This window comes from Adiantum capillus-veneris, chromosome 28, assembly GCF_014529385.1.
Source record: "Adiantum capillus-veneris isolate H3 chromosome 28, ASM1452938v2, whole genome shotgun sequence".
Lineage (NCBI taxonomy): Eukaryota > Viridiplantae > Streptophyta > Polypodiopsida > Polypodiales > Pteridaceae > Adiantum > Adiantum capillus-veneris.
In genome coordinates, this window is record NC_140958.1 from 112972061 (window position 1) to 113044149 (window position 72089).

At 43.2% G+C, this 72089-nt stretch overlaps 1 protein-coding gene and 1 long non-coding RNA gene across 4 annotated transcripts; both read right to left on the reverse strand.

The window, feature by feature from the left end:
- Positions 1-1262: 1262 nt before the first annotated feature.
- Positions 1263-2966, reverse strand: LOC147421114 (uncharacterized). Its single transcript, XR_015186969.1, has 2 exons — positions 1968-2966; positions 1263-1586 (listed from the first exon to the last, which is right to left on the reverse strand). It is a non-coding gene; the product is annotated as an uncharacterized LOC147421114 (long non-coding RNA).
- Positions 2967-6449: 3483 nt separating this feature from the next.
- Positions 6450-42742, reverse strand: LOC147421115 (uncharacterized). 3 transcript variants are annotated; one of them, XM_086504015.1, is made up of 9 exons: positions 42553-42742; positions 9860-10108; positions 9491-9768; positions 9120-9410; positions 8234-8731; positions 8032-8119; positions 7118-7945; positions 6957-7025; positions 6450-6880 (listed from the first exon to the last, which is right to left on the reverse strand). In XM_086504015.1, exons 2-9 carry the CDS (start codon positions 10014-10016, stop codon positions 6684-6686), a joined length of 2406 nt encoding a protein of 801 aa, XP_086360141.1. In that variant the 5' UTR covers positions 10017-10108; positions 42553-42742; the 3' UTR covers positions 6450-6683. The 3 variants fall into 3 exon arrangements, with proteins under 3 accessions (XP_086360141.1, XP_086360139.1, XP_086360140.1); XM_086504013.1 differs by lacking the exon at positions 6450-6880 and adding an exon at positions 10334-10486 and having other exon boundaries at positions 6893-7945; positions 42553-42739; XM_086504014.1 differs by lacking the exon at positions 6450-6880 and having other exon boundaries at positions 6893-7945; positions 9860-10099; positions 42553-42739.
- Between the last annotated feature and the right edge of the window lie 29347 nt (positions 42743-72089).

The following is a 72089-nucleotide window of genomic DNA, read 5'->3' on the forward strand; positions in this document are numbered from 1 at the left end:
CCACATAGGAAAGCATCAATGATGCCATCCTTATCATGTTCAGCAATATCATTACATTCATGCACTTCCTCCACATTATACATAGGCTCTTGCTCGTGTTCATATGTATCAAATGGTACATCTTGTGCAAATTTCCACATCATGACAAGCATCTTCTTCATATTCAAAGACTCTTCGCATACATGTATACAGTCCACATGCATAGTGTCCCTCTGTGAGTTGATCATGGAACAATCAACATCTTTATTAAAAGCTTCACCTAGGTCGCTAATGGCACTACCATTAGCTATAGGTACTTCTAAAAAATATGCATTACTTTCAATTTTTGGACCTTCAATTTGTGCAACACCTCTCAAGTATCTTACTCTACTGCTAATTTTACACAAACCTATTCTAAAATTCTTCTTGGTTTGGTGCCTGGTTATCATCGTATTCCCTTTTCCTTGTCATATATTCATTTTTAGTTTGCAAAAGTGCTTCTTTACTTGGATCATCTGGATCACATCGATTAGCTTTGTGTTTCTCTGAAATTTTTGTATTCCCTTCAATTTCTGCTATTGATGGTCCTTCATCATAATTAATATCCCAAAGTGCATTATTGTGTAAGATAAAATCTGAACGAATGCCATTTACCATAATTCGCTTTAATTACGTCTTTATCTTTAGCATAAATTAATTGCTCATCTTCTAGTAGACATGCATTGACCACAGCTTCTAGCTTGGCCCTAGCAAATCCTTGAAGACTCACATAGCTTGACATCTTCTCAAACAATACATTACATGTTTCTTCTAGAGCATCCTTTGTATGAAGAAGAGACTCCTCCAAATGGGAGTCTAAAAAACGTACACTTACTTGAAAAACGGCCTCTTTAAAAGTCTGCCAACAATCCCCATATGCTTTGAATAGCCCCTACATGTACTTATACAAATCCAAACTTACCATCTCTTGAAACGCCATGATTATACGATCATCAGGTACACCTCTGAGTCTCATCTCGAACTTGTAAAAAGAAAGATATTCCTCTGTATTCTTCCCATCAAAAACACCCTTAGATTTTGCAAAGTTGATACAGATGATTGATAAATTATTAATCAATGACGACGAGTCCACCCAAAAAGAAGTAGTGGGAGCAGCACTTGACCGAGTATAGAGTTTGTTGTATTTCTTTAGAGAAGTTCACTATTTTTATGTGTTGTAAAATCCATCGTATCGAGAGTTGAGAGAGATAGAGACAAAAACAAGAAGAAAATTGCAACACAGATCCAACCCCAACCCTGAATACATTCAATTGTCCAATTTATGTACAAAGTGCAATCAAGACCGACCCTCGATAATCACCAAAAAAACCTAGCTAGCGGCAAAATCCTGAGCATCGACAACAAACATGTTGAATATCCATTGCTTGGCCCCCAATTGATCATAAATTCGGTTCTTGCTCGTCACATGCTCAAGCCATCGTTGGCGGCATGCACTCGAGCTCGCAATGATCACAAGTTGGCCCTATACCAAGCACTGGAATCCATCCCTTTGCACCTATGATCGCTCAAACCCTTCCACTGTTGTTATGTCTTCATATAATCTTGCCCTGAAAGGCAATAATCCCAATGTCAAGCAAGACTGAATAAACCGGTCCTTTAGCCCTCCTCCTATGCTCTATCAGGAATAAAACACTCCCACTGCTCTTCTCCCATGCCCTAATCCCTCCATCTTTATTTGCCTCTCTGGACTCCCTTCAAGCTATTCCCACCCACGGTTCTTGTTCTTTGATGATGCCCAAGGAGAGCTCAAACTCTAGTTCTTTTTGCCTCCCAACTCTGCTCCCTCTACCTGAGTACCCTTTCGCTTGCCTTCTTTACAGCCTTGAAGCTCCAGAGAGAGAGAGAGAGAGAGAGAGAGAGAGAGAGAGAGATTACTCTGTTTTGGAGAGCTTGCGAGAGAGAGAGAGAGAGAGAGAGAGAGAGCTTACTTCGGATTGCCTCTGTCCTTGTCGAAGTCTCCCGAGAGAGAGAGCTTCGAGATCTCCTTCTTGCCAAAACCGCCCCTCCTCAGCCGTCTCCCCTTCTTCTATCTGCTTGTCTCCTCTTTGCCTCCCTCTCCTTCCCTTGATTGACTCCTCGCTCTTCCCTTCCAGCTCTCCCACGCTCATGCCAAGCCAAGAACTTCCCCATGCATGCCGATTCTTCTCCTCCTCGTTCTATGCCAAGCTTTAGGTCTCGCTTCCCTTGCATGCCCCGTCTTCTCTTTCCCACCCCCTCTTTCCCCTCCACGACAGTCGCCCTGGCATGGGAAGGGGCGTGGCAGGCCGACTTCCAACCTCCACAAATAGGCCGGGAACAGTGCCGAATGGGATCTCCCCAGCCTGTTGATCGTTTTACGTTCCATGATTGCCATCATACGAGCGCTACAGTGCCCACTGCGAGCACTTCTTCTCCCCATCGTTCCTCGCTGCTGCTCGTCTTCGCCATTCTTTCCTCGTTTCCCCTGTTCAAAGCATTGCACGTGTTTGTCCCATAGCCCCAAGGCCAAGTCCTTTAGCTGCCACCACAGAATGTTCAAAAGGCTACCCTGAAGAAGGCTACAGATAAACGCAAGTGCAAACACTAACGACCATGCAACATCTAGAATTCAAAATATGCCAAAATTCAATGAAAGGGGAGGAGGATGTAGATAGCGGGAACTACCTCTATAGAAGCTCTAGTACATAGTCGGATTACCAATAGTAGTGGTAATTACTATTGGGAAGTAACTGCACAATGCACAGCCGGTCAAAACTGAGCACCGAAAAGTACAACCCGTTACTTTCATTTTGGGGTTTGTCACTTTGCCGTCACTTCGTTATATTTGTCGGGTTGTTGCTCTAGTTGGCAGTCGAACTTTGTTGTACTCTATTGTAATCGAACACTAACTGTTATTTCAGTTGTACTCTTGGCTTCACTATCTGAATATAGCAGTTCTAGTATCTTGTTGTTCAGCATCTGACTCTACTCTTTCAATTTAGCTGTCTATCGGGTTTCCTTATGTTCATCTTAAGTTTGATCATGTTCGTTCTATCTGATTTGATGTAACATCTGACTCTAAAGTTCTAACCTGGAACAGCTGTCAAGTGATCAACTCATTCCAGCAAGATTAGGCAATGCCCTGCCTCTGTTGCAACAAATATTATGTACCTAGCCTGTAGTGAGTGGAGGAGATATGTCATGATTATTGCAATATTCATTCCGAGTTTTGGCAATAATGAGAGCTACAATTTTGGGTGTTGAGTTGGGCATCGTCTATTGGCTTGCAGAATGTCAACTACGCCGTTGACATTTTGAAGGCTAACCTATCATGCATCCAAAATCTCTGCAGGTTTATTGAGTCCAGTAATGAGGTCCGAATGGACAGCCAGGATAGCCTGCCCCCGACCTTGACGGTGCAAGCTAATGCCTTGATTATGTTCACAACCTCAAATAGATATCAAGTCCAAGCTTTAAAAAATTACAACAAAAGGAAAGCCTCAATTTAATTCTTTTTGTAAAGAAGGGACAAAAGAGCCTATAGCAGGATGGAAGATGGTCTACAAAGTCGAAGGAGTTCTTAAACATATGTAAGTGGTGGTGCCATGATGACGTTGCTACCTTCCCTGGCTTTAAGCTTGGGGGCTCCGATATACTTAAATCCCGGGTTAATCATATTGCCTTATCAACTGGAGATACTTACTTTGCAATGGGCTTTAAGAAAATGTTAAAGGACACCTGCTATAAAGATGGAGACGATTGAGTCTATAGAACACATGCAAAAATTTGTGATAGTGGGATGCTTGAGACAAAATAACTATGAAAACGAGTTAGTTAGGGGGGATGCAAAATGCAAAATCATATTAAGCCATTGACGAGCTTTTTTTCGCACATGTTGCCTCTTGGAAAGCACTTATTGCATAGTATATTCACAGCATGGCCAAGGGAAAGGAAGTAAAGAATTAGTTGTTCTCATCATATGGATACATGTAAGACTTTGTGACAAACTATTAGAATAAAGTCATTTGTTGCCATCATTTGATTACCCACCATTTTGATCATGTAATGGTCCTCCACTTTGCTCTCCTCTTTAAGTACTATATATGCCACGCATATCTACCAAGCGAAGGGAACGAGGGAATTGTTACAAGGTTTTTGCTACAAACAGAAGCAATCACCCAACATACTATAACCCCAAACCTAACACTAACACTAAAAGTCCTCCATAATAACAAAAAGGAGGGTGCATCATTCCATGATTACTCTAATTGGAGAGAGTAGGCCCTACCAATTTTGTTTGGGGGTTGAATTAGGGGTATCTTTTAAGATACCCTTTTTGACATGAAAAGAAAAGTCGATTGACGCATGCAAAGAGATCAAGGGGAAAGAGAAAGATGACAGGTGGCAACGTAGAGGGAGAGAGAGAGATATATATATATATCTTTGTTGTTAATTGAATCGTCTTGCAGGTGGAATGCGCAAGGAAATGATGGATGCATCTGTGTGTCAGTCGTGTCGCTGAGCCGCTTGGAACAGAGACATGGTGCGCTGCGATGCTGTATGAGGGTCACGAGCTGTCTATCGTTGGAGGGTCATGATGCATGTGCGCAGTGCTATGTTAACAGTTGAGGGGGAGGTTTGGTTTTCACGAGGGCAGGTAATGGAGGCATGCAGTGTTGTAGCTAGACATGGAGATGAGATAAAGATACAATGATGGTCACAACAACTGTATGGGCAAGCAGAAAGAGAGAGAAAGAGTGATGCCATCTCTGGACGAGAGAGCGGCAATAGTTGGGATGGGGAGGCTACGCAATGAGCATGATGGGACAGGGGTTGTGATTTTGCTTTCGAAATCACGAATTCTCTCTCTCTGATGGGCCGGCATCTCTCTCTCTTTTGCAGGCAAGGCAACTGTTGCAGTCAATGCCATCTCTCTCTCTCTCTCTCTCTCTCTCTCTCTCTCTCTCTCTCTGGATTGCGATCGAGCAAGGCCCTCCCCTGTCATCTTCCTTGCTGCCCCTCCTGCACGACTAGCTTTTGGTGGAGCCTCGAAAATCTTGGGAAGTAGCGTTTATGAAATTGCTTTTGGAGCCCTACTTATTCAACAACAAGTTGCTTAGAGAAGTGGGAGCTAGACTGTGAGTGCTTGAGCTGAGAGGGGGGTCAAGGCTATATCCAATCTTTGCTGCCGAGCTTGAGGGTGAAAACTGTGAGAGGTTTTTTGGGGTGAAGATGAAGATATCGCCACAAGATAACTGGTGTTGTATGCGCAAGAGGAACAGGGAAAATGGGAGAGTTTATACTTTTGGCAATACAATGAAAGGGAATCTTTGCGTTTAATTAATGAGTAACTTGTAGAATCGATCGAGTAGGAGACCCTATAAACTTGTCTAATTGGAGAGAATAGAGCCCTCTCCCCACACTTGTCTACGACAATGTGGTGTGTAATACTCACTTGCAGTATAAACTTGTGATTCTTAGAAAGGTTATCAAATATATACTCAAAACTGATCGTTACACTTTTCACTTACATTCCTTGTATTTGCAAGGAGGGGGACATTGCATTTTGTTGGATGTTTACCAAATTGGTCAAGTACCTTTGAAATATAAACATGTTACTGTGTAGCCTGATATAAGATACACAGAGAGCCCTTGCAGAGTAAGGGCAGTAGATCAAGCATCATGAGGTGTGAAAAACATACAAAGGCTTTTGTTGAATTGTTACCAAATTGGTCAAAGTACCTTTAACATTAAAGATGTTACAGAATTCCTTGTGTAGCTTGATATATTATATACACAAGACGCCCTTGCGATTATGCACGGAAGATGAAGCATCATGAGGAGTAAACCCTTTTGTCAAGATGACTAGCCCAAACTGAGGTTCTATGCAAGAGATGCCAAAAAAATGCATCAATTGGAGCCAGAATGCAAATGTGCCCTGTGGTAATCCCTGCTCATCGATCGAAGCAATTTTCCACCTGAAACAAATACTACTGAATCTGTTATTTCTTGACCCTCGAACCCATTCCACAGGCACGGGTCACCACCAGTTTCGCAACAGTTTTGACACAAGACATCCAAAGCAAAACAAACTCTTCTTTCAGCAACCAAAATGTAACCGTACAGATGCAATCTTCAAGAACACATACACCACGGAACAGACTGCCAATCGGCTATATAGGACCACTTCGACTATCAACAGAATTTCGCCTGCCCTGCTAATGTCACCAGATTTTGAGAATTTGCCCACAATCGAATACGAGAGAGGGCCTCGGAGAGCAATAGATCCCCTGCACCTAGAGACTGTTGAATGCTTTGCTGATAAGTATTTCTAGAACATCTGTACCCATGAAATCACGAAGCCCACAAAAACTGTCAGATGAACCGCCGGTATAATGCTAGCCAAAAACCGAAATTGAGCAAAAAAGACTGAGAATTTACCTTCACAACAATGACCTCACAATTTCTACTACAATAGTCATATTTATTGCAACTCTTACTACACAGATGACTGGGATAACTCTGCCATTAAAAGCCATTGACAGAGGCCAAAGCCATCCACATTTCTCACCTAAACAATTCATAAACCATAGAAGGTCGTCGTTGAATTGCTGGCATGTTGAGCTTGACATGCAAACTTGAGCACAAATGCAAGAGTGTCCATACAGTTTATCGGGAAAAAAAGGTTAATATTTTTGTCCTGATAGTTTTGTTAATATGGCCTCTGTATATATAAATAGGTAAAAGACTTCCCTTGCCCTTGCAGCATATGAAGAAAACAATAGCCTACACAAGGTCACCTTGCGCCGATCAGAACCCTCCCCAGTGTAGCTGTTGCCTTGATCCAGCTCTTTGATAAGGATAAATAGCAGTAGCCCTCTCCCTACCATAGCATATGAAGAAAACAATAGCCTGCGTAAAGTCATCTTGCGCTGACAAGAATCGTCCCCAGTGAAGACGTTGCCTTGATCCAGCCCTTTGATAAGAATAAATAGCAGTTGCCCTCTCCCTACCATATGTACAAGTTCCTGCAGATGCAGCAAAAAAATTGATACCATACTCCGCCATATTTGCTAAAAGAAAATCATCCTGTAGACACCGCCTACAAGCTTCCAAGCACCTCCTGCCATCATGAGCCAAAACATGGCCCATAGAGCACCAAGCACAGCCATTGTCAGAAAACTGGGACTTTTCACAACCATCCTTCCTCCTGTGTAAGACAGGGAGCTGACAAAGGTCCCTCTTTTCGCAAAGGAGCAAGTCACACAAGGTAAGGATGTATCCTCTTTCAAGCAGGAGCATTTGACAGCAACAGCCCTAATGTCTACAGTACTGGCAAGAACACTTATTGACCCCATCTTTGGCGACACATCTGCCGCAGACGCTGGTAAGATCGGAAGCGACTCCAGACAATTCAATATGGCACCCAAGGCCTTGGAAGTTCCCCTTGAATCAAAAATCTTCATAGATGCATCCTTGGTTGCTTCAGGCTTGAGGACCTTTGCTTCAGAGTTATTGCTGTCCTGCAAGTTTTGAGAGCCAGCAGCACTGTAAGAAGTAACCTTGTTCACAATTGACCTAGCAGTATTCGCATCCTCTGTCAAACATTCACTATTGGTAGCATCCATTTTATAAGACGGCATCCGGTCCTCACTTGCCCCAGGAGAACTTAAACCTAAACTCTGCAGATTCTCCTCAGCAAGGTCAGAGAAAGATGTGAATGCATCTAAGAACTGTTCATCTTGCTCTGTTTTCTCACTTAAGGCCACCTTCGAGCACTCAGCCTGTACAAGGCTTGTAGGCAGCCGTCCCCCTGAATATTCGGCATTGAAGGACTCTTTTTCTTCTGGACTGAAAGAGCTAAACTGCTCAAAAAACTGTAGAACATCACTATAGTCCAACTCATTACCCCCCACGCTGCAGTTGTTGCACGGCGTTCCATACATGCCTGGTACAAAACACACAGAACAACATTCAATGAAACGGTCATTTCTAGAAGAAGAAAACAAGAACCTTAATTATTCCAATTATTACCAGAATACAGCAGAAGCCTCTCAGATTTATTAACAGCATCAGCTTGACAACATGAGTTCACTATGGATGTTGTGCAGGATGGCTCCATCTGCATTACAGTCACCTCTTAACATTAGCAGCCCAAGAGACAAAACATATGGATGATGCTTTTTCCATGTCCATGCTGAACTTGCCCTTAAGCAGTACAAAATAAAAGATATACCTCTGGGATCCCTTGTAAAGGATCAACAGCTTCTCCAGCTCCTAAATAGCAGCAGTCACTGGTATTGGCCGAACAAAACTCTCTTTTAGAGAGGCCCCTAAGCGTCACATCCTGTAGCGCACCCCTTGATGAGGAAGGGTTTCTATCAGAACTAAAACCCCAAATGTCTTTCCCACTTTCCCCCTTTCCATTGCTGTCCAGATCAAGTACTGGAGATAGATCGTCAAGCTCAAAGAAGTCTCCGTCTCTAGGAAGGTAGCCCCCTGTGTCCACTTCTTTTAGAAGCTTGACCTGTGATTTACTGCTGTCTGAAGTAGTGACTAGACCTTGAATTTCTTGTAATATGTCTTCCTCTCCTTCCGGCAGTGAAAGGAAGGAAGCTATGAAATCAGCACTGACATATTCTGGCTCGCCAGCTTCGACAGTCCCAATTGATCGATTATTCATGATCGCAAGCTCTCCAAGTTCTGCAATCATTTCAACGGGGAGGTTTGTAAACTGCAGCCAAACAAACGACCATCATCACGGTGATAGCTCAGCACTCTACAAACTGACTCCCTGAGAACTTTGCCAAAGAAAAACGGATTTTAGACATCAAGAGTTCCATAACAGATCCTATCGTGCAGATGGTGGTGACACAGGAAGTGCTGTAGAGGGGGTGAAGCTCCTTTGCCTATATAGACTTCTGAGGTGTATATACGTACTACGTAGATGTATATTATATTCGAAATTGTGCAAGGCAAACATGTAGGAACTTAACTACAAGCTTACATCACCACCAACTATTCCTTCGAGTGAAACAAGATGGTCCTCATACACACCATACAGAGAACAGTACAAAGACGAATAAAATTGAAGAAAGAGGTCAAGCAAGCCAAGAACTAACCTTCACATCCTCCTCCTCCAACTTTTTGACATCTGCGAGCTGAGCCTTCAATCTCTCCTCTTGGCCAACCTTCTTGTCTTCGGACATTGAAGGCTTTGTGTCATAGATTTCACCAGATGCACCTGCCGAATGAAGGACAGAGGACAGGGTTGCCCCTAGGCTGTTCAAATCATCAATTTCACCCGCAGGGGCAGCCTCCCAGTTCTCTTCCTCAACAGGTGCTCCATACTGCTCACCATTCTTGGGACCAGCCCCACTCTTCTGATATATTCGACATAGCACGTAGCTATTCTGCAGACAAACAATAATGTACAAAAAATCCAAATAAAAATCAGGAAACACATAATAACTGCAGAAAACTTACGACGTACCTGCAAAGCACCACTGCTGTCCCCTTCTACATCCTCCAGACGATATTCATGCATTACCCAATTTGTTCTCTCCCCTTTTGGAGCCCTCCCTTTATAGTAAACCAATGTTTTCTTCATTCCCACACTGACAGAGCGTGAAGACACTTCCCTATCTTTTCCAGTAGCCTTCCAATAGCCATTCTCCGTGGCTCTGTTAGTTCTCGAGCCATTGGGGTACTTCCGGTCCCTTGGGCAGAAGAAGTACCACTCCAAGTCCTTAGTTTGAAGACGAGAGAGTTCTGTTAGCACAACAACACACCTGTAAGTACTACTGTCTCTATCTAAACACTCTTTAGACGAGCAGTATTCATTTGGGTGGAATTCCCATACCAGGAAGATCCCAAGGCTCAAACTTGTACAAATCAAGGTCACCTATGGCTTCAAACTCAATTTTGCGGCCCAAGATCTTCCTTCTCAAGTAGTAACTCACAAGCTCTTCATCCGTTGGATGAAATCTGAATCCAGGTGGAAGGGCAAGTCTCCCCATGAATAAGTTGATGTCGGTAAAGACAATGCGAAAACCTTTAACTCAAGAACCACATAAGAACAATGGTCTCCCGCAGAGTCTCACTGTAATACCTGCCAAACCCCAATGTCAATCGAAATGCTTTCCCACTAGTATTTTTGCACACTACAAAAAATGTGAACATTTGCAAGGATTCTTAGAAGCTAAGCAAATTACAGTCCCCCCCTTTCCTTATTCTGGTAACTGGATATACAAATGAGGGAATTGGTATGCCAAAGTGAGCAAGGGATTCTAGAATAACTTTTTCAGCCAGGAAACAACGAGTGGAAAGCACATACAAGGAAACAAAGGGAGACCCTCTTCTGTTCCACTTGTCTGTTGTGTTGTTCACTGCTCAGTAGCAACACCCCAATCTCATCTGGCACACTCACCCCAGGTAAGTAGCTAGCAGCTAACCATAGTTCCTCTGATTAGCATTGTGCTGTAAAAATCTGAAAAAAACACAATCAACTTTATAAGTTAGGAGAGGTTAGGAAACTGAACCATAAGGCATAATGGACACGTGTCAACACGAGAGCAACCTGCTTGACAACTCACCACCCAGGGCCAGCTTGGCGGCGCCCAAAATGAGAGAGGGGGCTCATTTGGACTCGTTGTGAGTGGATTTTCAGGTTTGAATCTTTAATGGAAAGCTTACCTTCTCCCTTGTCTCACAAAGCACGATGATTCCGCTCTCGTTCATCCCTCTCCCCCTTAACACATATGGTGATGCCCCACTAGTTGGGCTTCTCAGATGACTGGAATAGCCTTCTGAAGAGGGGAACCGGAATAGCTAATTGCTAATCCCCCACAAGTACGCACAGTTCCCTCACGATAGATTGCAAAACAAAAGAGTTTTCTCAGGATAAAAACTCGTCCAAATCAAAGGGGAAGCTCCTGAGACACTCATAGACGTGTTTGATCCGTTCAAAACGATCCAAAACAGAGAGTTACAGCTTGCTGCATTTATTTGCAGGTTTAGGGTTTCGCACCAAAATTGCAAGATCGCCCAAGAAGCCACGGGGAAGCCTTGAGGTGGTTATACAGGAGTTTGGGCACTTGTCACGAACCAAAAACAGGAAATTACAGGATGCTGCAATTGACTCCCAACTCACCGAAAAGCTTCTAAAATGCAAAGGAAATCCATCCTAGACTTGTAATTTGACCTACAAAGATTTTGGTGCCGTTATGCTACCGAAATTGTCACGTGACACATCCAACCCTATGTGTCCGTGGACAAGCTACAGCATAACAGGGTTCAGTTCAGTCAAGTCAGTCTAGATTAGAAGTGATCTGGCACTTTTGTGAGTCTATTCGTAGACCGTACATGCCCAGTCACTTGGTATAGATGCATATCCTTTGGTTGCACACAGCATGATCATCAGTATTCCCATCAGAATCCATTAGAATCAGTTAGGGGAATTTTCCAGTGATTTTAGCCTATTTTCCCTATTTTTGACATTTTTCACTTATTATTTTTAAGTGACTTTCCAACAAAAGTAGGTAGGGCAATTTTGCTAAGTTTGTATATAAGCAAACCCAAGTTAGCACTAAATGGCAGAAGAGGCAGCGGAGCTCCCCGCTCAACACGCATCTTCTCAACAAGAACCATCAAGACCTTGAAGCCTTGGCGATTTCCCTCTCTTTGGTATTTTCCCTAGCCCTAGCGTTTTCTGTTTCTAGCAGATTGCTACCGCAAACGGCCTCACAGTCCACCTGACCCTGGCGTTTCCAGTTTGCCATCATCGCCAGCCTTCCCCAGATCCCTAGCGTTTTTACTAACGCTTCCAAGAGCTGCCAGCGTTTTCTATTTTCAACCCATTCTGCAGCAGATAGTCAGCGTTTTCAACAGTTAAGGAGAGCAGTTGTAACAAACTGCTGACGTGTAAAAGCCTAAAGAATGGAGCCAACTTACAAATGACGTGGCTGCCCGAGAGCAAAAACCCTAACCCTAATTACTACCAGAAACCCTAACTGTTGAAACCCTAATTTTGGAAACCCTAACCCTAAAACCTGCAAACCCTAATTCTAGAAACCCTAAGAAGAACAAGTAACAGAAGAAGAAGTCCTACCAACTTATGGAGACCCCGTCTGATGGGGCCCCAAGTGACATAAAGGCATTAAAAATAAAGCAGAACACGCTCAAAAGACTTTGCACATCAAAATATGATGATGTGGCACCTGTACGGATGTTACGGAATTCGCGACGGATTTTTAGGGAAATCCCGAAATTTTAGAAAAGTGATTTTTTGGGATCAGCTTTTCATATTTGATACTTTTAGGCTTTGGGCCTTTAAATATGAGCCTTGGGGGCCCTCTCTGGCACTCTTCAACGCGTAGATTACAGAGGAGGTGCTGTCACCAACGTGTGACTACTATCTATCCTTTTTGTTGATTTCTTTCTTATTATCTATTTACTTTCACTTTTTGGAAACACCCCTCGGGAAATCTAACTGCCTTGCATTGCATAGCTAGTGTGGAACTGTCCAGAGGGAGTCCAGGCCTGAGGGCAAGAGAGCACTAAGGTTGGACAAGGACTATGGTTAGCCAAGTGGGGTCATTGACTAGCCAAAGTGGAATCCTTTGCTACAGAGGCTACATTTCAGTTCTGGATGTGGCCGCAGTGTACAAAGAGGGTCGGATGACCTAGAAAGATACAATGGCAGCATCTCCTAAAATTTAGGGAACTACTATTTTGGGACCTGAAAATGTGTTGACGTCATTACCGCCGGAATGACAAGGGGAACATTTTCTTACTCTGCCGTGAAGTCAACTGGGCAACCGGTTGGGATATTTTTAGACGGCAACCCCGAAACAGGAAAATGCTTATAAATGTGCCAAGTGGCACCTTCTGGTGCACTTGCCTCATGCATCAAGAAGTGGCGCTGAATTTTAAGCTGGGAGAGGCTCATTTGCAGCTTTTGTCACAGGTTAAGAGCTATGGAGTGCTTGCTTTCCCTCTTATGCACAGTGCGGTGCCAAGAGTGATGCCCTGCACGCTACGCACTGCCCTCTCTCTCCCCTTTGGCAGTATGTTATGCCCCTCTAGTGGGCTCTTCATTTGACCAATGTACAGTTGTGTGGGTTCATGCGCGATTGCCGAGGCAAGAGCCTCTTGCACAGGTACTGGATTAGCTAGCGGCTAATCCCCCCGCAGGTACGGGTGAATTCGGAGAGGTTTCACGCCAGAAATCTCATCCGATTCAAAGGGCAAGTAGCCCTACAGGTGCGGGAGCTCGAGGACTTGCTACGGATGCGACCGGCATGCGAAACGGAGCCCGAAACAGTGAATTACAGCCTGCTGTGTATTTTTGCAGGTTTAGGGTTTTGGCCCTAAACGGACCCTAATACCCCCAGGAGGTTCGGGGACGCAAGGGGACCGCTGTACAGGTGATATGGCGCATTTTCAGGGCTGAAAACAGAGAATTCAGCGTGCTGCAGATTCTCGCCAGGTTTTACAAAGCGCCCGTATGCGTCGGGAAGGTCGGCCAATGCCTGGGAATACTGACTGTGAAGGGTTCTAGTACAGTTATGCTGCCGAAATAAAGCCAGAACAGTCACAATTCAGCCAAGGTTGTGCGGGGCAGCTTGTAAAGAATCACAGCGTATATTCCCTCTTGTGAACAATAAAGAAATACCGAAAGGGGTGCCTAAGTTAGGGGCCAATCTGGTGTCCGTCTACTCATACACGTGCAATCTAGCAGCCTGTATCCCTCTCCCCTTTGTTGTGTCTTGAAAGTACAGGTAAAATAGACGACTAATAATGGGTGAAAGCTAAATCAAGGTTTGAAGTAAAGTCTACCGCCCTTTTTGGATTTAACAGGCCGGTTTCAGGTGCTCAACGAATTAGCAGTAATACAAAGAAATACCGAAAGGGGCACCAAGGTTTGAGGCCAATACACTTTGGAATGGAATTCCGCCTCTCTCTCTCTCTCTCTCTCTCTCTCTCTCTCTCTCTCTCTCTCAGTTCAATTGTTATTGAAGTGCTAAAAGTTTGTTCAGTCTGTTCTTTTCAATTGGCACGCGGTGCCCGTCCTGTGACAGCAGTCAATTCAGCCTTAGACATTTGCAGAAGAACGGCATTTTCAGCCCTCAAAAACGCAGCCAAAACAGCGTTTTTCAGCCAACCGAAACAATCCCAGATTTTCAGCCATAGCGTTTTTATGGACAGCAAATAGAAGACCGCAGATTTCAGCCCTAGAGTCGTCGTCGTCATCCCCGTCGTTCTCACCGGCATAGTCCCAAGTTGCATCAATTTCCATGCATCATCATTGTACCACTTTGTGCAATCAATAGTAGACCACTCTCGCCGACGAGAGTGGGGCCTTCGGAGGAGGGTTTTACGTCGTCTCTGGTGTCGTATCTCTCTTCTCTCTATCTCTCAGTCTCATACACTTACACGCACAGTGTCCATTCACTTTGTTTGTGATCATAGCACTTTCCATTAAGAACGGAAGGCTCTCCCTTCCATAAGAACAATAGGAACCTTGAGCACAGTTCGGAGCACTCATCTTGAGCAAAGCGCAAACATTCATTCCGCTGCACCTAACATTGGTATCAGAGCTTTGGCAGTGTTCTGTATCACTCAAGGAAAGAACCACACATTTCTTTTTGCTTGTTGCGGTCGCACGAACCCAAGTTCGCTTGGGCGTGTCGATTCCTAATCGTGTTTTTTGAAGAGTGACAGGAATCCCAAGAAAGAAGGGCTTGTCCAGCCTCCCCTTGTGTCTCTTTTCACTCATTGAGAGCGGACCATGCACTTCGCGGCCGGCCAATCGACGTGAGGTGGGAAAAAGCAACCTTGGTGTGAGCGCAAAGCCGCCAAGGGGTGCGCCCGCAGAAAGGAGTAGAACTCGGGTGAAGAGAAGATCCTTCTCAAACACGGTTTGCAAGCGAAAGAAAACCCTCAAGAACCTCAAGAACTAAAGAACCCAAGTTTCTCGAGAACTTAAGAACCCGCAAGAACCCACGACTTCAGAATGGTCATCACTCGAAGCAGAATGGATACTTCGCTTGGAGGTGATGAGCATGGGAGAGGCGAAGAAGAATTTTCCCCTCCAGGAGGTTTTTCCGACCCTCCCTCTTCCCCATCTACGTCAAAGATTGCACTAACTCCTATGGAGAAGTTGGAGCAGATGTTTATGAATAGGAATTTAGAACGCGAAGCACGAAATGCAGAAAGAATGGCAGAAAAGGAACGCAAACACGCAGAAAGACGAGCAAAAAGAAAAGCAGAAATGGAGCGTAGACACCAAGAAAGAATTGCAGCCGCTGTCAAAGGAAAGAGCGACCAACACGTGAAAGAGTTCTTGCGACTCGATTCTCAAGCTCAGACACAGATGCACGAGATTCGAGAAAAGGAGACTCTCTCAGTCTCTTCTTCTCCAAATCATGATACAAAGAATTTGCATGATTGTGTGAAGCATGATGATGATTTGATTGACAATGACTTGCATGATGATTTGAATGACAATGATAAGCATGATGATTTGATGAGCATGATGATTTGCATGATCAAGATGTGATTTCTCACAAGCATGATGATTTGCATGATCAAGATGTGATTTCTCACAAGCATGATGTGTTAGTGGACGCTTTTTCTAGCGAAGCTAACTTCGTTACAGATTCGATCAATCACGAAGAATCGATCGAGTCGAGGTCCACAGATCCCCCACAAGAAGATTCGATAGATCCCGAAGAACCGATCTTGGCTCTCGAGCCTAGGTCCAAAGAATCCTCACAGGAAGTATTATGTGTTCGCATGATTGATTCGCACGCATTGTTCCAGTGTTTCATTCGTGATCGTTTCCTGTATTTTAGTCAACATCTTTATGTGATCCCTTTTCCTAGGCATGACATATTGTATGTTGAGCACGTTTCTCTCATGGATTAGAACGAATGTATGCAGATTTTTCATGAACAGCTGAATTGTATGTATGTAAGGAAGTCACATTCCATGTCGCTTCCTTGGCATGACACATTTGTAGAACGAGCACATGAAAGTATGAGCACCAAGCATGGGCAATTCCGTTGTGAATTACCACAGTTGATTGCTCTATATCATAAGAGAAAGATTAGATCTCATTGTTTACATGTATGTGGTGAACGGTTTGGCATTCCGTCTATGGGTTCATTTACATTGCATCCACAGTCTTTAGAGAAGACAAGATTTTTTCCACTCACTTTACATGGAATAGGTATGTTCATGGTTTTGTGTTGGAAATTGTTTCAGGAATTTTCAACCATGGAGATTCTTGAAGAAGAAAGAAGCATGATTCTAGACGAAGTTGAAGCATTGAAGGAGCTACAGAAGACTTTGTGTCGCTTTCGGCGCGGCCCAAAGAAGCAAGCGTTGCAAACCTTTATGAAGTTCAAGTACCACAGGATCCACACATCACAGTGGGTCGGCGAAGAGTCCCTTCCAGGATTCTGGATGCTATTGGCGATCTCCCTCGACGCCATACAGTTCGGTACCAATACCTCACTTTGAAAAGGAGGGGATGTCACGTGACACATCCAACCCTATGCGTCCGTGGACAAGTTACAGCATAACAAGGTTCAGTTCAGTCAAGTCAGTCTAGATTAGAAGTGATCCGGCACTTTTGTGAGTCTATTCGTAGACCGTGCATGCCCAGTCACTTGGTATAGATGCATATCCGCTGGTTGCACACAACATGATCATCAGTATTCCCATCAGAATCCATTAGAATCAGTTAGGAGAATTTTCCAGTGATTTTAGCTTTTTCCACTTATTATTTTTAAGTGACTTTCCAACAAAAGTAGGTAGGGCAATTTTGCTAAGTTTGTATATAAGCAAACCCAAGTTAGCACTAAATGGCAGAAGAGGCAGCAGGAGCTCCCCTCAAGAACTCAAGAATCCCAAGAACCCAAGTTCCTCGTGAACTTAAGAACCCACAAGAACCCACGACTTCAGAATGGTCATCACTCGAAGCGGAATGGATACTTCGCTTGGAGGTGATGAGCATGGGAGAGGCGAAGAAGAATTTTCCCCTCCAGGAGGTTTTTCCGACCCTCCCTCTTCCCCATCTACGTCAAAGATTGCACTAACTCCTATGGAGAAGTTGGAGCAGATGTTTATGAATAGGAATTTAGAATGCGAAGCACGAAATGCAGAAAGAATGGCAGAAATGGAACGCAAACACGCAGAAAGACGAGCAAAAAGAAAAGCAGAAATGGAGCGTAGACACCAAGAAAGAATTGCAGCCGCTGTCAAAGGAAAGAGCGACCAACACGTGAAAGAGTTCTTGCGACTCGATTCTCAAGCTCAGACACAGATGCAAGAGATTCGGGAAAAGGAGACTCTCTCAGTCTCTTCTTCTCCAAATCATGATACAAAGAATTTGCATGATTGTGTGAAGCATGATGATGATTTGATTGACAATGACTTGCATGATGATTTGAATGACAATGATAAGCATGATGATTTGATGAGCATGATGATTTGCATGATCAAGATGTGATTTCTCACAAGCATGATGATTTGCATGATCAAGATGTGATTTCTCACAAGCATGATGATTTGCATGATCAAGATGTGATTTCTCACAAGCATGATGATTTGCATGATCAAGATGCGATTTCTCACAAGCATGATGATTTGCATGAAGATAATGTGATTGTTCACAAGGATGATGTGTTAGTGGATGCTTTTTCTAGCGAAGCTAACTTCGTTACAGATTCCATCGATCACGAAGAATCGATCTTGGCTTTTAAGTCGAGGTCCACAGATCCCCCACAAGAAGATTCGATAGATCCCGAAGAACCGATCTTGGCTCTCGAGCCTAGGTCCAAAGAACCCTCACACAAAGTATTATGTGTTCGCATGATTGATACGCACGCATTGTTCGAGTGTTTCATTCGTGATCGTTTCCTGTATTTTAGGAAGCATCTTTATGTGATCCCTTTTCCTAGGTGTCACAAACTGGAGCGCATAACAATATAAAATACATTCGGATAAATAGGATTTATCACTTATTACTAAATCCAGAGGATATAGAGAGAAATAAATAGAGAGAGAGATAGAGAGTGAGAAGATCGACACAGTACTGGGCATCTTCTGGTCCCCCCCCGTAATAGTATCTTTATTACTGAGGAGAAGTCTATACAAGCACTTGAACCGAACGTATTACCACGTTCGTTCTAGAATAAGACATGATGGTTCCCGGAAGCCTCGGCTTCCGATTCCTAGGGCAAAACCCTAATCCAAGGAACTTCCGTTCCTTATTCCAAATCCTTGAGAACTAAGGTTCTCGACTCTGGATCACACCTTCCAGACTCAGAGCATGGCATCCCTGCAACTCTTTTCCGACTCTGTTTCCAGAGTCCTGTTCCTGCAGAATAACTCCGCTTTCTTGGACACGAAGTCCTTTCCTTGGGAATTTCAACTTCCGGATCACATCTCGAGAGTCTACCTCTCTTCAATCCGTGGATCTGCTTCCCAAACTTGGGTACGAAACCCTTGGGCTGATCTAGCTCTAGTTCCTCAGAGCGCTTTCTCCTGCAGAGGCTCATGCCTTCCTCTGCTCCTACTCCCTCACGAAGAGGGAGTACACCTGCAATCAAATACTCAGAGATCATAACATGAAAATCGTTACCTTCAAAGTCTCGACGCTCGAAACGCAACTCGGTTCTCGAAAAAGCAATTCCCCGGAAGAGATCTCTACATAGAAAATTCCTCTCTTCCAATCCTACACACAAAAGAGGTGTGTTCTCGGGTTCCTTCTCGTAAATCAGCCCCGTCTACGACGTTTATGGGCTGAAAACAGAGAAAAACAGCAGCTTGTCGCGATGAAAACACGCTCCGTAGGCACTTCTTCGCGAGGGAACTCGCGCACTGGGTCTTGACGACATCTGGTACACTTGGGACAGCCATGGGCATCACCGGCAACGTCTTCTTTACGGCTGAAATCTCCAACAGCATCCCCTCCTTGCAAAGATTAGTCTTCCTTCTGAGTGAGGGCATGTGATATTTTTATAGCTCCGAGCCACAAGCACGAATAGCTGCTCGCGTAGAGATCGCGGCCGTTTTTTTTTTTCCCCAAATTTTTTTTCAATTTTTTTTTCACCGTTCTGCCAGTAAAAGAGAGAGAGAAAACGCTGGCTGATATGTTGCCTTATTTATCAGATGGCTGCCCACTTATTAAATGGGCGGCCGGCGTAATTTAAAAATAGTCTGAACCTGCCCAAAAACTCAATAAAACCTTATAAGTTAAAAACAATGCTTTCACGGCAATTCCAAGGCGTCCCTGGATGCAATCACACGCACAATTGCAATGCAAACATAAACTTCCTCGCGGGAAAGCATTTGCTTTCCCAAAAAGCAATCCGCTTTCTCAGAAAGCATCTGTTTTTTCCTCAAAGTTTCCTCTGAACCCATCTTCATTCAAGTGCTTGTTTTTCCTCGTGCACAATTCTAACACAGTCCGCAATTTCCTCTCGACTATGGATATTCCCTTTCCGATGCACCCGTCACCCACCTTGTGACGCATCAGGAATACCCATCACCTAGTCCTTTCCTACCGAACTTACGGTACAATCTCCTTCACGATGCTCTATGTCACCCATCCTATGACGCATTAGAGATGTCCGTTCCCGGATGGTCGGATACTTCTTTCCGATGCTCCCTGTCACCCATCCGATGTGACGCATCAGAAGTACCCGTTCCTGGTGGCCTTACAGATATTCCCGTTCTCAGTGCTCCCGTCATTACTTTGAATGACGCACTAGGAATACTCTGTACTCGGATGTCTCTAGTGAGAAAAACCCTCTCACTTAAAATTCCAATAATTCATTTAGAATTATTTTTCCTTGGTGTTCCAAGCGAGAAAACCCTCTCACTTATAAATCCAATAATTCATTTAGAATTATTTTTCTGTAAGATAAAGCCAATTTAGCAACACTAGGCATGACATATTGTATGTTGAGCACGTTTCTCTCATGGATGAGCACGAATGTATGCGGATTTTTCATGAAAAGCTGAATTGTAAGTATGTAAGAAAGTCACATTCCGTGTCTCTTCCTTGGCATGACACATTTGTAGAACGAGCACATGAAAGTATGAGCACCAAGCATGGGCAATTCCGTTGTGAATTACCACAGTTGATTGCTCTAGATCATAAGAGAAAGATTAGATCTCATTGTTTGCATGTATGTGGTGAACGGTTTGGCATTCCGTCTATTGGTTCATTTACATTGCATGCACAATCTTTAGAGAAGACAAGATTTTTTCCACTCACTTTACATGGAATAGGTATGTTCATGGTTTTGTGTTGAAAATTGTTTCAAGAATTTTCAGCCATGGAGGTTCTTGATGAAGAAAGAAGCATGATTCTAGACGAAGTTGAAGCATTGAAGGAGCTACAGAAGACTTTGTCGCTTTCGACACGGCCCAAAGAAGCAAGCGTTGCAAACCTTTATGAACTTCAAGTACCGCACGATCCACACATCACAGTGGGTCGGCGAAGAGTCTCTTCCACGATTCTGGATGCTATTGGCGATCTCCCTCGACGCCATACAGTTCGGTACCAGTACCTCACTTTGAAAAGGAGGGGATGTCACGTGACACATCCAACCCTATGCGTCCGTGGACAAGCTACAGCATAACAGGGTTCAGTTCAGTCAAGTCAGTCTAGATTAGAAATGATCCGGCACTTTTGTGAGTCTATTCGTAGACCGTGCATGCCCAGTCACTTGGTATAGATGCATATCCGCTGGTTGCACACAGCATGATCATTAGTATTCCCATCAGAATCCATTAGAATCAGTTAGGGAAATTCTCCATTAATTTTAGCCATTTTTCCCTATTTTTGACATTTTTCGCTTATTATTTTTAAGTGACTTTCCAACAAAAGTAGGTAGGGCAATTTTGCTAAGTTTGTATATAAGCAAACCCAAGTTAGCACTAAATGGAAGAAGAGGCAGCAGGAGCTCCCCGCTCAACAGGCATCTTCTCAACAAGAACCCATCAAGACCTTGAGGCCTTGGCGATTTCCCTCTCCTTGGCGTTTTCCCTAGCCCTAGCGTTTTCTGTTTCCAGACCGCAAGCCAGCCTCACAGTCCACCTGACCCTCGCATTTCCAATTTGCCATCATCGCCAGCCTTCCCCTGATCCCTACCGTTTTTACTAACGCTTCCAAGAGCTGCCAGCGTTTTCTATTTTCAGCCCATTCTGCAGCAGATAGTCAGCGTTTTCAGCAGTTAAGGACAGCAGTCAATTCAGCCTTAGACATTTGCAGAAGAACGTCATTTTCAGCCCTCAAAAACGCAGCCAAAACAGCGTTTTTCAGCCAACCAAAACAGTCCCAGATTTTCAACCATAGAGTTTTTATGGACAGCAGATAGAAGACCGCAGATTTCAGCCCTAGAGTCGTCGTCGCCATCCCCGTCGTCGTCACCGGCATAGTCCAAAGTTGCATCAATTTCCATGCATCATCATTGTACCACTTGTGCAATCAATAGTACACCACTCTCGCGGACGAGAGTGGGGCCTTCGGAGGAGGGTTTTACGACGATTCTGGTGTCGTATCTCTCTTCTCTATCTCTCAGTCTCATACACTTGCACGCACAGTGTCCATTCACTTTGTTTGTGATCATAGCACTTTCCATTAAGAACGGAAGGCTCTCCCTTCCATAAGAACAAAAGGAACCTTGAGCACAGTTCGGATGTCACGTGACACATCCAACCCTATGTGTCCGTGGACAAGCTACAGCATGATCAAGGTTCAGTCGGTTCAGTCAAATCTAGATTAGAAGTGATCTGGCACTTTTGTGAGTCTATTCGTAGACCGTGCATGCCGAGTCACTGAGTGTAGATGCATATCCTCTGGTTGCACATAGCATGATCATCAGTATTCCCTTCAGAATCCATCAGATAGTCAGGGGAATTTTCCAGTGCATTTAGCCTATTTTCCCTATTTTTGGTATTTTCACTTATTATTTTTAAGTGACTTTCCAACAAAAGTAGGTAGGGCAATTTTGCTAAGTTTGTATATAAGCAAACCCAAGTTAGCACTAAATGGCAGAAGAGGCAGCAGGAGCACATGCTCAACAGGCACCGTCTCAGCAGAACCCCGCAGAACCCCCCAAGTGACCTAGCATTTTTGCTCCCAAGCAACAGCCTAGCGTTTTTGGATCAGACCACCGCAAACCAGCCAACGTTTTGCATTTGGAGAGGCACGGCGACAAGACCACAGCAGATCAGCCTAGCGTTTTTGCATCTGCAGAATCCCAGCGACAGAAACACCAGAATTCAGCCCTAGCGTCTTTGGTTGCAAATCAACCTCGGCGTTTTGCACCATCATCGCGACGGAAACTCCAGAACCATCAGCATTTTCAGTTTCAGCAGTTAGACTTCGCAGATCAAGTCCCGAACCTCACAGATATCACCTTCCCGCAGCAGTTCCTCGCCGCACGGTCAGTTTCCGCAAGGTTTACAGTTTCAACCCGGAAAACGCAGATTTCAGCATCTGTGTTTCCAGCGCGTCGTCGTCGTCGACATAGGGTCAGAATTCAACAGATAGAACGTTCGCAGATTTCAGCCCATAGCGTTTTTGAACAGCAGTAGAAAGATTGCAGATTTCAGCCTTGAAGTCGTCGTCGTCGTCATCGGCATAGTCCCAGATTGCATAAGTCCATTGCATCGTCATTGTACCACTTTGTGGAATCAATAAGTAGACCACTCTCGCCGACGAGGGGGGCCTTCGAAGGAGGGTTTTACGTCTCTGGTGTCGTATCTCTCCTCTCTCTCTCTCTCTCTCTCTCTCAGTCTCATACACTTACACGCACGGTGTCCATTCACTTTGTTTGTGATCATAGCACTTTCCATTAAGAACGGAAGGCTCTCCCTTCCATAAGAACTAAAAGGAACCTTGAGCATAGTTCAGAGCACTCATCTTGAGCAAAGCGCAAACAATCATTCCGTTGCACCTAACATTGGTATCAAAACTTTGGCAGTGTTCTGTATCACTCAAGGAAAGAACCACGAGAACCACAAGAATTTTTTTTTGCTTGTTGAGGTCGCACGAACCCACGTTCGCTTGGGCGTGTCGATTCCTAATCGTGTTTTGTTGAAGAGTGACAGGAATCCCAAGAAAGAAGGGCTTGTCCAACCTCCCCTTGTGTCTCTTTTCACTCATTGAGAGCGGACCGTGCACTTAGCGGCCGGCCAATCGACGTCAGGTGGGAAAAAGCAACCTTGGTGTGAGCGCAAGGCCGCCAAGGGGTGCGCCCGCAAAAAGGAGTAGAACTCGGGTGAAGAGAAGATCCTTCTCAAACGCGGTTTGCAAGCGAAAGAAAACCTCAAGAACCTCAAGAACCAAGACCCCTAAGAACCCAAGTTCCTCATGAACTTAAGAACCCACAAGCACCCACAAGAACCCACGACTTCAAAATGGTCATCACTCGAAGCGGAATGGATACTTCGCTTGGAGGTGATGAGCATGAGAGAGGCAAAGAAGAATTTCCCCCATCAGGAGGTTTTTCCGACCCTCCCCCTTTTCCATCTACGACAAGGATTGCACTAACTCCTATGAAGGCTTTCGACAAGAGGATGATGGACAGGAAGTTAGAAAGCGAAGAAAGAATCGCAGCCATAGAGCGTAAGTACCAAGAAAGAATGGCAGTCATAGCCCGTGCGAGCGAGCAAGCCCGCTTGGAAGCCAAAGTAAGAAAAGCAGAAATGGATCGCAAACACGTAGAAGACAAAGCAGAAAGAAAAGCAATACAAGAACAAAGCGACCGACAAAACAAAGAGTTCTGGCGACTCTATTCTCAAGTTCAGGCACAGATGCAAGAGATTTGGGGAAAGGAGACTGTCGCAGTCTCTTCTTCTCCAAAGCATGATACACAGGATTTGCATCATTGTGTGAAGCATGATGATGTTTTGATTGACAATGATAAGCACAATGATTTGCATGATGATAAGCATGATGATTTGAATGACAAGCATGATGATTTGGATGACAAAGATAAGCATGATGATTTGAATGATATTGCTAAGCATAATGATTTGGATGATAATGATGAGCATGATGATTTGCATGATCAAGATGTGATTTCTCACAAGCATGATGAATTGCATGAAGAAGATGTGATTGTTCACAAAGATGATGTGTTAGTGGATGCTTTTTCTAGCGAAGCTAACCTCGTTGTAGATTCGATCAATCACGAAGAACCGATCTTGACTTTCGAGTCAACGCCCAAAGAACCCCCGCAGAACGATTCGATCATTCAGGAAGGATCGATCTTGGCTCTCGAGCCTAGGTCCAAAGACCCCTCACAGGAAGTATTATGTGTTCGCATGATTGATATGCACGCAGTGTTCGAGTGTTTCATTCGTGATCGTTTCCTGTATTTTAGTCAGCATCATTATGTGATCCCTTTTTCTAGGCATGACATATTGTATGTTGAGCACATTTCTCTCATGGATGAGCACGAATGTATGCGGATTTTTCATGAAAAGCTGAAAAGTATGTATATAAGGAAGTCACGTTCCATGCTCTTCCTTGGCATGACACAGTTGTAGAAAGAGCACATGAAAGTACGAGCACAAAGCATGGGCATTTCCGTTGGGAATTGCCAAAGTTGATTGCTCTAGATCATAAGAGAAAGATTCGATCTCATTGTTTGCGTGAGTGTGGTGAACCGTTTGGCACTCCATCTCTTTGTTCATCTACATTGCATGCACAGTCTTTGAGGAAGACAAGATTTTTTCCACTCACTTTACATGAAATGGGTATGTTCATGTTTTTGTGTTGGAAGTGGTTTCAGGAATTTTCAGCCATGGAGATTCTTAAAGAAGAAAGAAGCATGACTCTGGACGACGTTGAAGCAACGAAGGAGCCACAAAAGACTTTGTGTCGCTTTCGGCGCGGCCCAAAGAAGCAAGCGTTGCAAACCTTTATGAGTTCAAGTACCGCACGACCCACACAGCAGAGTGGGCAGGCGAAGAGTCCCTTCCAGAATTCCGGATGCTATTGGCGATCTCCCTCGACGCCATACAGTTCGGTACCAGTACCTCACTTTGAAAAGGAGGGGATGTCACGTGACACATCCAACCCTATGTGTCCGTAGACAAGCTACAGCATGATCAGGGTTCAGTCAGTTCAGTCAAGTCTAGATTAGAAGTGATCTGGAACTTTTGTGAGTCTATTCGTAGACCGTGCATGTCCAGTCACTGAGTGTAGATGCATATCCTCTAGTTGCACACAGCATGATCATCAGTATTCCCTTCAAAATCCATCAGATTCAGTCAGGGGAATTTTCTAGTGCATTTAGCCTATTTTCCCTATTGTTGGTATTTTCATTTATTATTTTTAAGTGACTTTCCAACAAAAGTAGGTAGGGCAATTTTGCTAAGTTTGTATATAAGCAAATCCAAGTTAGCACTAAATGGCAAAAGAGGCAACAGGAGAACATGCTCAACAAGCACCTTCTCAGCAGAACCCCGCAGAACCCCCAAGTGACCTAGCATTTTTGCTCCCAAGCTACAGCCTAGCGTTTTTGGATCACACCACCACAAACCAGCGAGCGTTTTGCATTTGCAGAGCCACGGCGACAAGACCACAGCAGATCAGCCTAGTGTTTTTGCATCTGAAAAATCCCAGCGACAGAAACACCAGAATTCAGCCCTAGCGTTTTTGGTTGCAGATCAGCCCCCGTGTTTTGCACCATCATCGCGACGGAAACTCCAGAACCATCAGCGTTTTCAGTTTTCAGCAGTTAGACTTTGCAGATCACGTCCCGAACCTCGCAGATCTCACCTTCCCGCAGCAGTTCCTCGCCGCATGGTCAGTTTCCGCAAGGTTTACAGTTTCAGCCCGGAAAGCGCACATTTCAGCATCTGCGTTTTCAGCGCATCGTCGTCGCATCATCGTCATCGACATAGTCAGAATTCAGAAGATAGAACATTCGCAGATTTCAGCCCATAGCGTTTTTGAACAACAGTAGAAAGATTGCAGATTTCAGCCCTGAAGTCGTCGTCGTCATCGGCATAGTCCCAGATTGCATCAGTCCATTGCATCGTCATTGTACCACTTTGTGCAATCAATAAGTAGACCACTCTCGCCGAAGAGAGTGGGGCCTTCGGAGGAGGGTTTTACGTCTCTGGTGTCGTATCTCTCTTCTCTCTCTATCTCTCAATCTCATACACTTACACGCACAGTGTCCATTCACTTTCTTTGTGATCATAGCACTTTCCATTAAGAACGGAAGGCTCTCCCTTCCATAAGAACTAAAAGGAACCTTGAGCACAGTTCGGAGCACTCATCTTGCGCAAAGCGCAAACAATCATTCCGCTGCACCTAGCATCGGAGCACTCTCTTGAGCAAAGCACAAACATTCATTCCGTTGCACCTAGCAAAAATTGTACAATTTCAGCCCTTGACAGGTTTGGACAGCTTGGTGGGAGTTTTGTCTAAGTGTTTGGATCGTTTTTTTTAAATTGAATGAAGAAATACCACGAGGGGCACCGGTCCTTGGGGCCTGCAGGGTGTTGGTCCTCGTAAACACCAATGTAAGCACCAAGAAGAAGAAAGATCTCGAGGAAAAGGATCAATTATTCAACCCTAAATCCTCCAGGCCCACATGCAAAGCCATCGATCCCAAGACCCTCTTCCACTCTACCGGTGGATCTTCATTCAACCCGATAACCACAAATTCATGAATGCAAGCACTTCGTCCAGCGAGACCCGTCCCCAAAGAACTATTGCCCTCTTTTGGGACCCAAAAAAAAAGGAAGAGGTGGATACCGCTGTTGCCTGATTCTTCTACCACGATCACATTCCTTTTGTCACGGCTCGATAACCTCTATCGACTCTTCTCTCTCTTTATGGTTTTCTCCATTCTCTATGTCTCGGCCTCAACCATTGTCAACTATGATACTAACCTCTGCCGCTCTTGAAAGCTCTCCGAACCACTTTGCTCGATCGAGAAAAGGCGATAGTGGAGCAAGCAACGCTCAACATACAACGGCTTCAGGCAAAGCATGGATTACCCTCATTGTAGACGGGTGGAGCAATACGAGAAGGAATTCGTTCATGGCCTCATCGCATACTAGAAGGGAGAGATGTACTTGTGCACTCTCAAGATGCAACTGAGAGCCACAAGTCGGCCAATGTCCTAACCGCAAAGTGAAGAGGTGGTTCAAGCAATGCGCCATGCAAAAGGACACTGTGATATGTGGGAAGTGGCCCTCTACAATGGCTCATGTTGCCTTGCTTGATGCCTTCCAATCCTGAGAGGAAAGCCATCACACTCTGCCACCGGAACGTCTATATGGCTGTTGTTGAAGCACATAGGCAAGCTAGAATAGATCGTACCAGTCATTGTAGATGCAATGACAATTGTGACCTTCATCAACAATCACATTTTGATTTGGTCCGAGTACCTCAAGAGCCCGGGGGGCAAGGTGCTCCCCAAATATTCAGACACTAGCTTCACCTTCAGCTTTCTTCTCGTGCATAGGTTGTCTTAATATCAAAATGCGGTCCAGCAGGTTTTCGCTAGTAATAAGTTCACCACCTCCTATGCAAAGACCGCTACAAGGATTAGTGCAAGGAGAAGACAGAGGATCTACAATTCTAGAAGGAGCTCAAGAGTACACGCACAGGTTAAACCGATGACCCATTTTCTTCACATTGTGGATGGTATGGGCCTTGCATTGGAAAGGTTTATGAGGCCATGAACTACATAATCAAGAAGCTTCCACGATGTCACGAAGAAAAAATTCTCTCTCAAAGAGGTTGTGCTATTTTTAGCCAAACAGAACCGGGCCTCAAGCTACGCAAGTTTGAGAGAGAAAATGGCTCCCAAAATACACACTTAAGTACTCTGCACCTTAAAAGCCCTGAAAACACTGTGCTTATATTGAATCAAAAAACTTGTACAACTACAATCGAGAAAATTTATAAACACTTCCACTTCAATCCTGTTTACAAAATTGGGAGCTTACCTTTCGCTCTCCCTCTTGCTTGAGTCATCTACTCTGTTAGAGTTACACCACCGTTGCTTCGCCATTTTGTACGGCTAGTGATTGTCCCAAGCTGGCCATCTATCGCACGTCACTGTAGATTGCATGGGCGGACACTTTACCACGTGTCCGGCAGGTCATTTTCTAAGCCTGGCTGGGTGCACACATTTTTAGCCATTTTTTGGGCTTGTAGGTTTTTTTGCACCAGTTACACATTTTGCCCTACCTCAACCTAACATTCTATAAATAGAATGGTTAGGGTCTTGTAGTCATTCATTGTGTATTGAGAGCATCATTTGCAGAGCACTTGTGTTTCTAGAGTTCTCTCTCTCTCTCTCTCTCTCTCTCCGACGCACGTGGCTCACACCCTCTCCGCTGCTCACTCTCACATGGTATAAGTAGCCAAGATGTGACGCATCATCATCAATCTCCCTACAGAAGGCCAAGCGCTAGCTCTCTGCAGCTTTCCATCGCCGTAAAAGTGCACCACTGCCTAGCGTTTTCTGCAAGCTCATCGTTTTTTGCACATTTGCTTGGCGTTTTCTGGCTTGTGGCCTTGATCTGCAACTTCTTCTATTGGTGCTCCCTCCTAAGCAGGAGATCGCACCCAATCAGTCCCAGAAAAGCCTTGCGTTATTTGGCCACATTTGCGTTTTTTCATTTGTTGGCGTTTTTGGTCAGCTTGCGTTTTGAAGACCTATTGTGTTTTTCATTACAACGCCAAGCTTGTGCACCCGAGGAAGTAACCTTCACTTGTCTGGAGAGTTCTGTTGGCAGGAACTTGCAGATCTACACCATTGTTAGGTATCTACACCCAATCGGCACTTTTCTAGCACTTCTTACTTGCTGTTTTTTCTTTGTTTTCAGCCCCTCGACGGCTAAGAAGTGCGAAAACCCCCTCCTCTGATCAAAAAATTATACCCTCACCCAGTTTGCTGAGGAGAAGAAGTTGGATTTACACAACTATTCTGTGTTGGGGGACACGAGTCCGCACAATAATTGCCTACCATTGACTCTGGGAATGGTTGAATGATTTCACCCATTCGGCTACGAAGCCTACCCTTCCCACCGCCACTCAGGATCAGATCAACGAGTGGATGGATCGGGACATACAAGTCTTCACCTTTCTTATGATGAACCTCTCAGACCACATCACGGAGTAAGTTTCCAAAGAGGAGCATGCACATCCATTGTGGAGACCAATTCTTGACCAGTTTGAGGCAACATCAATTGCCAGACAGATCACACTTGAACTAGAGTTGTACAACGTCCACTTCAAGGATTTCAATTCACTCCATGGGTTGACCCACCGAATGTTTACTATTCAAGCTTCCCCCGCGCTTTAATCCCTACTTTCAAAGTTTGCTCACATCTGGACGTACCTTTTTTCCCACCTGGGACGAGATTCTCCTTTCCCTCAGACAGATTGAGGGGCACTCCGCATTCAGAGCCGGAAGTGTTGTTGATGCAGAAGGAGCTTTGATAGCTCAAGGAGGCAACAAGAAAGGTAAAGGTAAGACGAAGAAGAAGAAGAAGAACAAGGACACATATGCATGTTACAAGACATAGAAACATAAAGTCGCCGATGAACACTCCTCCCGCATAACCTAACAAGGTCCGGGCCGGGAGATATTCAACGACTCCCTCATCACTCCTCCCGCATAACCTAAAAAGGTCCGAACCGGGGGATATAGAGGCCTTTTATAACCAAACGCCCCCCCAGACCGCAGCCTACGTTGTTTTGAGATGTTGAGAGTAACCACTGCTCGGACTTCTTAATACTCCTCCCGCATAACCATCCAGGTCCGGGCCAAGAGTCACAACAACAATACTCCCTCGTAAATAACCACAAGGGTTCGGGCCATGAGTAAAAAAAACAGCACTTTTCAATCATTCAATACTCCCCCCGCAAATAACCGCAAGGGTCCGGGTCCGGGCTATGAGTATGAACAAGCATTCTCAAACATAATTTCTCACTTCTCCACCCGGGAGTAAAAATCACCGATCAATGAAACCAGTATTAAAACCAAAGTCAAACATTTCAAATCGGCACCAAAACAGGTTCAAAACAAATACCATCCATTTCAAACAGATTCCAAACAAGATCACCAAACAACATCAAACAAAACTCAAACTTAAAAAGCAATCTCGACATCAGCCGAGCTCGAAAAGTCGACTAACTTTCCATCCTTAAACTTGCACCAAAAAATTAGGGTTAGGTTCCTTCCATGAGGTCGTAGCCGAGCACAACATGGTCCATAAGCTCTTGGACAAACAGTGTTTCTTTGGCGGCGATGGTAGTCCCAAGATAGCAATCGCATCGAACCTCCAAGGTTATCAACTCGAGAAGAGACATCTACTGAGAGATATCGAGAAATTTCAAGATATAATCTGCTAGGGTTTCCATGGCAAGCATTCCAGGATACCCCAATCTGCCAAAAGTTGCACTCCGAAGGAAGATGTCAGAAACCATACAACTTCGGGCAAAAAATTTCTTGAAAGCTTGCCAAGTCCTTGGAAGCGTACGGCTTGGTAGCTATAGACATCTGCATGGTTCTGTCTCTGAGAAAAACCGCAACTCGAAACAAATCTTGGATCCTTCTCTTGCAAGTGATCTTAATGGCTTATGCCCTGTAAGACATGAGCGGTGAAGACGGGAGCACACCCGATGCGCGATGAAGTAAGGGTGGAAGTGGCTAATAAGTCCGGGTTGGAGGGCGAAGATACCTCAAATAAATTCCAAAAGTCTACTCTTTTGTGAGACCGGTATGCTTTCAGGAAAGCACACGCCTGATGCTCTAATACCACTGTCACAATACGGACACCACGTGCCAATAGAAAAGAACAGACTGACTAGACTTTTAGCACTTCATTAACAATTGAACTGAAAGAGAGACGACACGCGACACAGAGTGGCGGAATTCCACCCCAGAGAGTAATGGCCCCAAACCTTGGCGCCCTTTCGGTATTTCTTTATATTGCATCAACACAGTACAAGCCGATACTTCAGACTCTGCACCTTCTCCAAGAAGCATGCCAGAAAAATGAGCCCAAACCTCATATTTAAAGGCCCTTGGCCTAAAAAGCAATTACAATGAAAAGCCTTCAAACTCAAAAGCATCTGGTCCAAAAACAAGGCTCAAAAGCTGCCAGCGAAAAATTCGGAATTCCGTACAACTGCCACGTCAACAATCAGCGCAAAATGCGGAAATCCGTACAGCATGCCACGTCATCAGTCAGAGAGATTTTCAAAAATCTACCACGTCATCAGCAGCTACGCAATTTCTTCAGTGTGTGTGTGGGTCCTACTTTATTTTAATCCCTTTATGTCACTGGGCCCCCATCAAACGGGGTCCCCATAAGTTGGTAGGACTCCTTCTTCTACTTGTTCTTCTTAGGGTTTAGGCCCCTCGGCCGACATCTGTAAGTTGGCTCCATTCTTCAGTAGGTTGACACGTCAACAGTTTGTTACACAATCGTCTTGGTAAATTGGAGATAAGGGAATTTTAGAGCCCTGTGTGTAGATTGTGAGGAGCAGCTTGGGACTTGGTGCAAACCTTGCGGCCCCTTTTTGCAGTGCCTTGAGAAGCGGCTTGGAAGAAGAGGAGAATGGAGCTCAAGAGAAGGACATCAGAAGGAGTTCTTTAGTGACCGGCTTGGATCGTGCGGCTTTTGGAGTGCAAGAAGGTATTATTTGTAACAAACTTGGACACTCCAAGTCAAGAATCAACCGCGACAGCACCAAATAACCACTTCAAAACAATTCACAGATCACAATAGATTTGCACTGGCCCAGCGGAGTTCCGTGCCTAGAGATATTGGCCCCAAAGACTGGCGCCCCTTTCGGTATTTCTTTTTGTATTAATCAATCATCGAAGTACAAGAGAGCGGTTAGGGTTTCACTCTCAGACTCTGCGTCCAGATGCTCTGAGAAGTGAGGCCCTCACCACTAATTTAAAGGTTACAAGGGATGCCCAAAAGCAGAGCCCCAAAAGCTTTCAAAATCAAAAGCATCAGTTCTCTCTCTTTCATGCAAAAAGCTGCCAGCGCAAATTGCGGCGCAATTTCCGAAAAATCCGTACAACCCTGCCACGTGGCACTGGCGCCAAAAATTAGGGTTTCAGCCAGCAGTTAGGGTTTCCAGAAATTAGGGTTTGCTGCGAATTAGGGTTTCTGGCAGTTTTTAGGGTTTGCAGCAATTTTAGGGTTTCTGGCAGAAATTAGGGTTTCTATTGTCCGCCACGTCATCACTTTGTGACATACCCCCCTCTTGAAAACATTGTAATCGACCGCGATTACGCCTGCAAAACCAACAAAAGCCATAAACCGTCTTAGCAGACACTGACTGTTAGTACCTACGTACTAGGAACACACATCTAGCACATGTACAAAATCGACAGTCACATCACACGACATCACAGGACATCACTAGACATCGCAGGACAGCACATGACATTCGACATTCATTCGGATCTTAGACCATGATTTATCGGCAATGTAGCTAGCAATCACATCTAGGTCCAATCGGGACCTCATCGATGTCCGATTGACTAACCCCTATTGCAACCATGTCTATTCGAGATCAATCAGACCAAAATGCTGCAGTCATTTCGGCTATCAGTTCCTGCACTCACAAGAAGTCAAGAACAAATCAGTATCATTATCAGGAATTCCATTTCATAAAGTCATCCAGCAAAATACTGTCAACTCTCAGTATCCCTGAAGCTCAAAGAGACATCAGTGACTTTAGTATCAAAATCCAGGCATCTGTTGACAAAGGAGTGGAGTGACTCCCCTCTTGTGCATCCCACTCCACCAGATCTTCGGCCAAGCTGAATTCTGGGTTCCATTTGGAGTAGACTATGCTAAACCAAAAGCATCGAGGTAAAGTTTCACAATCTGAGGAGTATCTGCTAGGTCCTCCTCCTCCATCCACTTCGCATCAAGTGCAGGATAATTCTTGAACTTAACCAAGAACCGCCTTCGGACTTTACCCTTATTCTTCGTATCCTTATGTGCCAAAATCTGTTCAGGAACAAGGATCTCCTCGTTTTCTTCCACTTCGGGTTGCTCATCAGGCTCCCCATCATCAGGCACATCACCTTTAAAAGGTTTCAAGAGATTCACATGAAATGCATTGTGAATCCTCCAAGTATCTGGCAGTTTCAGTCGGAAGGAGACTTCATTTATCTTTTCAGTAATCTGGAAAGGGCCGTAGTATTGCATACTAAGCTTTGGAAAAAGCCTCTCCTTTCCCTTGTTCTTTCGTAGGCGTGCCTTCTCAAAACGTAAGAGCACCCAATCATCCTCCTTCAATTTCATGTCGCGACGATGGCGATCCGCTGCCTTTTTCTGTCGTTCTTGAGACTTCTGCAAAGTCTCGCGAACCTTGGCAAAAGCCGTATCCAGATCTCGCGTATATTCATCCGCTTCAAAGATCTTATCTTTCGTGCTCAGGAAGGGTGGAACCTTTGCAGCACCTTCAACAATCTCAAATGGCGCCTTCCCCGTCGACGAGTGTATCGTGTTATTGTAGGCAAATTCCACCAAAGGTAAATATCTTTCCCATTGAGTCTTCTGATCTGAGATATAAGACTTCAATAAATCTAGAACCACTGAATTGGCAATCTCAGATTGCCCATCAGTCTGCGGGTGGAACGATGACGAGAACTGCAACCGCGTGCCAATGTTCTCTGAAATTGCCTTCCAAAACAAACTCGTAAATCTAGGGTCTCTGTCGGAGACAATTGTCTCAGGCATGCCATGTAATCTGAAAATCTGGGCCACAAAGAGTCTCGCTAAGTGATCCGGCTTGACTGTTTTCTTCACTGGAATGAAATGAGCCTATTTGCTAAATCTGTCAATAACAGTCCAGATACCATCGTGACCACTCTCTGTTCTCGGGAGATCAAAAATAAAATCCATCGCTATACTTTCCCAAGGGCGGGTGGGTATGGGTAAAGGCTGTAACAATCCCTGTGCTTTATGCCTGTTAAACTTGACCTTCTTGCATACCAAGCAACTGCGCACAAACTCTTCCACATCTTTCTTGAGTCTCGGCCAAAAGAAATATCTCTCTACCCCTTTCATGGTGGTAGCAATGCCGCGGTGACTCGTAAAAGGTGGACAATGGCATTCAGTCATAACCTTTTCCCTCAACGGCTGTGTAACGCACAACATAGTCTTTTTCATCAAGTAGCCTTCCCGAAGGGAGTATCCAGCTACTATCTCCCCATCCCGTATCCGTGTGAAAATATCTGCAAAATCTGTATTTGTGGCATACTGATCAACCATATCCTCGAAGCTCCTATGATGTATCGCGGAAATAGCCAGAACCAACGGTTTCCGAGACAAAGCATCCGCCACCACATTCTTCTGTCCCTGCACATGGACAATCTGGAAGTGGAACTGTGACAAGATGTTCGCCCACCGCATCTATTTTTCCGAAAGCTGCTTCTGTGACAAGAAGTAGCGCAAACTCTGATGGTCTGTAAAGACAGTAAAATCCGCTCCGAGTAGGTAATGCCGCCACTGAGTAAGAGCATGGATAACCGCCAAAAGCTCTTTCTCATAGATCTGTGCTGTCATCTCCGGCCTAGAGAACAAACGGCTCTCGTAAGCTATGACATGGCCTTCTTGCATCAAGACCGCACCCAGACTACGACCACAAGCATCACAATATACTTCAAATGACTTCTGCAAGTCCGGCAAAGTCAAAATAGGTTCCGTAGTCAATTTCTCTTTCAATGTCCGAAAGGCAGTCACCTCTGTGGGTCCCCACGAAAAAGGTACTCCTTTCTGTGTCAAGGTATGCAAAGGGGAAGCAACCTCTGCAAACTTTCGTATAAACCGCCTGTAGTACGAACACAGTCCCAAGAAGCTTCTAACTTCATGGACATTCCTCAAATCGGGCCAATCACGGATAGTCTCTATCTTGGCCGGGTCCATTTGCACTCTTGCGGCTGACACAATGTGTCCCAAAACGTGTATCTCTGGTAGGAAAAATTCACTTTTCTTTGCATTAACCACTAACTTGTGATCTCGTAATGCCTGAAAGACCTGAAGCAGATGATCTCTGTGTTCTGCCTCATTCTTGGAGAAAACAATGATGTCGTCAAAGAAAGTGCCAACAAATAGCCTGTACTCTCGAAAAATCCTATCCATCATCCGGTTAAATGTCGCAGGAGCATTGGTTAAGCCAAAAGGCATCACCAAAAACTCAAATAACCCAAAAGTCGTCCGAAAAGCTGTCTTGTAGACGTCTCCCGGTGCTATTCTGATCTGATGATATCCACTCTTCAAGTCAATCCTGCTAAAGCATGAGGATCCCTGTAACCTGTCGAGTATATCATCGATCCTAGGAATCGGAAATCTGTTCTTGATGGTGATTTTGTTGAGAGCTCTATAATTGATGCACATTCTCCAAGATCCGTCTTTCTTCAAAACCAACAATACTGGAGAGCAATACGGTGAAGTACTAGGCTGGACAAGACCCTTTTCCAAGAGGTCTTTCACTTGGTTCATAATCTCTTCATTCTGTGCTTGGCTCACACGGTAGGGTGGCCGGTTCGGTGGTGTACTACCAGGTATCATATCAATGGTATGATCTTCAGGACGAGCAAGTGGTAACTCTCCTGGCAGGCCTTCTGAGAAGCAATCGGTGTGAGAGTGTAGAAAATCTTGGCGTTCTTTATCAAGTTTAGACATATTTGTCCTATCATCATCACTCAACTCTTTCATAAAGATCGAGTAAACAAACAGACTGGATTTCATTAATTTTGAAATGGCCGAAGCCGATATAATAGGGACAGACTCGCCCTTCAGTTTAATATCAAGTACAATTGTTCTGCCCTTTTCTGTAGTCAAAGTCGCTTTTCTCGCCCGATAATCGACCACGGCGTTGTTCTTGTGGTACCAAGGAATCCCTGAGAGAACATCACAACCCTCCAAAGGCATTATGAAGAAGTCCTCATGCCCCAAATACCCCTGACAATGCAACCGAAGTTTGCCAATGACAGGTGTAATGACTACGTCCCTGTCGGGTGCCGCTAGAACTGCCTCTGTAAGTGGTCCCATCCGATCGGGAGTAATCTCGAGCCGCGCCGCCAATTCCGGTGAAATGAAGTTGGCCTTGGCTCCTCCATCAAAGAAAATCAGGGCCTCTTGATCTTTCACTTTGCCCCAAGCTCGGCAAAGTTCTGTACTCTCATCCATGGTGTCGGGATCAATACCCACACAATCTGGAACCAATCCTGTTTTCATCTTGCCTTTTCGTACACGGTCCTCAGCTGCTCTCGAACTCTCAGGCCTTTCGTCGTCCTTGTCATTCTGTTCTTTCTGTGCCTTTTTAGGGCACTTCGCGGAGATATGTCCAGTTTCCCCGCATCCAAAGCACTTCCCCTCCCTGATGTAGCGAGTCCGCTCCTGAGGAGTAAGTATGGGTCGTGCATCCTTTTTCTCTGGGTTGCTCTTTCTTTTTCTACTTTCATTCCCAGAAGTCTCTCCGGTTCGTTGTGTCGTGACCTCATCTGTGGGGTAGGTCAGACTGCCAGAGTGAATTGCAAAGCCCCGCTTCGCATGACTCATCAACTCCTGAATAGAAGCTGACTTCTGTTCCAAGCAGTGGTCTCCGATCTCTGTAGGTAGACCCAATGTAAACCGCTCAATCTGTTCTCTGAACGAGATCTTCTTGAATGAAGAGGCAGGTAGAAAAGAGTTCCAAAATCTTTCACAGTAAGAATTCATTGTATCGCTCTTGGTCATCCGGAGATGGTTCCAAGCAGCTCGTATATCTCGCTCAAACTCTTGAGTCAACCAAGAAGAAATAAAAAGCCTCTTGAATTTCAGCCATGTAATTGGCACAGTCTTGCTTAATAGAAGCGTGGACCACCAAGTGCGAGCATTCCCCTTAAAATAAGAGGCAGCTCTCCGAATCTTGGAGTGCTCTGAATAGCGTCCTCCCGCGAAAGCGATGTCAAACTGCTGTATAAAAGACAAAGCCTTTGAAGCATCGGAGTATCCTGAAAAAGTATCAAACTTAAGTGCTTGGCCACCTTCCTTAAACTCTCGGACTTTCTTGCTTTTATCTTCGAGAAAGTCATACTGGTTGGCTTTGTAAAAATTCCTCTTGTTTGCATAAAAGTTTCCGTTGTCAGAGTCTGAACTGTCCGTAGACGAGTCCCCTGTAGAAGTGTCACTCACTGGGCGAGACCTAGATTTCCTCGCCTTTTTCTTGCCCTTTCCGAAGCGTTGTTTCTTGCTTCGCTTTTTGCTTTTCCTGTCTTCTTCGCTCGAGTCTGAAGAGCTAGAAGAATTGTCAGAAGAAGAAGAAGAACTGGGTAGGCCTTCAAACTTGACGCGCTTCTTCAGTTTCTTTGCTTTGTCAAATGTCAACTGACGACCCAAATATCCTTGGGAAGTCAGTACCTTTGGTCTGCTTTTTGCCGTGCTTTTTGCCTTTCTTTTGCACGTCGAAAAGCTGAGCAATCCGTGCATCAACCACGTTCTCCAGTTCCTTCTCCGTATATTTCTTGGAGGCAGAAGGTTTCTTGAGAGCGGGTTTCGGGAGTGGTGTTGTGGTTCTCTGCCACTCCCTCTGTACCTCTTCCAAAGAGGTCTGGTTCATATATTTTGCCATCTTCAAGTCCTTGGCAAAATTGTGCATCATCTTTGTTGCATCGCCAATCAATTGACGACGCTCCATCTCTCTTTGCTCCGCCTGAGTAGGCCGAGGCGGGCCATACTCTCTGTCTAAATCTTCGTTGTGATCCCAGCCCGCATCTCCAGATGCAGAGGGAGTCGACTGATCATTGCCTGAAGCCATAGGTGCCGCGGAAAAAAATTCGGGGATCGGATTTCCCGTAGAAGAGAAATCGGCCGTGCTCTGATACCACTGTAACAAACTTGGACACTCCAAATCAAGAATCAACCGCGACAGCACCAAATAACCACTTCAAAACAATTCACAGATCACAATAGATTTGCACTGGCCAGGCGGAGTTCCGTGCCTAGAGATATTGGCCCCAAAGACTGGCGCCCCTTTCGGTATTTCTTTTTGTATTAATCAATCATCGAAGTACAAGAGAGCGGTTAGGGTTTCACTCTCAGACTCTGCGTCCAGATGCTCTGAGAAGTGAGGCCCTCACCACTAATTTAAAGGTTACAAGGGATGCCCAAAAGCAGAGCCCCAAAAGCTTTCAAAATCAAAAGCATCAGTTCTCTCTCTTAGAGAGAGTCTCTTTTTTTTTTAATTTAAAAAAAAAACAAGTTCTCTCTCTATCATGCAAAAAGCAACGCCCAAAAGCTGCCAGCGCAAATTACGATGCAATTTCCGGAAAATCCGTACAACCCTGCCACGTGGCACTGGCGCCAGAAATTAGGGTTTCAGCCAGCAGTTAGGGTTTCCAAAAATTAGGGTTTGCTGCGAATTAGGGTTTCTGGCAGTTTTTAGGGTTTGCATGAATTTTAGGGTTTCTGGCAGAAATTAGGGTTTCTGCTGTCCGCCACATCATCACTTTGTAACATTATTTTCCAGGTTTTATGGGACACAATCGACCACCCGTCCTATGAGTGATCCCAACAGTAGCTACACCCGCCTTCAAGATGACGAGTATCAAAAATCGCGTCGATTGGGATGTTGGCCAATGCAGAATCTCTTACAAAGGAAATTTCTCTGGCCATTCAGACTTTGAAGACTACCAACGATATGTGCTTCAAGCTCGTTGGAATTTTTTATCAAGATTCTACGATGCAAACAATCGCCCTTCTTGGATACTTATTTGCCATCAAGTTCCTACCCGAAAGTTCCATGCAATCATTCCTTATAAAGGCTAAGGTTATTCATGATCAACTATCAGCTATGAAAAGTGCACTGACCAATACTCAATTAGCTACTTTGGTACTCACAAAGTTGCCCGAGGCATACAAAACGGTGTCTAGGACACTTTGGCTACAAATCATGAAAGAAAAGGTGGAATTTGATGATCTCAACTCTTTTCTCATTGAAGAGGAAGCCGTGTGTCACGTGACACATCCAGCCCTATGTGTCCGTGGACAAGCTACAACATGATCAGGGTTCAGTCAGTCCAATCAGTCTAGATTAGAAGTGAGCTGGCACTTTTGTGAGTCTATTCGTAGACCCTGCATGCCCAATCGCTTAGTGTAGATGCATATCCTCTAGTTGCACACAGCATGATCATCAGTAATCCCATCAGAATCCATTAGAATTAGTTATGGGATTTTTCTAGTGATTTTAGCCTATTCTTCCTATTTTTGACATTTTTCACTCATTAATTTAAGTGAATTCCCAACAAAAGTAGGTAGGGCAATTTGGGTAAGAAAATATATAAGCAAACCAAAGCTAGCACTCTTGGGCAGATGAGCAAGGAGCACAACAGGCCACAGGCAGCAGGTACTCCCTCTCTCTCAGCAAGAACCCCTCAGCACCCACCAACCATTGGCGTTTTTCCACCAACCCATCAGCCTAGCGTTTTGGGTCATCGCCAACATCTCCCACAAGCTGGCCTTTTCAGCTTTGCTCTAATCGCCAACATTCCCGGGTACCTAGCGTTTTCACTAACGCTACAAAGGCTGCCAGCGTTTTTCAATTGTACCAACGTTTTCAGCATTAAAGACAGCAGCCAATTCAGCCCTAGACATTTGCAAAAGAACATCATTTTCAGCCTCTTAAAACGCAGCCAAACCAGCCTTTTTCAGCAGCCCTGAATCAGCCCCAGATTTTCAGCCATAGCGTTTTTATGGACCAGTTAGAAGGTTGCAAATTTCAGCCCTTAGGTCATCGTCACCATCCCCGTCGTCGTCACCGACATAGTCCCAAGTTGCATCAGTTTCCATGCATCATCATTGTACCACTTTGTGCAATCAATAGTAGACCACTCTCGCCGACGAGAGTGGGGCCTTCGGAGGAGGGTTTTACAACGTCTCTAGTGTCGTATCTCTCTTCTCTCTTTCTCAGTCTTATACACTTGCACGCACAATATCCACTCACTTTGTTCGTGATCATAGCACTCTCCATAAAGAACGGAAGGCTCTCCCTTCCATAAGAACTAAAAGGAACCTTGAGCAAATATGGATCACTCATCTTGAGAAAATACAACATTCATTCCGCTGCACCTAACACCGTGTTGATAACTCGAGGCAAAATGCAGATTTCTGGGAAAGGTGTGGAAGCACTCGTTGCTTCCGATTTCAAAAAGAAGACCAAGAGCCGTTGTTACAACTGTGGAAAGCGTGGTCATTTGTCTAAAGATTGCAAATCCAAAGGCAAAGACGAAGGCGCTACAAAGGACAAAGGCAAAGGCAAGCATAATGAGGAAAGCAGTGGTAGTGACTCAGGGAAGGACAACAAGGAATCTCCTTATGTGATAGAGACTACACTAGCAAGGCGACAAGGACTCCCAATGGAGACCATTGCCGCCACTAGCTTCAGCCAAATAGCGACTTGTGAGTGGCAGAGTGGGGCAAGCAGTGCTCTCTATAATAATTTGGACCCTTGTGTTGGAGTTCAAGTTACCGCTATTTGAACCAGTGTTTGAAACCTGTGGGTCGGGATTCAAAGCACATGCATCTCAAACACTCATGGGTCGGAGTTCAAGGCACATGCATCTGGCAGGAAACCAATTAGATATATCTAAAACACTATGGATGTGCACGTCAAACCATTGTTGTTGGCCGGATTATGAACACGATGTGTTTCAAAGTTCATTATCTTGGACTATTTTGAACGTGATGTGTTCATAGTTCACGAATGGGGATTCTTGGACGTAGTGTGGTCTGCAGTTCAATTTTCTAAAAGGCAACCGATGTTGAAGATGGCATTCTTCTAAGGTACAAAGTTGAGGGTAGCAATACATAGGTGTATCCAGCATGACAGTTGTTGTTGGGGTGTCCATGGTAGCTTCTTCATCGACTTGATCTCACTACTTATGTCCACTATGAGCTGCAAAGAGGATGTTAAAAGTTATGGCATCTCAAGTGAACTGCCCAATGTGATCCCATTATTAATTTTGGCTTTTAGGTATTTATTTTACTTATTTGTAAAAGTCTGGGTAGGGCAATTTACTTAGGTGGGTATATATGTGACCCATTGCCCCCATTGTATTTGTATCAGTTATTCATTGCCAAGGTTAGCAGGTTCAAGAGACTCTCTCTCTCTCTCTCTCTCTCTCTCTCTCTCTCTCTCTCTCTCTCTCTCTCTCTCTACACTTCTGCATCATCGACTTTGACAAGCTTAAGCCTTATCGTTAATAAAAACCATTGCTTTGGTGAGTGGTTGAGCGTTACACAAACAAAACGCTTCCCTCTGGGAACGCAAGCAAAGACGGAGAGAGATGGTTAGAGCGGTTGTGGACATAGAGAAGATTGGCCCACACTCTCTCTCCTTATAGTCTTACTTCGATCCACCTCTCCCTATATCACGGACTTCTCTATATCACTCCTCCAAAAAAATCCCAATTAACAATAGCTTCATCATTTTAATAAGAAGTGGTCCAGGGTAGCATTACTAAAAACACATTGCGCCACGCATCAACAACTCAACTCACCCAAAATCTGAAAGCCTTGTGCTCTCATACCATGTCAAAAGTGCACACAAAGGAAGAATAAACGGGCGAGACCCGGAGAGAGAGAGAGAGAGAGAGAGAGAGAGAGACCAACAAACTAGGCAATGCATTAGATGATTGTTACAAAGGGGGCATGGAATTCTTATATACTTCACAATTGAAAAGCGATAAGGAGGGTCAGAGATGGTCATGTATCCCTTTCCTTTATGTTTCTACCCATTTCTAAACCTAAGAAAATCAACATACTCGATAAAGTGGATAAGGAGAAACCAATCAGAGCAAATAACCAAACCTAATCTATAAGCCAGGAGGCATATGTGCAAAATGGTTTGAATACTTGTAAATGTATAAGTGGCCATTCCACAACAAAGCATCTCCCATGCAATAAGAAACAGAGGAAAAAACGAAATTGAATATGAACGGAAGGTGAACCTCAACCCCAAGGAAATGTACAAGTGACCAACCCACAACCAAACACCTTGCCTGCAACAAATAAGAGAAAAAAAATCCAAAGTGGACACGTAGGGAGAAACAACTCAAAGCATACACAGCTCCATCACACATCCACATATTGTAGGCGTGCAAGCAGTGCAGCACAGAACCCAAACAAGACATTCTGTACAGCAAATTAAAACAACAACAAAACATTCATAAAAATTAACTAGAAAAAATGAAGCGGCGAAACCCAGACAGGCAGAGGACAAGAGCAATGCCTGCCCATTCTGCAAAGGGGCCTCTGCTCTAAAACAGGGCTGTACTCTTACTCTCTCTCTCACTCTCTCTCTCTCTCTCTCTCTCTCCACACACACACGCCTTTATTTCGCCGACCACCTATCTGTATATCCCTGCTCCTAGGTCAGTAACATAATTGCGCGCGCACATTACACCATACCCCATGAGTACAGTCTACGAATTGCCAAAATCCAAGCTTGAAGCAAGCAGGAGCACTTACATCGCTGTGATAGGTGAGGCAATGATTCCCGAGTCACGAGGCCCGAGCAGCAAGCTGAGAGAGAGATGGTGCCGAGCATCGAGTTGAAGAAGAAAAGAGGGAATCCATTTGCAGAAAGCCAAAGCAACCTAGGTTTTCCTGCACTTAGGAATCTACATGTAACATAACCCCAGTCAAGGTCTTTAATAAATCGCACAACTTTCAACCAGGTTTTACGAACGATTGGCTCGTACAGGTTCCTCCACAACTCTAATTCAATTATTCAAGCCTCTACAAGGGCCCTCCACCGGCGGCTTCAAATGAGATGTTCGCCCAATGCGAGCCATGTGCACTAACCACTACGCTCGCATGCATTCGTTGAAATATAGGTGATTCGAGTATGTCATATTGTAAATGTGGGCCGATTAGTAAAAGGGCAAATTTGTAAATTTGGGCAACTATCGAATTTGACGGTCCACGATTGGCGCGCCCCGCGTTTTCCTCCTCCATCATTCATCCCATTTGAGCATGCCCGTGTGATATAGTGATGAGGGTCAACCCCCACAACTCGGATGTACAAAGACTACCGTCCTGTGAGCCACTCCGTCAAGAGAAGGTCCGTGCAATTACGGGACCCTTCCTTTAAAAAAAATAGCATTTTATAGCTTGATACACCACTTGGCAGGCAGGCCGGCAGCTCACTATGCTTGCCCCTAAGGACGCAGCCTTGGTTGCCTTGCCAGGTTGCACCCTTCGCCTACCACCTTCCCGTGTCGCCTCCCCGTTCCAAACCTGCCTCCAAACTCTCGCATCGCCTCCCTTTGCTACATGCCACAATGTCTTTTTCGTTTCAATCTCAAAGCCACCATCTTTCGAGATTCAATCTAATAAAAGCATTTCTTAAAAACGTAGGTACACACTGGCTCCATTTGCGTTGAACTGAAGTGGGGTCAAATAATTTAGAAAAGAGTGTGTCTAAATTTTTTATAACTCAATTTATGTCTATTGTGTGCATTGTTGGTACATTAGCAATGTTGTTGGTGTAATGGAATTAATATTTTGATAAATTGTTTATGAATTAGTTGACATATTTTATGAACATTGCAATATTGAAGTGAATTGCGAAATATGATCACTTGAATTGGTGGTGTGTTATCAGATTTGTAAATGGCAAGTACAGAACAATAATACAATGGCTTCTTGATGGAATAAAGCTACCATTGTTGGACTTTGTGGCAATGCACAATGATTTATAGTTTATTCAATTCATAGTTAAGTTATAGAGGATTTCATTCTTAGAGAGCTCTTTATGAACCATGTTTACTTTATGCTCAAGTGTGAACAGTTGTAATCATTTTTATGAGCATTGCCTCTATCTATAAATAAATACGTGCAAGAGAAAAATGCTCACTTTTGTACATAGAGAGATTGCACTCATTGTCTCTCTCTCTCTCTCTCTCTCTCTCTCTCTCTCTCTGCGCTATCACACTCACATCTCTATCACTCCCTTGTTATTATCACATCACGTATGGTATTCATATTACTAGTATGACCAGCCGCCTTCTGCGGCCTCTCTCTCTCTCTCTCTCTCTCTCTCTCTCTCTCTCTCTCTCTCTCATGCACAGAGGAGCTTCTCTCGTTTTTGGACATTAGCCTTCATCTCGCAGTTTTCGGCACGTGTAAAGGGCACTCCCTGTGCCGTTATAGAATACATATAGATGCATACTGGAGACTCTTTTCAAGCCTCCATGTTGAAAATTCAAAACAATGTCGCGATGACCAATATTCCTATCATCCCCTTCTCCAGGCACAATGGCAGCAACTTCAGAACCCCTTGGAGCAAGATATTGCCAACCATTACGTCGGTGCTCTGCAATAACCATCCTAATATTGGGAGCAATAGCATCTCCACACATAGAAGCAGCACACCGTAGAGCATTGGCATGGGGATTTACTCTATGCATCAGAGATTGTAAACACTCTAGAACACTACGATCTAAATTTGGAACATGATGCAATCTGTTATTCAACTCATGTTCAATATCAAAAAAGTACAATTGGGCAAAGCGTGGGACCTCATTGCAACCTTCAACTGGTGCCAAAGAACCAATATTACGATAAACTGAGCCGTGTACCTTAAAAGTGTATATACCTCTCCCACCATAATTAATAGTGTCATCAATATGGGCACCAAGAGATGCAAATGCCAATACATTATTATATTACCGAATATTCTGTAAAAACTGTCTACTTCTTGTTGAGGTTGAACTCATCAAATCTCTCAATTTAGTTGGTGGTTCATTCAATGGAAGTAGCCTAACTCTTCCATAAGAGCAACAATATTTGCCAACAAATGTTTGTATAGTCTTTCCTTCAGCCTTCCAAGCCTTTGCTCCACATTTAGAGCAAACAAAATCTAAGCTTCCCAAGTTGTGTAACACACACTTTTTGAAAAGAACAGATGCTAAAGAATTGTGATGTAGAAGAGGCGAAGTAGGATAATCAAAGCAGGTTGACAAACAATACTTCGTTACTATAGAATAGTTTCCCTCTTCAAATATAACAATAGAATTTATGGTCTCCTCATTACATCGAAATGTTATGTTCTCAGACATATCAATATCCATGGATTCAGAGTTTCTTGCATGTACATTAGGTAAGCATTTTCCTTCAGTGCACCCCAGTTAAGTACCAATAGTATTTTGAAGTGAATGCCTCGTTCTCTCTCGTGCTATTTGGCGTCTCGCCCTTCAAGATGCATCACATAATCGACTGCATCATGCATGACCAGCTGATAGTATACGATAATAGATCCTCTTCATCATTAGGTGATGTAGATACTGATACTATTTGAGGAGTTGGCACTCCATTGGTTGCAATAACAGAAGGTATAGCATGAGCAATCTCCATTTCTACAAAAAAGTATAGTGGTTGGATAGATAAAATCTTACAATTAAATAGAAAAGGTTTAAAGCTCTTTTATTTGAATCCATGTAGATTAGAAGTACTCTTGATTGAAAAAAACAATGAAAAAAGACAATCTCTTTCTAGCTTACTATCAACAACCATACTGGAGAAACAATAAGCTATGAGGTATAGCGAGAAATTACATGGAAATTTGCAATCAACTCAAGTTACTCTTCACATAGCTACAATCAAATGAAATTGTTTTTTATCATTACATGATTAGTCCCATCTACATTTGAAAATTGGGAAAGAGCGTTTCGCACTCGGACACTTGAAAGCAAGCTCTTTGTGATTCTCTATCTTTTCAGAGCCTACAATGCTCTTTAAAGCATTGATTTTACTGTAAGCTTCACAAATAGAGCACAGCCTAACTCGGAATCAAGGTATAGAGCATCCAAGTACCCCAACTTTACTTGTAACTATAATAGGTGTAGGTTTCGGACCCATTGACTGGGATCATTTTGAATTCTGACAAAAACGTGGTGAAAGGGTATACCATCTCGAGTCATAGATGTACAATCGTAGGTTCTCCAAGCTTCCTCTATAGTGACGCCAGGAAAGAAACCTCGAACAATGCTTTGGTAAAAATCAGCTTTCTTCTCTGAAGAGTAATGGATCATTATATGATCAACTACTATCTCCATTGCTTCAAATCCATGACCAAAGCATTCAGCAGACACTTTAGCTGCCATGAGATCTCTGCTTTACAAAAACAAGAGACAATATAAGTTTAATTGCTCTAGGATCCTTCCCACTAAGGTATTCTTTTTTAGACCAAAACTTGACGTTAAAATTTGTCTCTTTAGTAAATGATCAAAGCATTATAAAACTCTCTCTATCTATCTATGTATGTATGTATGTATGTATCTTTTTGTATATTCATATCTTGTTTCTGATTTGCCATTGTGTGGGACTAATCATCAGGGAGACCTTTGAGATTTGTAGGGTGTGAAAGTAAGCACAGTTAACTGGCATACCCTCCCGCTCATAGTAACCAAAGGATGATAGCATAATTTTTCTATATCCCAAGAGAGGTATTTTAAATGATAGAGAGAGAGAGAGAGAGAGTATGAACATGAAGAGGAAAGTGTAGTATCCTATCAATCACACATGTATCTATACATGTCTATCTCTTTTGAAATCCCTCTTTTGGTTTTAGAATCCCAAGTGTGAAATGTCCCTCTAGAGCTCTAGGATATTAGAGATTTCTAAGAATGTTGGAGCTTTCTGAGAATCATGCTTATAAAGTGTGTACATATTTGTCTTCTACATATCAAATGGCACACTTGCCTAGCATTGCTCGAGGGGTAACAAAGCATTGGAAAATTCTTCTTCTTCTTCTCTCTCTCTCTCTCTCTCTCTCTCTCTCTCTCTCTCTCTCTCTCTCTCTCTCTCTCTCTCTCTCTCTCTCTCTCTCTCTCTCTCCCCCGGTAACAGTAGCCAGAGAGAGAACAAAGCATTCGAAATTTCTCCTCTAAGCGTCCTCATCTATGTTGCACTTTCTAGATATTATTTTGGAATAGATTCATAGTTTGCTTCTTTCTCACTCTCTTTGCCTATGTGATTCATCATGGAGAAGACTTTTGAAGACTTTAATATAAAAGTTCATTTCAATTCCTCTCTCTCTCTCTCTCTCTCTCTCTCTCTCTCTCTCTCTCTCTCTCTCTCTCTCTCTCTCTCTCTCTCATATATGGCGCATTGGGCACCCATTATATCGGTGATCACACATATCCCACACAGACATGGTATTAGATTCACCAAATTGTAACAGTTTGATCTCAATTATACACACAATTTCAGTGATGAAACACACCCCACATAGTTTCAATAAGTAGCAACCCTACAATAAATATAGCATCTCCTTTTTTTTAATGCATACATGGTATCAGATTTACCAGTATGTAACGGTTATGTTGCATTAGGCACCCTTACAGTAGGTGATCACACATACCCTACATAGCTATACATGGTATCAGGTTTACCATAGTGTATTTGGGTTGCTCTCTCTTCGGTTGTTGATTCTCTCTCTCTCTTTTTAATCTAGATTCATTTTAGGGTCTCTTTTTGTTATACGCAAGCATGGTATCAGATTCACCAAATTGTAACGGTCTCAATTATATTGTAAGGACACACATTGTACCAGTGATGACACACACCCCACATAGTTCCAATAAGTAGCAACCCTATATTGTATCTCCTTCAAAAGTGGCAACCCTACATACTTCAAAGTCATAGTCGTACTTGGAGAGGGCTGCATCTCCTTTTTTTAAGCAGACATGGTATCAGATTTACGAGTATGTAACGGTTATGTTGCAATGGGCACCCAAACAGTAGGTGATCACACATAACCCACACAACTATGCATGGTATCAGATTCACCATAGTGTACTTGGGCTACTCTCTCTAGATTCATTTTAAGGTCTCTTTTTGTTATACGCAAACATGGTATCAGATTCACCAAATTGTAACAGTTTGGCCTCAATTATATTGTAAAGAACACACATTGTACCAGTAATGACACACACCCCACATAGTTCCAATAAGTAGCTACCCTACATTATAATAGCATCTCCTTTTTTTAAGCGCAGACATGGTATCAGTTTTACCAATATGTAACGGTTATGTTGCACTAGACACCCATGCAGTAGGTGATCACACATACCCCACACAGCTATACATGGTATCAAATTCATTATAATGTACTCAGGCTGCTCTCTCTTTGGTTTTTATAATCTCTCTTTTGGATGATACACACCCCACATAATTCTTGTTAGTAGCAACCCTAGATTCTTTTAGGGTTTCTTTTTGTTATACCACAGACAATGTATCAGATTTACCCTAGATTCAGTTTAGGATCTCTCGTTGTTATACGCACGCATGGTATCATATTTAGCACTTCATAACACATTAATATATCATTTCATTTCTCTCTCACACACAGATTCACCATAGTGTAGGTTTGCATTCTCTTTGTTTTTCTGCTAGTAGCAACCCTAGATTCATTTTAGGGTGACTTTTTGTTCTACGCAGACACGGTATTAGATTTACCAGGTTAATTGTAGCTCATTAATATATCACTTCATCTCTCTTTCTCTCTCTCTCTCTCTCTCTCTCTCTCTCTCTCTCTCTCTCTCTCTCTCTCTCTCTCTCTCTCTCTCTCTCTCTCTCTCTCTCTCTCTCTCTCTCTCTCTCTCTGAATGAAAAAAAACCAAAGACACATTTCAATAATTAAACCAAAGATGAAATATAACTTACCTGGTTGCTTTGGTTGGTAGTTGACTTGTCTGTCGAGAGCGTGCGCGTTGCTACCTTTTACACCTGCAATGAGCGATGCATTGCTGCCTATTCTCTCTCTCTCTCTCTCTCTCTCTCTCTCTCAAACACACACACACACACAAACAAACAAACAATGCGCTGGCTGAGAAGTAGTGCTCTCTCTCTCTCTCTCTCTCTCTCTCTCTCTCTCTCTCTCTCTCTCTCTCTCTCTCTCTCTCTCTCTCTCTCTCTCTCTCTCTCTCTCTCTCTCTCTCTCTCTCTCTCTCTCTCTCTCTCTCTCTCTCTCTTCCTCTCTCTCTGGCTGCAGAATGAGAGTATGTCCCTCCTCCTACGGTTGTGGCCATACCCCCTCCTGTCTCGCAGCCTCTGCCCCCCGGCCTCTTGTAGAGATGCCATGACCCCCCACCCTTGCCTGTTGTAGAAACGCCACCCCTCCTCTCGTTGCCTCGCTGCCTACCCCTTCCCCCCCTCTTGCCATCCCGACCCCTGCCACCGCTTCTCCCCCAGCCTCTACTCCTACAGCTCTGTCCCCAATCCCGACGCTCTCTCTCTCTCTCCAAGTCAAAGACAGGTAGCCGTTCAATGGCAGTGACGCAAGCAACACGATTTGCAAGCACCTGCGCCGCAACCTCTCTTTGGATGTTGCTCAAACCACCCAGCTCCTACAGCTCTATTCCATTCATGGCGTTCTCTCCCTCTCCAAGTCAAAGATAGGCAGTCGTTCGATGGTAGTGACGCGAGCAACACGGTTTGCAAGCACCAGCGCCGCAACCTATCTTTGGCTGTTGCTCTAAACACCTAACACCTCCTCATTTCGAGCAGTCAAGATGGTTCAATCAAAGTCCCCAGTCCATGTGCTCTCCCTCTCTCTCTCTCTCTCTCTCTCTCTCTCTCTCTCTCTCTCTCTCTCTCTCTCTCTCTCTCTCTCTCGTCAAAGTGCAGACGATAAGGTTGTGGAGGCCAGGCCACGAGGGAGCTATTATCATGGCTAGAACTCACTGGAGCGGGGAAGCTTTTTAAATCTTGTGGGCTCCGATCATTAAACGGGGGCCGGCGGCGGCTGGAGAACTGACGGACGATGGCTAATTCCTTTTTGGAGTGTAGCCTTCCACTTGCATTTTTCGACACGTGTAAAGTCCACTCCGACTGTTGTTATAGAATACATATAGATTTGGCAAGGCTACCATAGCATCCACCTACAACAAATGGTATCTGAGCTTGGTGAATGCTCTTGGAATCACAAAGTTTGCAAAGATTCCGCATGAAATCAGGGAGAAAGGGAGTTACGACGACTTGAGCTAAGTTACCTTAACTCTTTCATTCATGATATAGAGATTTATGTGCATTTTGTGTAATATACGGTGCTTTGAATCGATTGCAAATTGGATGTGATCATAAAAGTTAATTGTGATTAGCAAGCATGGCAAGTGATTAGTAAAAAATAGCATACAATTGATCTCGCATAATATGCATATCATAGAGTGCATAGAATAAGAGGTAATAAGTAGGAAGCAAGATTGTATTCATATATTTTTTCCATTTATGTTTTTGATAAACTCGAATAAGTTCTTTTTTTTATAAGAAGAGCACAAGAAGGAACAGGCAAAGTTTTTGCATCATACGACCATGCCAAAGAGATTTCAAAGGTTCAACTGCCAAGGGGATATATCCCCAAGAGACTACTGTCCCATGGGAACCACTTCCAATAAACACTAAGGCTTTGACTTTTGCAACGAATAATCACTTAGGGAATTAAACAATTCAAAATGCAACTTGAGATGCAACCAAGGCGAACGAGCACCTGCAAAATCAGACATGCGTAAACCCACACAAACCCTTGCAGAGCATGACCCAGCTCTCATTAACAACCTCCTCAATCGTACCATGTGCCTACGATCACCAACGGATAGTCCCACACCATACATGTGACTGTCGATAGCTCCCACCCGCCAATAATACCCTACCAACCCCCACGATGGCGACGTCCTCTATCGCAAACACCTCGCACTCATGACATCTCTCCTACCGATAGGTATCACAACACCCACTTACACTGACCTCCCACCGCTCATTTACATGCAGCCATTGGTCAAAGCCACAATCCTTCATAGCATGGTCATCAAAGCCATGAAAAAAAGGGGGACGATATGCATGCATTGCATGCCATTCACCCACCATAAAATACCCTCCCCCCCCCGCATGCAGATGGTGCGCCCATCACTTGTGCGCCAAATTTCTTAGGAAAGTACTTGCTTTTTTTCATCATCTATATTCTATAAAGAAAACATTACACAAGCTTTACAAATTTCCAGTAAACCCATAAGGTTTCTTTTTTTCATACTTACCTCAAGAACCCTTCAATTGCCGGGAACCATCCACACCTCAGTGTTTTTGGCATGCCCCAAAGGGGTAAGACCTTAGTGATGCCTCCCATTTTTGCTAATGAAAAAGGAAAGGGTATTTAAAAATATCGAAGAAGATAAAGACCAGGTTTCCTTTCATTGTCCATGAGTGGTGAGAAATAATCTTAGTTTGATTGGATGGGTCTCAGTGTCATGTTTTCGTTGGGTAGTCGGATTGCATTCAAGGGTAAGTTAGGGTTATGAAGACTTCATGATTGAGTGCTCACATCGAGTTTATGGTCTTGTGTCAGTCATGGAGCGTCTACTTTGTAAGGTTCTTGCTCTTTGCATATGGTTGCAGCCTTGGCTAGCCCCTTGCTCATCATGTTGATCTCCGAGTAGTGTTAGGTAAGGCCCATGCTCTTATCTTTTTAAGTGTGGTGCTTTCTGTAATGAAAATGGAAATATATTTATTTATTGTAGTTGACAGTGAAAAAAGTGTAAGCCATCATGTGAGACCCAAGGGAACTGCCTTGAGGATTCTCCGCCCTACCACCCATTATCTAAGCCCTTGGCCATCCGTATCTAGGATTCCATGTCTACATCTAGCAGCTGGCCCTTGGCCAGGGTCCATGATCCCCCTAGGTTTGCCCTTGGCCTTACATTACTCCCCCCTTGGAGAAGTGTTTTTGTCCTAAAAAACAAAGGTGGGAAACTTAAGAAGACCAATGTTTTCTGCAAAGGCATCCTTCATGTATGCAGCTGTCCATTTGACTGGAACACGGTTTAGTAGGAGGTTCAATGAAATCAAGAAGAGCATCTTGATTTTCCACATTGTTGTCCCTTTGCAGTTGTCTTGTGTAACCGGCCCATGTCTGGTAACATAGCATATAGAGTCCATTTAGAACTTACTTGAGCATGCTAAACGAGCCTAATATAAGCATGAAGGTACTAAACTTAGTCTCGCAACATGCTTTGCCTCATGGGAAGCAAACTCCAACTAGAGAGAAACTTTCCAATTGGATTGCTTGGTGCTAATGTACGAGCTTAGCATATCCTTCAGCACAAGATTAACACTTGCAATATGCTCATCCTCTCTGGATGACTTGCAGTATTGAGATGTATATCCCCATTGTTTACAAATAGTCCTCCAAAATGACTGGTAAACAGGTATCACATTCCTTGCAACATCGTTGGTTAATCAGCAATGTTAGGAACAACGATCTTGGTAAACTTTAGTGAGCTGATCTACAAGCACCCAAACCGAGCCATGACCTCTATTGGTGATTGGTAGATCTACAATTAATCTCATGGAGATATTGCACATATAGTGTGAAATGCTTGAGAAGCTACTAATGTCATGAATGTGCATGCCGCTCCAAATCAGCCTTTGCTAAACACTAGGGCCCATAACACCTAGTGCATGCATTTAGCAAAGAACAAATCCAAACCTGCATATCCATATTTGTACTTGCCAATGCTTGTGGTGAATGTTATGCTCACGGCTCACGGGTAAAGAATGAAATACTTTCCATGTGAAAATCATGCTAACATATTTGGAGCATAATAGAATGTGAAAATCCATCACATCTAGGTACCAAATCAACTAGTTCATTAAGAGAACATAACTTTGATGCATGTCTAAACAATCATCCATTAAAGTTGTTGAACTATACTTGTAACCTTAACAAGTATGACTAGGTTTTGGCCATTGAAATTGTTCTTGATATGACGTGCTCAAAATGGTCTAATAAACGGATATGACACATAATTGAAATAACGGGTGCCAGTGTCGCTCTCAAAGAATCATATTCTCCACATGTGGAATATGTCTCATATAAGAATGTGCAAAAAAATGACATTCATTCATCAAGTATGAGAGGTACTTGTGCGTGGAGGTAATTGTAAACACTCTACGACATAAGTGAGAGAGACCCTCATGAACTTTGCTCCACACCAGCTAAATTGAACTCATGAGTTCCTAGACTAAGACACTACAACCCAAAATTATTTGCTCCTACATGACCTTGTCAAGTCTCCAAAGAGCAAAGTCGATGAAAGATTGAAGCTTATACATCCTACTTCAAAACAATGAAAATAAACCAAATCAAATGCGTACCTAGAGGTTGAACATAGTGTTCACTTACCCATAGTCAAATGCACATGATCAAATCTCCCACATGAAAAGGCCTAGTAACACTAATTGAAAGATTAATTAAAATTGACTAGTATTTGACTACTAACCCTGGGTGTACGTTGCCTTTGCAATCCAAACCCCTTGGCTAAAATCTAGAATGTCAAACCCCTTGGTTAGACTCTAGATGATAATTGCTCAAACTAGCAGCCAACAGTGACCAACATAGTCTATCGTGTCTAATAGTGATTGAAATCAACGTGGAAAGTTGAACTTGTCCACTATCCCTTGGAGTTTGCAAACATCTTTTCTTGAAAATACAATTGTGAGGAGATCAATCCATGTCCCTCGACACCTATGGAGTGATTGTGTATTAGCTAGGTCATATCCTTGGAAAGACCACTCTTATGGCCACAATCACTGTTATATATTCAACAACAGATCTTTGCAAGTTGGAATTATATTCACAACTAGAGCATGAAGGAATCGGATCTCTCTGTTTTGAGGCTCTCTTATTCTATTAATGACGTTCCATGAATTATTTGTTGAATAGAGAGGCCATGCCTACTTGCTATCCACATAAAGCATCATCTGGGCCAACACTTTGTGCATAGTAATTGCCCGCCGCTATAGTCACATACAACGATCACAAGCAAATATACCAGCCTCAACTCTTTTTGAACAGAGTAGCTGATGTTATAGAGGACGTATAAACCATACTTTAGTGGATAATACTGGCATACCATGCATGCATATTAGAAAAATAGTGTGATAAGCCTTGGCTTAAATGAAGGTCTCCACAATTTGAGCAGATGCCATACGTGCCATTCATGATGTGTACTGGCATGCATACATCACAGTTGGTTATTGCCAATTATAGTTGAGCTTATATCATGTTATTGCCAAACCTGTGTGCCATTATCCTTGATCCTAAGTCAATGGATAATATTGTGGCACGGAATAGAATCCTTGCATCGTGGTAAGTCTGTCATAGCACTTTTCTTTGCACAACAAAGAATCTTATTCAAATGAAAATTGAAAGATAGGAATACAAGTAGAACTTGAAATTGTCTAACCTTGTGGCCCCTTTGAGAGCAGTTGCCTTCACTTGAATGTGGCTTGTAGCCATGTATGCTGAGAAATTTAGAGTTGTTGAATGTACCTTATATGCCCGCAGGGCTTGGTTCATACCGACCTTTAGACACGTTGCCAAGTTTTCCCAAGTTTGTATGCTACTAGCATATTCCAAACTTTGGAAGCTTCTAGGCAAAATTCCCCAAAGTGAAGCCTTGCTTCGCATAAGTTCATCAAGGAGATGAGACAGAACTCAGCGTGATTGCTCTTAGCTAACAGGCGCTCGGGTTGACACACAAATGTTAAAGCAAAAGAGAATTGAGAAATCATGCAGCTTATTAAGGAGCATGAGATTGCCCAATATTACAAGAGATAGCTCCTAAAGCTTAGCTATCAAATGTCATCTGATTGCCAAACTCCGCTTGATGAAAGCAACATTTGCTTGGCAATTTGGCATTGTAGAATCCTGCAAGATGGAATAAGTTCAAAATTGAAACTTATGTTTAAGGTACTTACCGAGCTTTTGCAACCACTTCCCTTGGCATCAAAAGTCGTAGCATCCTGTGACATGATTGCGCTTTCAATGTACTTCATGTGCTTATTTTGCATGCACTCTGGCAAGCTGTAATTGCTTTGGAGTGAATATGCACCCAATGCATATACATATATATGGAGCTATGCTCTTGGAAGCCTTGCTTCTCCCCTCCTCTTGATAGTACAAAGAGGACATATCAAAGAGATATTTTTTGACACAATACACAACCCGGTTCTTAGCATCATTGTACGGAGCCTTGCTCCCTATTGAAAATTGATGTACCATGGTGCATTATGGCATTGTCATATTAAATAGAGTTAAAGAAAATTAACCTTGATGATTGTCGACCTTGTCGAGTACGATTCCACACTAGAAGCATAAAAATGATAACTGTAATTTTATAAACAAAGCGTACCTGTCCAATACTACTTGCATGTACTCGGTGCCAAGTACTCTTGAAAACTCACCGGATTTGGCTTTCAAACACTGGGGTGCATTGAGATAAATTTTTTTGTCTAGAAGCCATAACCTAGCAAATTCAAAGCTCTGAACCAAAGAGAAAAATGCCTAGTGGATTCATGAATTTCCATAACTGATCGGCCCTACCGAATACCTTTACCTTACAAGTCATAGGCCTTGCATGTACTTTCCTTACGACAATTGGATAACATTACCAAGTGTTACCACCTTCAGGACCGTTTTGAAACAAGATATTTCGCTTAAAATATTAAAACCTTGCCCGTCGTCCTTGCCTTTGCACGTCACAATTTAGAGTAAGTTTCGACCTTGTAGCCCAGCTTTGGGTATTAGTGTCATTGTTAAACATTCATGCATGTGTAATGGAAATTGCCTATGAACTTTGAGAGTAGCGGAATTAGGAAATTAGGTGAAGCACTTTTGAGAGATTCTTTGTGAGCATAGCGGTTGAACTTAATTGATGGTGGCAACACAAACATGGTACTTAGTTAACTTGGCATGAACAATACTTTTGCAAGAGAGAGAGTTTAGAGAACCTGACAATAGTTGAGGACCGGATTCATATGGAGCTGGTCTCCCCTCCAATAGGCATTTTTATTATAGTTTCTCCCATCAAGAGAGACTTCGTACAATACAATCTTTGTGTTCCTTGTAACCTAGGTGATGCAATGAAGATGGAAAGCTTCATGCATCACAAGCATAACATAAACTTGAAGAAAGCATTAACTATCCCAAGCCTCAGTCCCAAGGCCTCAAACACCTTCAAAGGTGGAGAGAGCTAGCGTGGAATGAGGATAGGGAAGAGGAAGAAGAAACATTACATAGGAGAAGGAAATAGTTCCTCACTTATCATTACTCTTCTTGCTAGCATACATAATAGCATAGTAATGAAGATGGAGAAGATGGCAAGCTTAAGCATTGAAGCATGACTCTTTGTTGGATTTGCATTCCATAGCCAAGAGTGTTGGTGTAGGCTTTCACTCTCACAAGCTTGGAGAAGGAGGTGGTGTTCCTCAACTTTCATCAAGTGAGAATGGCCTTGCAAATGAGTGTGTGTGTGTGTGTGTGGTATATCCCCCTAGCACCCCCCCTCCTTGCTTTGGGCGAGTGTTGACCTTTCTGCATGTTGCAAGCTCATTGGACCCCTCTCCCCTAACCAATCACATGCAGCATGCAGTCAAGTACATGGGTAGTCTTTTGACAAGTGTCCTCCTTACCCCTTAGAGAGAGAGAGCTTGAAAATATCTAGATATTTGTTAGATGGAAGTAGAAGCTCATTGGACCCCTCTTTAGCCCAACCAATAGCATTCAAGCACACCATGTGGTTAAGCTTAGTGAGAGTCTGACATGTGTCCCATGTGCTCTTTTAGAATTTCCCTAACTTTGAGATTTTTATGCATAGGAAGTTTCTCAAGCAACTTCCTCATTAAGTGTGTAGGTTCTCTTTTTGACTCAAGCATCTTACCCCCCATGCATAGGAAGCTTCTCAAGCAACTTCCTCATTAAATGTGACAAGTACCTCAAGTACCTTAGTCATCAAGCATGACAAGCACCTTAGGTGGAGTTCCCACCTCAAGCACAGCTCTAGCTTGTTTAAGTTTAGGTCGGGTTCCCACCTCAATCATAGCCCTAGCTTGCTTAAGTTTAGGTCGGGTTCCCAAGCACAACCCTAACTTGCTTAAGGTTCCCACCTCAAGCACAACCCTAGCTTGCTTAAGTTTAGGTCGGGTTCCACCTCAAGCTCAGCCCTAGCTTGCTTAATTTAAGGTCAAAGGACTTTTAACACTAACCATTGGAGGTCTTTAATGAAGCTAACCCTACGGTCTTTTAAGCTTCATTAGTTAACCTTGCTCTTTGACAAACCATCTCTCATTTGGGCCCCTTTACCATTGGCCCCGTGTTGAGATAGATCCGTAAGCACATGTCTATATTCTAATCCTTGTTCCCATGTATTATCCCATATTAAATGATCAATTTAATATGAAAAAATCATTTGGGTTGGTTAGATATCATATATTTAATGACATTACCTCTCTCTTGAAATCATAGTCGTCCTCGACTATGAGGTAAAAGAGATAAATTCATAGTCATTAGTCAATTTGTCTTAGCAGGTAGAGGATCCCTTCTTACCCTATGACATCATTCCAAGATGGATGACTAATCCATTTGGTGCTTGGGAGACATAGGTGCCACAAGCATGTCTGCTCTTTAGTCCATTTCATCCTCCCAAGTAGAGTGACAAATTCTACATGGTGTTTGAGAGACATCGTCATCCCAAACATGATTCTTAGTATGCATACTACTTAAATTTGTGCACAATAAAGAGAGAATTAGTCTTATAAGACAAAAACATTGATCATTTAAAAGAAACATGTACATTTGGTTACTCTAATGTAGCATTTTAAGCGTTGACAAGGTTCACACTATCCTTAAGCTGGATTCCTTGCATCCATCTAGCATCTTCAAAAGGATAATTTTTGAACTTAATAAGATACCGTCGGATAATCTTACCATGTCGTAGTACCTTGTCTTCATGCCGAAGGATAGCTTCGGGTTGTAGTACCTCTTCTTGATCTTCGATTTCGGGAGGGTCTTCAATAATTGGTTCATTTGGAGGCTCTCCTTTGTAGGGCTTGAGTAGGCTCACATGAAAAGCATTGTGTATGAGCCAATGGTTAGGTAACTTGAGTTGATAAGCCATCTCATTGATTGGCTTCAAAATTTGAAAAGGACCATAGTATCTTTTTGCTAGTTTAGCATAATACTTTTGATGGCTCGTAGGATTTTTGCCCATCGTTTGCCTCAATCGAGCCTTAGGAAACTTAAGTAAGACCCAATCATTTTCTTTGAGCGTTAAGGCCCTTCTGTGCTTGTCAGCAGTAGCAGCTTTTTGCCTTAGTTGGGAGATGCATATAGCCTCCTTAATCTTTTGAAAAGATGTTTGCAGGTCACAGCTATACTCATCGGCAGCGAAGATCTTCCCATGTACTTTTAAGTAGCAAGGGACTTTTAGGTCTTCCCTCTATGATTTCAAAAGGTGCTTTTCCCATAGAAGTCTAGATAGTATTATTATACGCATACTCTACAAGAGGTAAGTACTTTTCCCATTGTGAGCGTTGATCTACTTCTGTAACATAGGTCTTTAGTAGATCAAGAATCATAAGGTTGGCTATCTCACTTTGGCCATCCGTGTGTGGGTGATAGGCCGAAGAGAAATTCAATCTTGTACCTAGATTTTCGAAGAGACCTTTCCAAAAATTACTGGTCATTCTAGGATCTCTATCTGACATGATGAAGGCTGGCAATCCATGGTGTTTGAAAATCTGTGATATGAACAGAGTTGCCATTTGGTGTACCTTAATAGTCTTCTTGACAGGGATAAAGTGTGCTTGCTTGCTAAACCTGTCGACTATTGTCCAGATTCCCGTATTCCCATGGATAGATTTTGACATCAGCCACTTGATTGTGCTTACCAGCAATGTGAGCAATGTGGAAATTAAATTGTGAAAGAAAATTTGCCCACCTCATTTGTTTGTCGGAAAGCTTTGTTTGCGTTGAGGCGGTCTGGGGCGGGCAATAAGAAGAGCGGCCTCTAAACACCCTTCGAGGCTCCCGTGCTGCTCAATTGGGGCTGGGGCAAGCACAATCAGAGATAACAACAACCCACAGCCAGAAACCAAACAAGAAAAGGGGCACCACCTAGTTGTACATGCAAACTAGGACGCACGTGATATCTCCTTGTACTCAAACGCACAAAGAGAGGGGAATGCAAGATAGCCACACACACCAAACACAAACATTCACCATGCCAGAGAGAGGTAAAGAGCACAAATCAACTTGAGCAACTCAGTCTTAGCCTTAAAGACTAGATGCACACAAAGCTTGATGAGAAATAGAGGAACAACACAAAACTTGACCTTGTTGCCAATACACAAATTGTCTTAGGGTTACGGGAGCCCTCTCACCGAGCACCCTCTTACAATTTACCTTTTAGGCAAACAATTCAACAAGCCCTCAAACCACCAAGCATGAAATGGCACAACAAACTTCAAGGACAATATACCTTCAACCACCTGATGAGCCAACTTATCAAGTCAATTTGGAGAGAAGAGTCGTAGTTGCAGCATACAATTGCACCCAAAACTATAAATCTTATTTATGCACAAGAGTAGGCTACAAGTGTGGTGAAGAGTATAGAATCACTCCACTCCTCTAGATGGCATAACTAACTTCAAGCTTTTCCATGCACCTATGTGTAGTGATGGAATAGAGCACTCACAATGTACACACTCTACACAACTAGGCTTGAAGAGTGGTGTGTTATGTGCTGAGAATGGTGTGGTGTAGTGTGATCATGTGATCATTTACAAGGGAGAGAAGGGCTCTATTTATAGGTTTTAGAAGCCCCGATTAGGATTAGGCCTAATCAAGTTTATTTGAAGGAATAAAAGATTATGCATATTTTTATTTTTTTTATGAGGGTGGGTCTCTCTTGTCCTTTGAGTCACATGGATGTGGGCTCAAGGGAAGAGAATTATTGAGGATGAAAGGAGAGGATTGAGTGAATAATTGGGGAGTGCCTACTCTAGTAGAGGCTGCATTTTACAATAAGGTTAGTGGTTAGTAGTTAGTAATTATCACTACAAAATATTTACAAAATCATTCACCAAATGGTGAGATATATGATGAGAAAAGTTAGAGAAGGGATAAGCTTGTAAAGCAAGGTTGAAGCTTGGAGAAGTTGACATTCACCTATTTACAGCATCGGTAGAAGAAGCGGTCAGCATGGCGAAGTAACGCGTGTCGATGAAGCTATGTTATCTTCAAACCTTGGAAAATTCATGATAAAAACCTTCATTTGCAGAGGTTATCCTTGGATTTTTGCTGATTTTTTGAAGTTCTTTACAAAGCTGAAGAGAGTATGGTAATATGGACATATATGTAGAGAGAAAGGGGGACACATAGGGTGTAGAAATGGAGGATGAAGGCTATGGAGGTGTGAGAGATGTGGCAATGGTGAAGAGGGTGAATTAGGACATGGGAGTTGCAGGTTTGGGAGTGGGAAGGAGAGGGAGGAGTGTGTGTGAAAGAGGAAAATGATAAAGTGGAAGAGGGAGTGTGGCTGCATAGCATGGGCAAACTGGGGTCCACCAATAAAATCATAGCTCAGAGCTCGTAGCTCAAAAAAATATGAAAAAATTTGAGGTGAAAGTTCAGCTCACGAGCTACAACTTTTGTTTGTATCACCTTTTCAAATTCGGGGAGCATGTGATCTTTAAAAATTCAGCAAAACCGACTGTTTGTTCCACTGCACAAGGTCCTTGTGAGGTCCTTCTTTGGATAATTCTTTTGAATACCTCCAAGAGTGAGCTCCCCATGGTGCATGCATGCATGCCACATACCCTTGACCTTATTTGGTAGGTCTAAAATTGAAGATATTGTTGAGATCATGATATAAGTGAATAGTACAACTAAGAAAATCAAATATTGAGGGGAGGAAAAATCACAATAGTGAAAAAATATACACATAAATAAAACTAGTTTTTTTTGGATTTTTGTTGGGATGGAGTTACACCAAAAATAAGAGAAGCTTGCATCAAATTATTTTTATATGGAATAAAGAGTATGCAAGATGGTAAGAAAAAATATGGTAATGGTGAGTCAATGTACATAGCATAAATAACACACCATAGATAGAAATATTTAAATAAATACCAAAATAATTATGAAAAATCCTTTTATTTAGGCCCTATATACAATGAAATATTTACACACAAATGGGCCATAATATACTTATATTTTTTATATTTTTATATATTTTTGGCTCAACTAGCCCAGTGACTACCTAATTGAGGGTTTTTAAGAAGATATGGGAAAAGTCCCCTAACTCACACACGCCTATGTACAGTGAAATGGTAGGGATAACCAAAATGTTTGAGTGATTTGATAGGGTGAGGTAGCTTACTATGGCAATTATGGAAAGCCGAAAAACGGCTATCAGCGTCATGAAGTACTTGAGACTTTGATGGTATGTTCATAAAATGAATGGAGTCCCCAATAGATAGTGCTTCCATGTGTCTAGGGCATGTAGAACAACTAACAGCTCTTTCTCATAAATGCCTAAGACCCGTTCATCCGTGTTGACCCTTTGACTCTCATATGCTATGGCATGCCCTTCTTGAAGCAAGACTGCTCCAAGGCAGTCACCACAAGCATCACATTGGACCTCAAATGGCTTTGAGAGACTTGGAAGCATAAGAACTGGTTGGGAGGTAAGCTTCTCTTTGAGCTTGTCAAAATCACTTTGCTCCTTAGCAGTCGATGAATACTTAACGTTTTCCTTTGTTAAGTCATGTAATGGTCCTGCTATTTGAGAGAATTTTGCTATGAAGCGTCTATAGTATGCACACATACCAATAAAGCTTCTTAGCTCATGTAGATGCCTTGGATTAGGCCATGCTTTTATTACCTCTAACTTTGATGGATCCATACGGATACCATCTCGAGAGATAATATGACTTAAGTATTGAATCTCTTGAAGGAAAAACTCGCTTTTCTTTTGATTGAGAAAAAGTTTATTCTCCCTTAATGCTTGAAAAATCACTTGGAGATGTTGCTTGCGTTCCTCCAAGGAATTGGAGTAGATGATGATATCATCAAAGAACACTCCAGTGAATTTGCGGTAGGGTCTAAATTTTTTCTCCATTAATCGATTGAATGTACCTGGTGTATTAGTCAAGCCAAAAGGCATGACTAGATATTCACAAAGGCCAAACGTTGTACGAAACGTGGTCTTTAGGATATCTTCATTCACTATCCTTACTTGATGGTAGTCACTTTTAAGGTCAATCCTACTGAAGTAGGTAGAGCCTTGTAGCTTATCAAACAGATCTTCTACCTGAGCTACGGGAAATCTATTTTTGATAGTGATATGGTTTAGTGCACGATAGTCCACACACATGCGGTATGTACCATCTTTCTTTTGTACTAAAAGGGCTGGAGAGCAACAGGGAGAGGAGCTAGGCCTCACCATTCCTTGTCTACCAATTCTTGCACTTACCTCATGATCTCCTCTTGTTGATGTTGTGAAATTCGATAGGGAGGTTTGTTAGGCGGTGAGCTTCCTGATAGGAGTTCGATTCGATGGTCATCATCCCCTCGTTTTGGAGGTAAGTTCATAGGGATATCATCAATGAACACATCTTAGAATCCTTTTAGAAAGTTAAACAAGTCTAATTGTTCTTGATTCCTATCATTCACCTTTGATGAGACATCAGGACCTTTTAGGGATTCTTTGACAAAAATCATGTACACAGAAACTGAGCTTTTCATTGATTTATCAAGGGCGAGAGGATTTACAAGTGGTATAGTACGACCAGACTCATTAGCATCTATATACATATTCTTTCCCCTGTAGGAGAAGTAGATTCTCCTTTCAGGGAACTTCATGTTGACAGCCATGCGGTTGAACCATGGTACCCCTAGGATAGCATCCTCATGTTGGAGAGGAGAGATAAAGAATTCTTCTTTGTTGACATAGATTTGGACATGAAGCCTCAACTTCCCAATCAAGGGAGTAATGGAGGCTTGCTTGTCCCTTGAGAGCGGCATCGGCAGTTACAACATCTCCCATCTCAAAATCTTGAATGCCCAACTTGGTGGCCAACTCCATTGATATGAAGTTGAGAGTAGAACCAGGGTCAAACAAGATGAAGGCATCATGCTCCCTTACCTTTCCCCAAGCATAGGAGAGAGGTGATCGTTTGCAATGAGTATCCTCTTTTGGAGGTTCAATAGTGGAAGCTCTAGGAGTCTCATTGCGAGCATTTCTTTTGGGGCAAGAACGATAGCCATGTCCTTGCTTTCCACACTTAAAACATTTGTGATCCTTGCGAAAAGTTTCAAGCTCTTCAGGAGAGAGTTTATTTTTACCTTTGTAAACTACTTTCTCCTTGGACCGATTGTTGTTGTTGTTGTTGGAATGGCCGTGGGAAAAATTTTGGGCATTAATTTTTCCCTTTGCATCACTTTTGTCTTTATTTTCCATGGGTTTGACATTCCGTCTAACCCCTTGTTGGAAATTGATGCGTGAAGCAACCATGGTATGGTGGATTACTTCGCTGATAGAGTCAGGCGGTTGAGAGTTGACATACTCGGCCATCTCTTCAGGTAATCCCGCATAGAGTTGTTATTTTTGCTTAGCAAAGGTCTATACTTTGAAAGACAATAGCCTTGAGATGTAAATCCCAAAACTTGTCCACATATTTGTGGATAGACTCATGAGAGAGAAGCCTTAAACTCCGCCATTTGGTAAGCACTTTGTCATATGCATCACTTGCAAGGAATTGCTTTATGATGGAAACTCGTAGAGTTTTCCATGGTGTAGCTTGGACGACTCCGTGAAGCCCTCGTCTCCAAAGGCCGCATCAAATTGTTGGATGAAGGCCAATACTTTGTTGGTAGCACCAAAGGTGCCATCATAGGTGAGAAAAGAGATACTCTTTCCTCCCTCTTTGAACTTCTTGAGCTTTTGTGACCTTCACCATGCAGGGTAAGATTTGCGATGTCCTCCCCTCTTATATTCTCTATGAGAATAGCCATAGCTTTCATCGGTAGAGGAGGAAGGTGAAGAAGAAGGAGAAGAGGGTGACCTCTATCTTGCCCTTTTCTTCCTTGGTTTCCTCTCTTCCCTTTTGGAGTGACGAAAAGAAGGAGTATGGGTTAATCGTTTCCTCTTGGGAGGAGTTGGCAATTTTTTGTCCTCCTTCTTTGTGGAGCCACATCTTCGGAGGAATTTAGGGATTCATTGCTTTCTTGATTTTTGGATTCCTCCTCTCATATGGGAGAGATTATTCTTTTGGGGGTCTCTTCAAGAGCCCTTGTAAGCTCTCTCTCCTCTTGGAGAGGAAAGGAAATCCCATAAGCACGAAGTTCCTGAGTAACTTCGGCTTGCAAAGTGGGGTTGCCCATAGCTTGTTGCAACCTAGTGACAAGATAATTAACAAACATGGGGGCATCATCATTGGCACCTTCATGTGCAAAATCAAAGTTATCAATGTTCATTCTCCTCTCTTAATTATTGTCAGCCATGCTAATTAAACTTATGTGTTTACTTAGTGTATACTTTGGCAATTCAAAACGTTAGTTGCTACTCCTCTTAGCCTTTGAAAAAAGACACTTTAAGTATCTACAACCACGGCTCGAATTGGTTAATTATAGAGAGTAGTGGAGTGAGTCTAACATAGCGAAGTTGTCGAGGGATAGCTCCTTTTGGACTTCTTATGGATCAATAATGGTAAAACCGTAGGCAAGTCTAAGAAGACTCCATTATTAAGACCAAAGCTCCCAAGGTGTGCACCATATCCCACATAGTGGGCTCAACAAAACCGATAATAGATCCCAAGTCCCACTTACCCTAATATAATTAACAAAAACAACCATTAATAGGCTACTTAAGGACCTCTCTTCTTAAGCAAGAAAAGAGAAACCAAATGCTCTGATACCAATGTAATGGAAATTGACTATGAACTTTGAGAGTAGCGGAATTAGGAAATTAGGTGAAGCACTTTTGAGAGATTCTTTGTGAGCATAGCAATTGAACTTAATTGATGGTAGCAACATGGTACTTAGTTAACTTGGCAGGAACAATACTTTTGCAAGAGAGAGAGTTTAGAGAACGTGACAATAGTTGAGGACCGGATTCATATGGAGCTGGTCCCCCCTCCAATAGGCATTTGTATTATAGTTTCTCCCATCAAGAGAGACTTGGTACAATACAATCTTTGTGTTCCTTGTAACCTAGGTGATGCAATAAAGATGGAAAGCTTCATGCATCACAAGCATAACATAAACTTCAAGAAAACATTAACTATCCCAAGCTTCAATCCCAAGGCCTCAAACACCTTCAAAGGTGGAGAGAGCTAGCGGGGAATGAGGATAGGGAAGAGGAAGGAGAAACTTTACATAGGAGAAGGAAATAGTTTCTCACTTATCATTACTCTTCTTGCTAGCATACATAATAGCATAGTAATGAAGATGGCAAGCTTAAGCATTGAAGCATGACTCTTGGTTGGATTTGCATTCTATATCCAAGAGTGTTGGTGTAGGCTTTCACTCTTGGTTGGATTTGCATTACATAGCCAAGAGTGTTGGTGTAGGCTTTCACTCTCACAAGCTTGGAGAAGGAAGTGGTGTTCCTCAACTTTCACCAAGTGGGAATGGCCTTGAAAATGAGTGTGTGTGTGTGTGTGGAGTATATCCCCCTAGCACCCCCTCTCCTTGCTTTGGGCAAGCGTTGACCTTTTTGCATGTTGCAAGCTCATTGGACCCCTCTCCCCCTAGCCAATCACATGCATCATGCAGTCAAGTACATGGGTAGTCTTTTGACAAGTGTCCTCCTTACCCCTTAGAGAGAGAGAGCTTGAAAATATCGAGATAATTGTTAGATGGAAGTAGAAGCTCATTGGCCCCCTCTTTAGCCCAACCAATAGCATTCAAGCACACCATGTGGTTAAGCTTAGTGAGAGTCTGAAATGTGTCCCATGTGCTCTTTTAGAATTCCCCTAACTTTGAGATTTTTATGCATAGGAAGTTTCTCAAGCAACTTCCTCATTAAGTGTGCGAGTTCTCTTTTTGACTCAAGCATCTTACCCCCCATGCATAGGAAGCTTCTCAAGAAACTTCCTCATTAAATGTTAGAAGTACCTCAGTCATCAAGCATGACAAGCACCTCAGGTGGAGCTCCCACCTCAAGCACAGCCCTAGCTTGTTTAATTTTAGGTTGGGTTCCCACCTCAAGCACAGCCCTAGCTTGCTTAAGTTTAGATCGGGTTCCCACCTCAAGCACAACCCTAGCTTGCTTAAGGTTCCCACCTCAAGCACATCCCTAGCTTGCTTAGGTTTAGGTCAGGTTCCCATCAGCCCTAGCTTGCTTAAGGTCAAAGGACTTTTAACACTAACCATTGAAGGTCTTTAATGAAGCTAACCCTAAGGTCTTTTAAGCTTCAATAGTTAACCTTGCTATTTGACAGACCATCTCTCATTTAGGCCCCTTTACCATTGGCCCCGTGTTGAGATAGATCCGTAAGCACATGTCTGTATTCTAACCCTTGTTCCCGGGTATTATCCCATATTAAATGATCAGTTTAATATGAGAAAATCATTTGGGTTGGTTAGATATTAGATATTTAATGACATGCATGTTTCACCTGGAAACCTTAATCCAATGCAAAATTTGGAACCCTATTGGGATACTTACCTTTTGTCCCAAGAAATCCCAACTGTTGCAGACCGTTGGCTTGTATAATTCTTCCAAGAAGTTGCACTTTGCCCAACTTGAACATACAACTTTAATCAACATGTGCACTCAAACATAGCTCATCACGATCCCTTGGACACTCCCCATGTGTTCGTGGAATATGCTATGCCCACTTCTCGTGAATTTGTAGCATAGATGATCCTTTCCTCTTTTGCTTTGATATATTCTAAATCATGCTACAATCCTCCTTGCAACAACTTCTCCAAGCTTGTTGTGGATCCCCTCAAAAGGAAATAACCCTTGTGCAATTTACATGGATACTGAGAAGGATTTGATATCAAAAACTCACATAAATTTATGTAGAATTTTTTTCATAGTTGCCATAATCCGTTGGTGTCAGCCTTGTTGATACCTTGCATGGCGTTCCAAATAAACTTGCAAAAACTTGCTGCAGGTTGCTCTTGTCCATTCACTCTTTGGCTTCATAGTCGAGGATAGGAGAGAGATTGGGAGGGGGGAAATGGCCATGGGCACCCTTCCTTTGTAGTGAATTAACCATAGTGAAGTAACCAACCCTAAAGCATGTTAGGCGCCCAAGTGAATAACCACATCGCCTGCCACCTCCAGCAATGACGAACCACAACAAAAGGTGAAAAACACTCGCCTGCCACCTCCAACAATGACGGACCACAACAAAAGGTGAAAAACACTCGCCTTGCTCACGGTGTTGCTCACCAGATGAGCCGCTTGTGATCAAAAGAAGCCCCGAGACTACTACAAACGCAAAGAGAGAGAGAGAGATTTGATGAGGGTCAAATACCTTTCCCTCCCCCTGGTAAGCGGGCCTACACACGCGATTGGTCTTCGAAGGTCCTCCTTCACCCTGCTAAGCAACCACTCCCGCGGCTCTTCTCCACCATCTTTGCATGAGCATGCACGCCTAGAGAGAGACCACACCCTTAGAGCTATGATACCAGTGTGAGACCAAGGAGAACTGCCTTGCAAGCCTAGAGAGAGACCACACCTTAGAGCTCTGATACCAGTGTGAGACCCATGGGAACTGCCTTGAGGATTCTCCGCCCTACCACCCTTTATATAATCCATTGGCCATCCATATGTAGAATCCCCTATCCACATCTAGCATCTGACCCTTGGCCTGGGTCCATGACCCCCCTGGGTTTGCCCTTGGTCTTACAAGTCAATGGATTATGAGAAAGGATAGCAAATTTATGGACATTTCATTAAAGGTCTCTTTATGAGCTATGGTCATTGTATGTTGGGTAAGAAAATTGTATTCATTTTTAGCATCCAAGAAATCTATAAATAAATACGTGCAAGAGGAACATGCTTACTCTTGCACGGGGCAGATTGTGTCCAGTGTCTGTGTTCATCTTCTCTTCTCTCCCCTCTCCTATCTCACTATGCTTGTGTAGCACTCTACTCTAGGAGGTGCATTTGTTGTTGTTAAAGACATTATTAAGGACTATTTCTTTCCTTTTTGCAACCTTGATAGATACTATGTTTATAGTTGGTTTATGCTTTTGATTTGGACAAGTAGAAACTTCTAATTGATAATATCTTCAAATATCCCCCATTATAAGCTTGATTTTGTGACCTTTCCTTGCAATTCCAAATTGATGATGACCTACGCTACATAGTTTTTTCACGACTCCTTCATAAAATGCTATGAAACACATCTGTAGGGCATATATTTTATGGTACTTATAAATTTATGAAATTTTTCTTCATTTTATCATATATAGATGACTCATTTTCGTTGTTAATTACATTAAAAGTGGTTTAACATCTGTACTTTTGTTTAGTCTACCAAAATTGTTTTGCATTTGACGATTCACAAGAGCGATGCAGAATATAATGTGGCCTATCTACCCTTCTAAGCTTAAGGCATGTGTACCATCAAGAACGAGCACATTGAGAAGCATACAGTTTTTTATATGTCCACTACCATATATAGTTACATCCTCCAATTAGGTGTCAAATAGGTAGTAAATGTTTTGTTTTTGTTTAATGCCTTGTCTAGTCCATTGGTCACATGCACACCGATTCGCTGATTCAGGCAGTGTGTATATGCTCATCATGGTGTAGATTGGCCAATTTAGGCAACACCAATTAACTGTGTAGATTCGTTGATTTAGGCAACACACCAACAAATATGAGATTCACTAATTTAAATAATACTAAGTGCGGATTTGTCGGTTTAGGCAGCACAAGTGCAAAATCGTCGATTTAGATAACACATCTCATTGGTATTGATTCGCCAATTTAGGCAATTCCAATCATAAAATCATGCAGTAGTGACTGGTCACCACTGTCACCAGTATGATTTTGTTCCTCAAGTATATAATGGAAGAGATTTGAATTTGGATTTGGAGCTGCTCTATGCCGATTTCTTGTCGCGACAGTGTTTATGGAATTGGACTTGAAATTTATGAGGGTAGACAATTAGTTTTCATTTGAGCATTCAAGAAACCTATAAATAAAATACGTGCAAGATGCTAACTCTTACATGGGGCAAGATTGCACCTAGTGTCTGTGTCCTTTTTCTCTCCTCTTCCCTCTCCTCTCTCACCGTGCCGGTGTAGCACTCTGCTCTAGGAGGTGCAAATGCACGTGCTCTCATGTCTTCTCTCACTCTCTATTTCTCTTCAATGAGTCTTGTTGTGGATCATGTGTGTATATGCGTCACCAGGTATGCAGATTTGTGATTTTTGTTGGAAATAGGGTTGCAAGGAAACATACACAGCTTTGAGAAGACAAAGGAAGCTCAAGGCACACAATAGAGATTGTTTTACTTAGTGTGCAACAGAAAGATAAGGCAGCCCTAGAGTGATGTGCATATATATAATGCATGAAGGAAAAACCTCCTACCGAGGGAAAAAATGTCCCGATGGTCCTAAGTGTATTCACACACATCACTACCACATGAATATGGTAACAGATCCCCCTTGGGAGTGATACGGTGAACAAGAGCTGGCACATAGAGTATAGGGAAGTGTCATGCCCTGAGGACATGATCAGTCCACAAAGGAGAGTAAGCCCAAAGCTTTGCAAAAAGCTTCGAACTTCTCACAAGTAATGCCTTTGTGAAAAGATATGCAAGGTTGTCCTCTGTTGGCACATAAGCAAAGATGATCTCTCCTATTGAGAGCCTCTCCCTAACATAGTGGTAATGCACCTCAACGTGCTTTGTGCGAGCATGAAAAACTGGGTTCCTTGCAGCTGCTGCCAATGCACTCCGACTGTCAGTGTAGATGATGTTGGCAGTGTCCTGTCCAACACATGATCCCCCCTTGGTATAAAACAACCCAAGATGTAAAGTGCCACTCAAGTAGTAAAAGATTTGCTTGACAACCTGCCAATGCTTAGACCCTGGGCTATGCATAAATCTATTGACCTGTGAGACTACAAATCGAATGTTCGGCCTCATGTTGCATATATATATAAGGCATCCAACAACAGCTTGGTAAAGAGTGACATCGACAGGATCATCAGCATCATGAAGACTCAATTTCAAACCTATTTGTTGGAATTAGGGTTGCAGAGAAACACACACAGCTTGGAGAAGACGAAGGAAGCTCAAGGCACACAATAGAGAGTGTGTTACTTAGTGTGCAATGGAAAGATAGATAGCCCTAGAGTGATGGGCGTATATACAATGCACGGGGGAAAAAACCTCCTAAAGAGGGAAAAAATGCCCCGGTGGTCCTAGTGTGTTCACACACATCACTACCACATGTATATGGTAACAAATCCCCCCTGGAGTGATGCGGTGAACGAGAGCTGGCACATGAGTAAAGGGAAGTGCCATGCCCTGAGGACAGGATCAGTCCACAAAGGGGAGTAAGCCCAAAGCTTTGCGGAAAGCTTCAAGCTTCTCACGAGACAATGCCTTTGTGAAAAGATCTGCAAGGTTGTCCTGTGTTGGCACATAAGCCAAGCTGATCTCTCCTGCTGAGAGCCTCTCCTTGACATCGTGGTAATGCACCTCAATGTGCTTTGTGCGAGCAAGAAAAACTGGGTTCCTCGCAACTGCCAATGCGCTCTGACTGTCAGTGTAGATAGTGTTGGCAGTGTCCTGTCCAACACCCAAGTCAGCCATAAGGCGTCTGAGCCATACACACTCAACCGTAGCTGTGAAGACTGCCCTGTACTCAGCCTCACAACTGGAAGTGGCCACAATAGGTTGCTTCTTGCTCAACCATGATATACATGAACTGCCAAGCATGAAACAAAAACCACTTGTGGACACTCGCGTGTCAAAACAACCAGCCCAATCTGAGTCCGAAAAAGCATGTAAGTCTGGCGGCAATGATCCCCCCTTGGGATAAAACAAGCCAAGATGTAAAGTGCCACTAAGGTAGCGGAAAATCCTCTTGACAGCCTGCCAATGCTTAGACCCTGGGCTATGCATAAATCTGCTGACCTGCGAGACTGCAAACTGAATATCTGGCCTCGTGTTGCATACATAAATGAGGCAGCCAACAGCAGTTTGGTAAAGAGTGACATCAGCAGGATCGCCAGCATCATGTAGACTCAACTTCAAACCTGTTTCCATGGGAGTGGCAATAGGTTTGCAATCCTCAAGTCCAAACTTACATAGCAATGTCTCTATGTAACTTTTCTGACACAAGGCAATACCACCATCACACTGCTTAAACTGTATACCCAAGTAATGATGCAACAGCCCCAAATCTTTCATCTTGAAAGTAGCATTCAAATCAGCCTTAAAGTCAGCAATATGTCTCTCATTTGGTCCAGTGATCAGCAAATCATCAACATAAAGAACCACAATGAGAAATACATCATCCTCACGCTTTACATACAATGTGCTTTCTGTTGGACTGTTACGAAAGCCTCGTTTAACCAAATGAGTGTCAGCTTTCTCATACCAAGCACGAGGAGATTGCTTCAACCCATACAAAGCCTTCTTACATTTGCACACTTTGTCCTCTTGTCCTTTTATGACAAAACCGCGAGGCTGCGTTACATAAACTTCCTCAAATATGTCACCATTCAAGAAAGCAGTAACAATGTCTGATTGATGTACATCCCAACCAAAATGAGCTGCCAATGCACATAGAAAACGCACAGTAGTCATACGACAAGTGGGAGCAAAAGTCTCTTCATAATCTATGCCTTTTTGTTGTGCATAACCCTTTGCAACAAGTCGAGCCTTATGGCGATCGATCTCACCATCCGACTTGCGTTTCAACTTGTAAACCCACTTCGTACCAATGGCCTTTTTGCCAGAAGGCAAATCACATAAAGTCCATGTGTCATTCTCTATAAGTGCATCATATTCTGATTTAATGGCAGCAATCCAATTTTCTGAATTCTGTGCTTCATCAAAAGACAGAGGCTCCTCAACATCATGTAAACTAGACACAGCCAAAGCATAACAATCTGATGCATAAGATGCATGGCGAGAGCCTGAACGAGTACGACTAGATAAAGGTGCATCCAATTTACTGTCAC

Coding starts and splice junctions, on each gene's coding strand:
- LOC147421115 (XM_086504015.1), bottom strand. CDS start 10,016: ATGGGGAGACTTGCCCTTCCACCTGGATTCAGATTTCATCCAACGGAT. Junction 7,946..8,031: donor GAGGCTTCTGCTGTATTCTG/GTAATAATTGGA, acceptor GTTTTGTACCAG/GCATGTATGGAACGCCGTGC. Junction 6,881..6,956: donor AAGGGCTGGATCAAGGCAAC/GTCTTCACTGGG, acceptor ATGCTATGGTAG/GGAGAGGGCTACTGCTATTT.